The 60,948-nt window shown below is 39.1% G+C and overlaps 2 protein-coding genes across 2 annotated transcripts; both read right to left on the reverse strand.

The window, feature by feature from the left end:
* Positions 1-14,594: 14,594 nt before the first annotated feature.
* LOC308424291 (olfactory receptor 2A12-like) lies at positions 14,595-15,542 on the reverse strand (the record flags this gene model as incomplete). The annotated part of the gene is made up of 1 exon (XM_080921234.1): positions 14,595-15,542. One exon carries the CDS (start codon positions 15,540-15,542, stop codon positions 14,595-14,597), a length of 948 nt encoding a protein of 315 aa, XP_080777360.1.
* A 23,853-nt stretch (positions 15,543-39,395) lies between these two features.
* LOC308424292 (olfactory receptor 2A12-like) lies at positions 39,396-40,343 on the reverse strand (the record flags this gene model as incomplete). The annotated part of the gene is made up of 1 exon (XM_080921235.1): positions 39,396-40,343. The coding sequence occupies one exon, from the start codon at positions 40,341-40,343 to the stop codon at positions 39,396-39,398; it is 948 nt and encodes a 315-aa protein (XP_080777361.1).
* Positions 40,344-60,948: the final 20,605 nt, after the last annotated feature.

Consider the following 60,948-nt stretch of genomic DNA (forward strand, 5'->3'; position numbering starts at 1 on the left):
CTTTCATAGTCTCTGTTGAGAAATCGGGTGTGATTCTGATTGGCCTGCCTTTATATGTTACCTGACCTTTTCCCCTTACTGCTTTTAGTATTCTTTCTTTTCTTTGGGCACTTGGTGTTTTGACTATTATGTGTTGGGAGGTATTTCTTTTCTGGTCCAACCTATTTGGAGTTCTGAAGGCTTCTTTTATGCTCGTGGTCATCTCATTCTTGAGGGTAGGGATGTTTTCTTCTATGATTTTGTTGAAGATATTTACTGTGCCTCTTAGTTGATACTCTTTTCTCTCTTCTATTCCTATTATCCTTAGGTTCGGTCTTCTCATTGTGTCTTGGATTTCCTGGACATTTTGGGTTAGGACCTTTTTTTTTTTTTTTTTTTTTTTTTTTTTTTTTTTTTTTTTTTTTTTTTTTGGTGTTCTGAATCTAGGGTTATCTCTTTTAGCGTTTTCTTTATTGTGTCAATTTCTGTTTTAATTTCCCTCTTCCATTCCTTTATTTCTTTGGTTCTGTTTTCCTCTAGTTATTTGAGTTCTTTGAGTGTTTTTCTTGTTTCTTCTTTAAAAGCTTCTGAATCTTTTTGCTTTTCCTCCCTTTCTTGTTTAAGGATCTCTATCAGCATCTTGAGATATGATTTCAGGTCTGTGTCTTCTTTTTCTGGAGTGTTTGGAATTCTGATGTTTGCTGTTATGGGAGAGCTGGGCTCTGGTGTTGCTAGATTGTCTTGGTTTCCTTGGGATATACTCTTTCTTTTTCCTCTTGCCATTTTGTTGTCAGTGATATGTTCTTGCCTTTCGCTTGTATCTGGTCTGTGTCCCTGGTTCTCCACTGGTCCAGGTGTCAGATGGGTCGAGCCCTGTTTTATGCCTCAGAGTCGTCAGGTGTGTGCAGAAGTTCCAACGTTCTGTTTCTGGTTGCTGGATCAGGAACGGCAGGGCAGGGCAAGGCAGGGGGTTCACTTTCTGTGTGTACTCCAAAGAGATCTCTCTGCTTCCCGGCAGCCCAGGTCTCCCACCCACCAGTTGCTCAGCCTCTATGAGCCGCTGTACTGGGTGACAGATGGGCCAGGCTCTGCTCTGCGTACTGAAGTCGCCTCCGGGTGGAAACAGAAGTTCTAATTTTCTGTTCCCAATCCCAGTTGCTCAGCCTCTATCATGTCAGTTCTTTTGTGACTGGGTTATCTCACACTGGATGATATTCTCTAGATGCAGCCATTTTCTTAAGAATTTGGTTAAGTCATTTTTTCTGGTGGCTGAGTAGTATTCCATTGTGTAAATGTACCACAATTTTTGTATCCATTCATCTACTGAAGGACAACTGGGTTTTTTCCAGCATCTGGATATTATAAATAGAGCTGCTATGAACATTGTGGTGCATATATCTTTGTTGTGTACTAAGGTGTCTCTGGGGTATATGCCCAGAAGTGGAATACCTGGGTCTTCAGGTAGTATTATGTCCAATTTTCTGAGGTATCGCCAGACTGATTTCCAGAGTGGTTGTATTAGTTTGAAACCCCACCAACAGTGAAGAAGTGTTCCTCTTTCTCAACAACCTCGCCAGCATCTGTTGTCATCTGAGTTTTGGATCTTGGCCAATCTGACTGGTGTGAGGTGGAATCTCAGAGTTGTTTTGATTTGCATTTCCCTGATGGCTAAAATGTTGATCACTTCCTTAGATGATAATCAACCATTCGATATTCCTCAATTGAGAATGTTTTTTTTGTCTGTTCTCCATTTTTAATAGGGTTGTTTGATTCTCTAGTGTCTAGCTTTTTGAGTTCTTTGTATACCTTGGATATTAGGCTCCAATCTGATGTGGAGTTGGTAAAGGTCTTTTCCCATTCTGTTGGCTGCCGTTTTGTTTTCTTGACAATGTCCTTAGCCTTACAAAAACTTTGCAATCTCATTAAATCCCATTTGTTAATCTTTGACCTTAGAGTTTGAGCCATTGGTGTTTTGTTCAGAAAATTTTTTCCTGTGCCTATGTGTTCTGTTTTCCCTAATTTCTCATCTAATAGTTTCAGTGTATCTGGTTTAATGTGGAGATCTTTGATCCACTTACACTTGAGCTTTGTACAAGAAGATAAGAAAGGGTCTATTTTCATTCTTCGGCATGCTGAGTGCCAGTTGGACCAACACCATTTGTTGAATAGTCTGTCCTTTTTCCATTGAATGTTTACAGCTCCTTTGTCAAAAATCGGTTAACCATATATGTGATGGCTCATTTCTGGATCTTCTATTCTATTCCATTGATCCACATGCCTATCTCTGTACCAGTACCATGCAGTTTTCAGCACAATTGCCTTGTAATATATCTTAAGGTCAGGGATAGTGATTCCTGCAGATGTTTTTTTGTTTTGGGGATGGATTTCGCTATTCTAGATATTTTGTTGTTCCATATGATATTGCACATTGATCTTTACAACTCCATGGAGAACTGGGTTGGAATTTTGATGGGGATTGTATTCAATCTGTAAATTGCTTTTGGTAGGATGGCCATTTAACATGTTGATCCTTCCAATCCATGAGCTTGGGAGATCTTTCCATTTTCTGAGATCTTCTTCGATTTTCTTCTTTAGAGGTTTGAAGTTCTTGTCATACAGGTCCTTCACTTGCTTAGTTAGAGTCACAGCAAGGTATTTCATTGTTTATGTGACGATTGTGAAGGGTAACTTTTCCCTAATTTCTTTTTCCACATGTTTATCCTTTGAGTATAGGAAGGCTACTGATTTGTTTGAGTTAATTTTGTATCCAGCCACTTTGCTGAACTTGTTTATCAGCTGTAGGAGTTCTCTGGTGGAATTTTTGGTGTCACTTAAGTACACTAACATGTCATCGTCAAAGAGTGATGTTTTTACCTCTTCCTTTCTGATTTTTATCCCTTTGATCTCCTTTTGCTGTCTAATTGCTCCAGCCAGGACTTCCAGTACTATGTTGAATAGGTAGGGGAGAGTGGGCAGCCTTGTTGAGTCCCTGATTTTAGTGGCATTGTTTCAAGTTTCACACCATTAAGTTTGATGTTGGCTATTGGTTTGCTATATATTGCTTTTATTATGTTTAGGTATGGACCTTGTATTCCAGTACTTTCAAGGACTTTTAAAATGAAGGGGTGTTGAATTTTGTCAAATGCTTTCTCAGCATCTAGTGTGATGACCATGTGATTTGGTTCTTTGAGTTTGTTTATGTGGTGGATTACATTGATGGATTTCCTTATATTAAACCATCCCTGCATCCCAGTGATGAAACCTACTTGGTCATGGTGAATGATCATTTTGATGTGTTCTTGGATTCGGTTGGCAAGGATTTTGTTGAGTATTTTTACATCAAGGTTCATAAGTGAGATTGGTCTGAAGTTCTCTTTCCTAGTAGAATCTTTGTGTGTTTTAGGAACGAGGGCTATTGTAGCCTCATAAAATGATTTAGGTAGTATTCCATCTGATTCTATATTGGGGAATAGTTTGGAGAGTATTGGTTTTATGTCGCAATAAATGGCTGATAAAATTCTGCACTGAACCCGTCTAGACCTGGTCTTTTTTTGGTTGGGAGGCTTTTGATGACTTCTTCTATTTCTTTAGGTGTTATGGGATTATTTCAATGGTTTACCTGGTCCTGATTTAACTTTAGTACCTTGTATCTGTCTAGTAAGTCATCCATTTCCTCCAGATTTTCCAACTTTATTGAGTATAGGCTTTATAGTAGGATCTGATGATTTCTTGAATTTCCTCAGTTTCAGTTGTTATGCTTCCACATTCCTTTCTGATTTTGTTAATTTGTATACTCACTCTTTTCCCTCTACTTAGTCTGGCTAGGGGTTTATCAATCTTGTTGATTTTCTCAAAGAACTAGCTCTTGGTTTTGTTGATTTTTTCAATGGTTCTTTTTTTTTCTATTTGGTCTATTTCTGTTCTAATTTTGATTATTTCATGCCATCTACTCATTTTGGGTATATCTGGTTCCTTTTGTTCAAGAGCTTTTAGCTGTGCTGTCAAGTTGCTTATGTATGCTCTCTCCAGTTTCTTTTTGGAAGCACTTAGGACTATGAGTTTTCCTCTCAGTACTGCTTTCATTGCATCCCATAGGTTTGGGTATGTTGTGTTTTCGTTTTCGTTGAATTCTAGAAAATCCTTAATGTCTTTCTTTATTTCTTCTTTGACCCTGCTATCGTTTAACAGAACATTGTTTAGATTCCATGTGTATGTGGGCCTTTTGTTGTTTGTTGTTGTAAAAGACCAGCCTTAGCCTATGGTGATCTGAGAGGATGCATGAAAGTATTTCAGTCTTCTTATATCGATTGAGGCTCGTTCTGTGTTCAATTATGTGGTCAGTTTTTGTGAAGGAAGTGCCATGGAGTGCTGAGAAGAAGGTGTATTCTTTTACTTTAGGACGATATGTTCTGCAGATATCTATTAATTTGAGTTGGTTCATAGTCTCTACTAGTTTTACAGTGTTCTTGTTCAGTTTCTGTTTCCATGATCTGTCCATTGGAGAGAGTGGAGTATTAAAGTCTCCCACTATTATTGTGTGGGGTGAAATATATTTTTTGAGCTTTAGTAGGGGTTCTTTTATGAATGTGGGTGTTTTTGTATTTGGAGCATATATGTTAATAATTGAGAGTTCCTCCTGACAGATTTCCCCTGCAATGAGTAAAAAGTGTCCTTCCTTATCTTTTTTGATAACTTTTGGTTGGAAATCTACTTTATTTAATATTAGAATAGCCACTTTAGCTTGCTTCTTGGGGCTGTTTGCTTGGAAGTTTTTTTTCCCAGCCTTTTACTCTGTGATAGTGTCTGTCTTTGTCTCTGAGATGAGTTTCCTGTATGCAGCAAAATGCTGGATTTTGTGTATGTATCCAGTCTGATAGCCTATGTCTCTTTATTGGGGAGTTGTGTCCATTTACGTTAATAGATATCAAGGAATAGTGGTTGCTGTTTCCTGCTATTATTGCTTTTTTGGGTTGAGTTTTGTCTGTGTCTCTTTCTTCTTTTGGTTTTCTTGCTTAGGAGTTTTCTTGTTTTTACTAGGATGTAGTTCCCCTCATTGTATTGGGTTTTCCACCTATAGTTCATTGTAGTGCTGGGTTTGTCGTCAGATATTGTGTAAAATTAGATTTGTCTTGAAATATCTTCGTCTCTCCATCTATGGTGATTGATAGTTTTGCTGGGTATATCAGCTTGGGCTGGCACTTGTGTTCTCTTTGTGTCTGTATAATATTTGTCCTGGCTCTTCTAGCTTTCATAGTCTCTGTTGTGAAATCGGGTGTGATTCTTATTGGTCTGCCTTTATACGTTACCTGACCTTTTTTCCTTACTGCTTTTAGTATTTTTTCTTTTCTTTGGGCACTTGGTGTTTTGACTATTATGTATCGGGAGGAATTTCTTTTCTGGTCCAACCTATTTGGAGTTCTGAAGGCTTCTTTCAGGCTCGTGGTCATCTCATTCTTAAGGGTAGAAATGTTTTCTTCTACAATTTTGTTGAAGATAGTTACTGTGCCTCTTAGTTGATATTCTTCTCCCTCTTCTATTTTTATTATCCTTAGGTTTGGTCTTCTCATTGTGTCCTAGATCTCCTGGACATTTTGGGTTAGGAGCTTTTTGTTTTTTGCATCTTCTCTGGCTGTTTTGTCTATGTTTACAATGTTGTCTTCAACCCCAGAGATTTTCTCTTCCATCTCTTGTAGTCTATTGGAAATGCTTGCTTCTGTGACTCCTGATTTTTTTTTAGGTGTTCTACCTCTAGTTTTGTCTCTTTTAGTGTTTTCTTTATTGTGTCAATTTCTGTTTTAAATTCCTTCTTCCATTCCTTCATCTCTTTGGTTCTGTTTTCCTCTAGTTCTTTGAGTTCTTTGAGTGATTTTCTTGTTTTCTCTTGAAAAGCTTCGGATTCTTTTTTGCTTTTCCTCCCGTTCCCATTTAAGGATCTCTATCAACATTGACGTATGATTTTAGGTCTGTGTCTTCTTTTTCTGGTGTGCTTGCCACTCTGCTGTTTGCTGTCATGGGAAAGCTGGGTACTGGTGTTGCCAGGTTGTCTTGGTTTCTTTGGGATATGCTCATTCGCTTTCCTCTTGCCATCTTGTTTTCAGTGATATGTTCTTGCCTTTTCCTTTTACCTGGTCTGTGTCCCTGGATCTCCACTGGTCCAGGTGGCAGATGGTCCGAGCCCTGTTCTGCAACCCTATGCTACCGGGTGGGAACAGAGGTCTCAATGCTGGGTTCCTGGTCCTTGGGTCAGGCAGGGCATGGACGCCCTTTCCTTGCGCACTTGGTAGAGATCTCTCTACCCCCTGGCTGCTCAGAACTCCTTCTCACCAGGCCTTAACCTTTGGGGACTGATGGTGCAGGTGTTAAAACTATATCTTAATAAAACAAAAATGTGGAGTTATTTCCCTGTACACCATAAATTTATTTATATCATGTTTTTAATTTAAATTTTAAAATTTGGATGCTTAGGAACTCTGTGATTGTATATGGCACCCTATAACTTGGCATAGTTAGGCTAGGTGTAATGGAAGGATCCACTTACTGGCATACAGCATGATCTTTATCAGGTATTTAATATGGGAAAGAGGGCATGTTTGTGTTCTTTGTCTACAGGATGGTGAAAAGTACCATGGCTTCCAAACTGGTTGGTGAGACATGCTGATGATGGAAAAAAGAATAATGCTGACTATGAGCTCACTGTGTGCCCTGACAATGGTTACAGGAAGGTGCCTGCATTGGGCATGTGTTTCAGTCCCACTTCTGCATGCCTATATCTCAGATTGGACAAGGTGCCTTGTTTCAAACTTTTAGACTTTTAGGGACCAAGAACATGGAGACTGTGAAAACAGCTTTCAAAACTTAATCAAAAAGAGAAGTTATAATGACTCTTCTCTTTCCTTTATTGTGACCAGCTATTCTGACTCAATTATCTAGAATTGGTCTGGTCTATAAATCAATCCAATATTGGAAAAAAGAACAATACAGTCTTCATTTGGAGGCTGGTTTGGAGCACTTTCACAGTCATATTTGGAAGATAGCTGCCATTTTTTATGAAGATGTTACCAATAGATAAAATTGGAAAAGGATCTGGACCTTGAACATGTGTTAGTGCATGTGTTAAGGCTCCTAATCTTTTGTTAATGGCCATGTTAAAATTAGTTTTGTTACTTCCACAGTATTTAATATAACTTATATTGATTGTACACTTTCTAATTTTGTGAATGTATAAGAACCTGGCATGTCTGTTATGGTGGTTTACCAACCAGCTTTTTTTATTGCTTGTGAGGGTTACAAGACCTTGATATTCTGAAAAAAAGCTTCCAAATACTGGAAGAAGTTAATAAGGCTTTGAGCAGAAGCAAGAGGTGAGTGTGCTTTATTATCGCTGATATAGTCATTTAATTAAGTTGTTAGCTAGCACCATTGTTTTGTTTCTGCAACTGATTTGACACAAGAAGTTAAGACAGCTACTTTTGTTAGTCATTTAGCAAAAATGTTATGAGTGCTCTGAGTATTCAAGAGGATTTAGATAGGCATTTCAAATACTGAATTGATGCACTTTATGATACTATTCAAATTATTTGAAAGGATGTTAAGGATTTAAAACTAAGAAGCCATCAAATGTCATGCTAATAACCAATATGTCTGTATTACTTCTGAAATTTACTATGATAGTAACTATAATTGATTAAAGTTTAAAGACACTTTCAGGGTATTGGCATAATTCTACCACCTGGATGTTTTAACTATGCATAAAGATTTTTTAATTTAAACAATATTGCTCTACTGAGATTTGATGTTGTAGAAACTGCTGATAAAATTATTCATGGCCTGAAGTCAGCCTTTACATCTTGGTCAAGATTCAAGAATGGCATACATAGCTTGATCATGCTAGCCCTTCTTCTCCTGGGAATACATTTATTCCTGCCGATTGTAATAAAGCTTGCCTTTAACAACATCAACATGCTGTTGGGCTAAAGACATGAATTAACACTAAAAATGGACCCCCAAACAAATTTGTTTAACAGACTGGCAGTCAGAGATGAGTAAGTTCTACACAGAGCTTTACCAACCTAAGGCAGAAGTGTGTTGCTTTTGATAATACATATTCCAAGACAGGTTAAAAAAAAGCAATCTGGTCAGAACACCATAAGACAGATAAAGTCTTGTTTTTAAATAAAAAAGCAGAAGATATGGAATGGTTGGGGGCTTCTTGGCAAGAATTTGATGTTAGTCCGGTACAATGAATTTGGGATACTTCAGGCAGGAATTTGACATTGGACCAGAACAGGGAAATAAGCTCAGACAGAAATCTGATTTTAGGCTAGAATAAAGAAATAGGCTTCAGAAAATAATATGACTTTGGGCTAGGAAAGGGAAGTAGGCTTATATATTGATAAACCCTTAGAAACAGCAATCACAGGACTTTGTTTATTGCCATGATTATCCTTGACTATTTGTGTTTATTATTTTGCTTGTTTCCTTAACTTGCAACTGACCTTGTTTCTTGCATGTAATTAAAATGGTATTAAAGCAGACTAGGAAAGAAAACCTGACTCAGCCTCAAAACAGGCTGGAGACATGCTGAAGAAAAGGAAAAAGAAGATGATGAAGAAGAAAAATAATGAGGAGAAGAAGGAGGAGATGGAAGAGGATGAGAAGGAGAAGGAGATGGAGTAGGAGGAGGAGGAGGAGTAGGAGGAGGAGGAAGAGGAGGAGGGGGAGAAGGAGAAGAAGAAGAAGAAGAAGAAGAAGAAGAAGAAGAAGAAGAAGAAGAAGAAGAAGAAGAAGAAGAAGAAGAAGAAGAAGAAGAAGAAGAAGAAGAAGAAGAAGAAAGAATAAGAAAAGGAAAAGAAAAAGAAAGAAGAAACAAAAAAAAATTTTTTTTATTCCTTACCACTTTATTTTAAACAGGGGGGGGGGGAATAAAGGAAGAAACATATTTTTATTTTCAGTTTGTTTGTTTGTTTATGTGTATGAGTATCTTGCTTGAATGTACATATGTGTGGCAAATCTATGCCTACTGCATATGGAGATCTGAAGATGGTATTGGATGCATTTCTCTAGAGTTGCAGCTGGTTTTTAGCTAAAATGTGAGTTCCAAAAATTAAATCCAGTTCCTCTGTAGAATCACAAATGCTTCCAACTTCTGAGCCATCTCTCAAACACCCAAAATATAACATTTAATAGGGGCTACTAAAAGTTTAAGGTAAAAAAAAAAAGTTTGTTTATTCCATTATCTTCAGGGCCAGAAGCATGGAACACAAAGTCAGGCATAAAGATGGAGGGGACAAAAGTTCTACATTGTGATCCATCTTTACCAGAAGAAAATTGTGAATCATATTGGTGTATCATGAGCAGATATGAGCTCAAACCTCCCCTTCACAATGACATGCTTCCTCTAACAAGGGCACACCTCCTCCTGTAAGACCACATCTCATAATTGTGCAGTAAACTATGGCCAAGTAAAGGGAAAATGTCTGGTTTATTTGGAAAGTGAGATATGTCAAAGAATGTTTTGTTGAAGCAGACACAGGTGAAAGGATGTTTTTCTGAAGTAGACACATAAAGAACACATGTCTCATAAAAGAAATATGAATGTAACCCAAAGCACAGTAGATAATGCCAGATGGCATTGGTACACCTTACCATTGTTTATTGGTCAAATTTTGCCACAGAATCCTAAAAGGAAACTCATCAAAAAGCTTCTGGTGGTGTTCTGAGGGCTTCTTGCCACTTCCTTGGACTTGGGAAGATTAACAGAGTGATATCAGCTGATATGGACTCACATGCAGTTTTAATAAGGCAGACTCATATAGTGACGCAAGACACATGGGAGGACATGATGATTGGAGTGTTTGTAAATCTGACTCGACAGAGAGTGATGAGAGGCCTACATTACTACCTTTACAGCCTTTATTTAGTCTTATGTCTGCATGGATCTTCACTTCATTGAGAGAGGCACAGCAAAGAACTTCTCCTAGAGTCCCTGCTGGTCCTTGTCACTCCTGCTGACTCTTGAGAATTCAGCTGAGGTCCAGTTGCTTCTAAAAGGCCATATAACTGCTCCTGATACATTACTAAACTAGACAACTGGTATATTTACCTGACTACACAGATTAGATTTGCTCCAAAGAACTATGTCTAAACAGATGCACTTCCCACATATCCTCATTTTCCTTTCTGATGGCATCTGTTGGATACTGGGCTAAAAGAAAATTTAAAATTTAAGAATGCTTATTAAATACAGGTGGAAAGTTAAAAACAGTGTTCAGACAGATGAATGTATGGAGGCCATGCCTACACAAACCACCACAGCAAGTTCAGTTTGTCATTTGAAGGTTTGTGGTTCATGTATCCAAAGACTACACTAATATGATATCAATATCCTAAACAGCTACACAGATTCAATGTGCCACTACTATAATCCTAGAAGTCACTCTCTTGAAATTACCAAAGGAATTCTAAAGTTCAATGTGAACTTCAAGAGGCTGTGGTTGTTGGAAGAAGAATAATGGCCCACTGGCTTAACTATTTGAATGCTTTGTCACCAAGGAGTGGAACACTGGAGAAGGATTAGGAGAATGGGGAAGTTTGGCATAGTTGAAAGAAGTATGTCTCAGGAAGTGAAATTTCAAGTTTCAAAAAGTCATGGAAAGTCCAGTGTCTCTTTGCCAGTGGATAGTATTTAGTTCTCACTACTGCTCCAGAGCCATAAAGGCTTCCATACCCCTGCCATGGTAATAAAAAATGAACTAAACCTGTAAGAGTCTAAGCAAGCCCACAATTACAGGCTTTCCTTTATAATAGCTTCCATGGCAACCGTGTCTTCACAGCAATAAACAAGAGACTAAGGCAAGGCCAATTGATCTCTAGAAAGAAGGACAAAAGGCAAGAGCTCAAGGTTAAAATTTTGAAACCAGCCACAAAGCCATAGCAAAGGAGAGGACTCATAGAATGTAATAACCAAGGATTGTCACTTTAGAAACCAGATGTAAATAAAACTTATTGAATGACAACTTTAGTTAAGGGCATAAAATCTATCAATTTGGAAAGCACAGTATTTTCTAAAAATGTAGATTAGTAACATGGAAATCTACAGGAAAATAATGTAATCCAGCTTTTACCATATACTGTCTCCAAAAGCAATTCAGAATGGTTATACATCTAAAAGAGAGATTGGATTCAAGATGGCCGTAGCTTCTGGAACATTCAGAATCACACAGCCACTCTGATGAGCCTGAGATACACATAGAGGCTCCAAGAAGAAACATTATTATGAAGCAGTTTGCGGAGCCTAAAGTATCTATCTGTACGAGAACTTTCTTTAAAAAGCAAATCTAGTGGAGAAGTTCAAAAAAGAACTGAAAGAGCAGAATGGGGATTCAACCATATAAAAAGAACAAGATTTTAAACAACCATATGCCCCAGACCTCCCAAAAACTAAATCACCAGCCAAAGAGTACACATTAAGGGACCCATGGCTTCAGCCACATAAGTAGCAGAGGATGTATCAGGCATCAACTAGAGAAGAGGCCCTTGGTCCTGTGAAGGCTCAATGCCCCAGTGTAGGGGAATGCCAGGGCAAGGAGTTGATAGGGTTTGGTAGGTGGGTAAGGGAGCACACTTATAGAGGCAGTGGGTAGGGGGAAGTCATAGGGAGAATCTAGAGAGGAAACCTGGAAAGGGAATAACATTTGAAAAATAAGTAAAGAAAATATACTATTAAAAAGAAATGTAAATAAATAAAATAATTTTAAATCAAAATGCAAAAGGCAGATCTAATGGGAAAATGCTTTTAGACAGAGGTCTCATTAAATTATAAGAAAATGGTGAAACTAGAGATGGGATAGAAAAGCTTATGAGAGCAGTATGAGTGTGTAGCTACTGCAGAGAACATTGTCATTGATGAATATAGCTGGTCTTTGGCCTACCATAGGTTTGTGCCAACTGGACAACCTGCACCATGAAGCCTCCACAGTACAGTCCATCCTGTTTGTCCTGCTGGAAGGAGAAAAATGTTGGGCAATACAGAGAATTGTTCACTATCTGAATTTGATACCTCTGAAAAACCTCCACAGTCAGTGCTGCCACTGAAGGGCATGTTGGTGTCCATGGACCATAGCACAGCCAGAGACATGCTGATGTTAGGAGTTTATGCTGCTGCCTCATTCCCCGTTGATGTCTGTGGTCCATGTAGATACCAGTGGTCTTTGATGCAACTGAGTGCCATCTTGGTGTTTGTGTCCATGCTATCACCAGAACCATGTAGGAGTCAGGGATCCAGGCAACTATAGGCTGTGATGGGTAAGGAAGCTTCTTTTGCTCTGGTATCAGTGAAGACTGCAGACTCACAGGTGAGTATAAGAGACACTGAATGCTTATGCCTGCTCTTCCGCACACACCAGGAAAAATAATACTGTGAACAGGAATTCATTGACAAGAGCTCACAAAAAGAGTAATGGGGTGCTGACTGATATATAGATATTCACAGTTAATGGCTTCTGGCATGGAGTGGGGCTGAGGAAGAACTCAGATATCTTTTAGGGTCTGGACACTGAGAGTTTGACAGTGCTCTCGTAAGTACAGGGGCAACACTATTTAGATTGGTGTAGTTTTGCTTTTTATTGATTGGGGAAGGGCACAAGGGTCAGAAAGTACACCTGGGAGGGAAGGAAGTAAGTGTGATGGGGCACATTGTGTATAATTTTCAACTAACTAATAAATATAAATGGTAAGTTGTAAAAAAAATTAAAGTAAAAACTTAAAAGGAACTTTAAAAACCAACAGAAGAGTAAATCTCCATGACTTAGAATTAAGAAAAGAATCTCATGGACCTAATTAAAAATAACAAGAAATTCAAGTGCTTTGCCAGGAGTTGTGGAGTTTGCCTTTAATCTCTTTAATTAGGATGGAAGGTGCAGGACCTCTGAGTTTGAGGCTAGCTGGGTCTATACAGTTAGTTACAGGAAAAACAGAGTTACATAGAGTAAATCAGTCTCAGAAGAAAAAACATTCATCATTTGAATTTTAAAAATTAAAAAAAAATTATTATCAAAGAACATCATAAAAACTCAAAAATTCCCACAGGTATGGTGCCCTATACTATAATAACAGTATTTGGGAGGTGGATGCTGGAAGATCAAAAATTTAGGGTATCGTTAGGAATGTAGGAAATTCCAGGCTAGCCTAGGATCAATGAAACGTCTCACACCATAAATATATAAGTAAACAATAGCACTGAGCATTAACTATGAAGGAAGGGTACCCAGTCTCCGAATATATGACACAAGAATATTGAAGGGACTGAAATCAAATCTGAGAAAGCATGGTTAATGCACTGAACCACAGAGAAATTTGCTGGTGAGGTAAGAGGTACTCTGAATAAGATAGACAGGCCACTCCTACCACCATCATAAGGTTGAAAGGGAATCAGCAGTGGGTAGCTAAAAATGAGACACACCTTTGGATGGTGCGTGAAACTTAAAGCAGATGTTAGGAACTTCTGAAGAGTAACAACTCCTCTTTCTACAAGGCATTATTTTACAGGCGAATTCACCATGGTTACCCATAAACCATAAACCACACTGAACTTATATGTGAAGTTTGCTCTCTGAGCTATATTGATTCGGTGCCACAAACTATCAGCATAATATTGAAATGAGAGCACATGGTGTGGCAATTGGCATATATGGCCTCAGCCTTCTGCTGTCTCTAGTATCACGCTATCCAGAGCTGGCAAGTTTTGTGTTGGTTTGTAGATGTGTTGTTATTTTGTGTGAAAAACACCAGGTTACATGATGCATATTGCTTTCTGCCTTGTAGAGAGGAACCAACATATCAGACTATGACCTCATATACTACTGCTCACCTCTTGCTCTAAGACTGGATAATTCCACTTGCTTTGGCCAAAGAATGGGTAAAAATAGAATCAGAAAAGTGCTGAAAAGCTAGGCTGTTATGAGAATTTTCACCCTTTCTTATAATCTTATAGGATAATGTGGTGGTTTAAATATGCTTGGCCTAGAGCGTAGCAGTATTTGGAGGTATAGACTTGTTAGAGGTAGTATGTCTATGGGTCTCACTATGAGTGTGAGTTTAAGACTCTCAATCTAGCTGCCTGAAAGCCAGTCTTCTCCTAGCAGCCTTAAGATGAATGTGTAGAACTCTCAAATCCTCCTGCACCATGTCATCCTGGATATTCCTATTCTCCCTCACTGACAATATTGGACTAACCCTCTGAAACTGTAAGACAGTACCAATTAACTGCTGCTCTCATAAGAGTTGTCTTGGCAATGGTGTCTCTTTACTGTAGTAAAACCTAAATATCAATGGATATATGATTTCTTCTACTCTGAGAGAGCAGGGAAGATCATGCAAAGATGTACAAAGATGGTCAACAACTGAACCATTGCCATTACAATTTAGTAACATTTCTGAGGTGTTTTGAATTTTACCTTAGTGCCACCTGTCAATCAAGACAAAAACATTTCATGATGATTTGTCCCAATTAATAAGTACTACATTGATTCAAATACACAGATCAATTTCACAAAAGAAAAACACTGTACTTTATTTAAATAGTGAATATTCTAACTCGAGCTTCCCAGACTACAGGTTCACCTATCCACCTTACCATGTCCCATCACCTTGAGAAATGCCCTCTTGATGTCCTTGTTTCTCAGACTGTAGACCACAGGGTTGAGCAAGGCTGTGAAGGTATTGTAAAAGAGTGAGATCTGCTTGTCTCGCTCAGGAGAGTAGTTAGAATTGGGCCTCATGTAGATGTAAGTGGCTGGAGCATAGAAGAATGTGACCATAGTCAGGTGGGAGGCACAGGTAGAGAAAGCCTTGCAGCGGCCCTGGGTGGACTTGATCTTGAGAATTGCCTTGGCAATATGAATATATGAGGCCACTATGAGGGAGATTGGAGTAACAAGTACAAAGACACTCAACACAAAGTCCACCATCTCAATGAGGTGGGTATCCATGCAAGCCAGGCTGCGCACTGAAGGACCTTCACAGAAGTAGTGGTTGACCTTGTTGGGCCCACAATATGGCAGACTCATAGTGAAGAAAGTATGTAACAGAGAGGAAAAGAAACCACAGATCCAAGACCCTGCTGTCAACCAAATACATAGGCCCCAGTTGAGGATGACAGTATAATGCAGTGGAAAGCAAATGGCCACATACCGGTCATAAGCCATCACAACAAAGAAGGTGCACTCAGTTAAACCCAAGGCACTAAACACATACATCTGCAGCCAGCAGCCAGTGAAGGAGATGGTCTGAGAGTGAGCAAGAAGATGTACCAACATCTGGGGCATGGTAGTAGTGACATAGCCCATATCCAACAGGGAGAGGGTACAGAGGAAAAAGTACATGGGAGTGTGCAGCTGTGTGTCCAGGCAGACCAGCATGATGATGAGCCCGTTGCCCAAGACAGAGCTCAGGTAGATGAGAAGGAAGACAATGAAGAGGATGCTGTTGGTTGTGGGGTCACTGGAGAAGCCAAGCAGTATGAACTCTGAAACCCAACTTTGGTTCTGCCCTGGAATCATCCACATGGTGGAAGCTGTAAGAGAAACCATTAGTCTGTGTGTCACCCAATGGTTGCCAGCATTAGAGACAAAAAAGATATAGGCTAAGGAGATGGCTCAAAGTTAAACCTTTTATGCTATTCCGGGAACCAAACAACTCAAAGCTGTGTCCAACACCCATACCAGGAGATCTGTACTCACCTCTACAGACTAGACACCCACATGATGCACATGCATGCAAGTAGGCAAAACCCATTATACAAAAAAATAGGAAATAATTTTTATTTTAAAATAAGTAAAAGAAAAGCTAGAATGTGGGTCCTGAGTTCAGTGGTCAGATCCTGTGCACTTGCCTTAAGTTACTGAAACTCCCATAGCTTCATTTTCTTCATCTATAGAGTAAGGCTGACCATGCTCATGTCTTATGATTGTGTTAAATATCTAAAGCATCTCACATAACTCCTGGTAAAACCCCATAACACAGGACAGGTCACATGCTGTTACAAACTCTCAATCTATCTCTGAGAATGCAGAGTCATGAAATATTCACAAGTGGGATAAGCTACACTTAGTGAAGTAAGCACTCCAGTCAACTGAGAGACACTACCTCAATGAATAAGATGGAGAGCAGCTGAGGAAGGTTTGCACATCAGTATCAAACCACACATACACACTCACATAGTCAAACACATTCACACACACTAAGAGAAAGACTTACAGACAGAAGACATGGACACCAGTGACGTGCAAAAGACTAGTAAACAAATAGATTAAAAGGACAGAACAAATGAACAGTCCCATGCACATAAGGTCAAAGGAATAATGATAGAAGCATATGTGTGCATTAAGGACACTGTGAAGTTCGTGTGTGTAGAGCACTGGAGACACTGTATCTCTGTCAGGAAAATCTCCACCTCCTTCTGCACACAAAACATCCAGGTACACATTAAATTTAAGGAGTAAAACTAAAGCAACCAATATTTTTAGAATCAAACCTGATAAACGTGGGGGTGAGGGGGATAAGCAAAGACTTTCTTAAAGGAGCACAAAAAAGGACTTTCCATGGTGGAAAAAATGATGGTAAAAAAGAAAACCAAAGAAGAAGAAGAAGAAGAAGAAGAAGAAGAAGAAGAAGAAGAAGAAGAAGAAGAAGAAGAAGAAGAAGAAGAAGAAGAAGAAGAAGAAGAAATACTCAAAGTACTTATACAAAGATCAAAAAAGCACAAACGTAAAAAGCTGCAAGAGAACAGAGAACACTACAGAAAGCATTTCATGGAGGCTCCTGTCTCTTAAGCACTCATGAAGGTAAGAGGGTCTCACAACATTATTCATCTGTACATGACAGAAGAACAGCACAGAATAATGCCCACCTCTGATACTCAGTACCACATTCCAACCCACATACCTGCTTGGCTATGTAATAACAAGTGTGACTAGACCCAATGGGGAGAAAATTAAAATAAGCCCTTTAGTTTGTGCTTGGCTATGCTCCCTAAGTTTGAACATGTTCAATGTATTGCCAAAAAATACAAATATTAAGTATCATTCTGAAACAATATGAAACATATAGACACATACAAACATATGCACAAGGAAAGACATGTGAAGGACATTTCCACACACTACTCTAAATAGTCTGAACTAGAGTTCCACTCCTATGCTAATCAGTGAGACAATGGCTAAAGCAGAAATTGCTTTGGATGGTAGTAGTACCATAAAAGGGACTTAAAGCCATCTGCAATGTTCACTTTCCCTGTTCCCATCCTCTCTCCTGATCAGTCACTGCTCATCACCCTCACAGACATCCTTCCCTTCAAACCATATCAAGAGCCCATGATCTCTCCTGACATTTCTTTATTAGTCTCCATGTACCTCTTTCCTCTCACTACTTTGCTTTCCCTAGTCTTTGGGGTTTTGTTTTTGTTTTTGAGATAGGGCTTTACTGTGTAACCTTGTATGTCATGGAACTTACCCTATAGACTAGGCTAGCCTGGATGTCACAGAGATACCTGCCTCTGCCTCCAGAATGCTAGGAATATAGGATTATAGGGCTTTTGTTTTGGGGTTTTTATTATTTTGTAAATATACTTTTGGTTTGGGGGGTTTTATTATTTTGTAAATATACTTTGACCCTTTTCTTTCCCCTCCCCTAGCTTCAAGTTTTTTCTCCTCATACTCTTCCTTTCAGTACAAAATGAAACAAAGAGAAAATGGAAAAGACAAACAAAAAATAAATAAAATGTAAACCAAAAAAATTACAAGATCAAAACAACACAGAGTCAGTTTTGTTTTGGGCAAGTACTTCTGGGAACATGGCCTGCCCTGCCCTGCCCTGCCCTACCCCGCCCTGGAGTGTGTTCTATGGGTTCGGTGACACTGCAGTAGAAACATCTGATCTCTGGTTCTCAATCCATATCAGTCACAAATGGGTTCTCATTGTGGGCAGGACTCTATGTCCACATTCGCTTCTCTGTGCAGGGCATATGTCTGGGTCAACACGTTCTTCATGTGACTGCTCCAGGGGTTATTCAAACCTTTCACACTGTCTAGCTGGCCATTCTTAAAAGCCTATTAATAGCTCGGCAGCCCCATCATTTGAGACAGATGTACAGGTCATTCCTAACCTGCCTGCCCTGTGAAGACTAAGCCCTGCTACTTAGTTGTCTTCTCCACCTCCCCAGTCTCCAGGCACAAATCACCATGCAAGCACTCTCCGAATCCTGTGCACCTCTGCCTCTCTCCCACCTGAGCACACTTCCTAGCTTCTTAGCCTGAGGAGGGAACCACCATCTGCACTGCCCCCCACACTGTGGCCACAGCAGTACACAGCTAAGCCAGGAAGCATTCCCTGAGGCGCTACCACCTCCTAGACCCAACCCAGGGAGGATACGTCCTGCGTTTATTGGTCATTGACAATATGAAAAGTTCTAAAGGGATCTGATAACAATTTTGACATCAAATACCTTGGAAATTTTCCTCCTTCTTGTCCTATTAACTGAATCCACACACGACTAAAAAAAATATCTATCTTTTATATAGAATATATGTATGGGTGATTTCCTAACCTTTGCAATAATACTGATGATTAATATTTATTATTTATTGAGTAATTTGTATATTCCAGTCAATGTTTCCACAACTTTAGCATAACATAATAGCAATTCAATGAAGGAAATGTTATTACCTGGGTGTTATAGGTGAAAATGTGAAAAACAGAGAGGGGGGGTTGTTGTATATTACAGGTGAGAAGTGGGAGTTTGGATGGTCTAGCCTCAGATACTGGCCCTCAGTCACTACCTTCTCTGCTGTGGCATACTAAATCTTAAGTGGGAGGAGAAACCTTTGTGCTTTGTCTATACACTATCAATCTAGCTGTGTTCATTGAGATTCTGTACATAACAGTGCTCCTAGGACAGAACTGAATCGCTACCCACAGACCAGCTCTCCTGGTAACATTTTGCTCATGTCTGAGTGTGGGTGGCTCTAAGGAATGTATTAAAAGGGAGAAGAAGACAGTGGGAAAGAATTTGGTAAAATATAAGTATTCTGGATCTAAGTACATTTTGGTAAAAGCTTCCTTCTCCCCCTCCTCTTCCAACTCTTTCTTTTCTCTGCTCTCTCTCTCTCTCTCTCTCTCTCTCTCTCTCTCTCTCTCTCTTCTCTCTCTCTCTCTCTCTCTCTCTCTCTCTCTCTCTCTCTCTCTAACTCACTCACTCACTTTTTCTTGGTGTATGTGAGTGTGTGTGTGTGTGTGTGTGTGTGTGTGTGTGTGTCTATGAAAAATAGAGATAGAGAGCCAGACACAGAAACAGAGACAAAGAGAGAAAGACATAGACTCAGGAAAACAGACTCAGATAAAAAGGAAAAGATACAAACAGACAAACACACACAGACGAACAGACACACAGACAAACAGACTGACTGACTGACTTACAAAAATACAAAAACAAAGAGGCATATACAGACAGAGACAAAAATAGAGACAGAGGAAACTGAATTAGTCAACTGTTGTCTTTATTGATTTGCTTGTCCAACAATCTGTATCTTCATTTATAATATCCAACAAAGCCTGGTGATACAGATCATCAGTCCCAGCATTATGAAAGCAAAGAAAACCAGATTATTAGTTCTGGGTAAAAATGGTATACCTGGCTGTATTTCATCTCAGAAAGAAAAAAACTATACAATTCTATATCTGGAGTACTGAAAACGAGAATATGAATTGTAGCATCACCTACAGAGCTAGACAGGCTGTCCGGAGAGCATGAGATCTATCTAATGGTCAAAAACAAACTTCCATAAGAGCACATTCTGGTTATCCCTATGTGTTGGAAGGCTGTTTCTAACAGACTAGCACTGAACTCATGGCCATGGCTTTGAGCCTCATTTAGGATCCTTGAGCTCAAAAAACACCGCATTATTGTTTTGTGTCTTGTAATGACTTAGAGCATGACAGGAAACAAACTGTCAGGACATTAGATGCATAGAGGAGGAAGGAGAGTAAAAAGGAAGGAATACAGGGCACAAGAGTGAGGTAGAGCAGGATGAAGGAAAAGAGCAGACAATGAGGGCAGGGTCACTGGTCTATAGTGATGTCTACAAAAACAAAATGAGTGGGTAGTTGAGGAACATCTGACCTTCAGGCCCATGTGAAACCTGCATCCCACCAAGAAACCCAAGACAAGTGACCAGCTTACCATTCGTGAGTCTCACACGGTTTCACCGAATGACTGCTTTTTGATCTTGTGGCAGAGAGTACCAAAAAAACTCCTAAACAACTGGATCCAAAGATGTGATATTGTAGGCAGCCCAGTATGCAGAACATATCTAAGGTTTCTGACAGTTCAGCCAGCTGAGTCTCCAAGCAGGCTAGGTTTGGCTTCGGAGGGTAGTGAATTGGCACAAAAAATAAATATCAGACTTGCCAACCTTTTCCCCATGTTACCAGCTACTGTGACTTTAGAATCCTGCCTTCTTTCTTAGCCTTCCCAGGAGATTTGGGAAAGAGACTTTTCTGTTTCCAGTTGGGATTCCCTGAATGCTCCCAACAAAACACTCGTAGGAAAAGAATCTTGGGGGACAGAGAAGGAGAAACCTTCTGGAAAATATGAAAATAATGACCACCATTTTGGACCTAATTGGGGAAGATGTGCAGCTCAGGGCAAAGGAGTTGGACAGACAAGGCCTCACATTCTCATTCACTGCGAGACCCTCCCTGACCTCCAGTCACACCATGTTTAAGTGTCACCTGATTTCCTTCCTCAACTGTGTATCCAGGACCTGTGCCAGGACAATTACATGGGCATTTAAGAGTTCTTCATGACAAGTCATCACTGGTGGTCAGCAATGCCAGTCCCCTAACTCCTGAGTCCAGGGAATTGTAGCCCTTAAGCACATATAAAAATTGGTTTCCAGATATACCTTATTCTAGAACATTCTCACTTAAACTCAGTGTGGCACTACCTCGGTTCTCTCTTATGTAAACTGCCAACAGAACAGTAACCTTTTCCAATCTGGGATTGCTGTTTGAATTGATTGTGATTATACTGAGCAGTTGGAACTCTTGATCCTGAGACTCATACATGAAAAAGAAGTTTCATGAAGTTATGCCATATTTGAAGCAAGCTTTAATTTAAAACTAACCAGGTAAAAATGAACTCTGACCAGGTCCACCTCTGAGTTTCCAGGATATGACCACTGAATCATGTTTTGCAGGGGCTTAAAAATGTGTAACTCACAACTCACCACACTTACTATCATGTCCAATCAGGGTAAGTATACATCTTAAGTTATTTTCTGCCTCTGTATCTCTCATTCACAACATATCAAGCACATTTGATGCACATGAGTCAAACATTTTTAGGGAGAAAAAAAAGGTGTGGCTTGTTACTTTCCAAGAACTACATCTCCCAGCATCCCAGGATAAAACCTTGTCCTTGAGCAGGTAGAGAGTACAGGGTATCTCTGGTTCTTATCCCCAAACCATGAATTGTCTCCTGAGTTAAATCTTTGACACTATAATAGATACATGTTAATACTGAGAACTAATAATCTTCAGAGTTTTGGTACCAAGACATAAATGGAAGGAACAAAGTCCCTCTGATGACTTACAATAATTACTACACAAGAGGAAGCTTGAAATAAGAATGAGGAAAAGTCAGTCATTTATTTTATCTTAGGTCCACCTTTAGTAATATTTTAATACAACCAGAAAATAATCCTGAAAAGTATGCACAGAAATCCAAATTGTCTTTTGTGTGATATATTTTTCTTATTCATAGATCAGGACAAGTGCCCTATCATACTGTAGAATTATTTCAGTTAATGAATCTGCTGGTTGATACACCTGGGATACTTTCCTTGTATGCCATTTGTCCCCAGTGCCAGGTAGTTTCCTTTTGACTAGGCATTTGAACATGTTGGGGACAAGGAACATTGTGATCTGTTTTTAACTACTTTCATGTAAAATTAAGGCATCATTCTCAAGCCTCGGGAGGGCTAAAAGGCTAGTAAAATGCTGCACAATGAGGCATTCACCAGAAGCATCTTGGACTGATTTACATCAGCATTCAGTAAGCCAAGATTGATTAATGTCCACAGCTGATTCATGGATGGTATCTTGCAGCCAAGTGGAATTCTGCTCAGACAGATCTAGACTAGGAAATAAGTTAAAGTTAGGAATTTAAATGAAAAAATTACATTTGGAACATTCAGACCTATATACCTAGAAAATGGTGGAACTAGAGGAATCATAAACTGTTACAGGAAATCTGGGTATTGTATACACAAAGGCCAATGCTAAAGAATGAAAAGTTCCTGACTATTTTAAAGCAAGTTGCTTGGGAGAGGCCTGTGGTCCTGACGATGTCTAGAACCAAAGGCAGCTGGATGGCATTGAGTACAACACTATTGAATGTCTTGGAGCTCTTTCCACCATGACACTGACATGACTCAGCCTGCCAAAGGTGTAGGAAAAGAGCTAGGGACTTCTCTGATAGAAATTCACCTTTGAGAGCTCTCTCTCTTTCTCTCTGTGTCTCTTTTGATCTCTCTCTGACTCTCTCTCTCTCTCTCTCTCTCTCTCTCTCTCTCTCTCTCTCTGCCTCACTATCTCTGTCTCAGTTTTCCCCACCCATTACTTATAAAGTATATCTGAGCTAAAAAAAAACCCTGCTTTTTATTAATTACTCACTTTAAATTATACCTTGAAACACATACAGAGGGTCAAATCAAGTTTTTTTTCCTATAATTAATTACATGAGTACTTAGCCTGACTATAAAAGTAATTTTGAACATATAAAGTCTTAATCATCTTTAACAATTTATATATAAAAGATAACTTCTGAACTGATGCTCTTTTAAATACCAAAGGTTGTTTTAAATCTGGGATATAGTCCATAAGGAGACTGGCAACACTTCCTTCCTGGCCCTGACATAGTGCATCATTACATAATATAACAGTTCAATGTATGACTCGGCTTACCAAGATAGCTACAGCTTAGCAGTGTTAGCCAAAACAAGGCTGTTAAACGTACATTATTATATCAGTCTCTGCTACCCTGAATAGACCTTACATGAGAAACCATTCGCCATACCTCTTAGGTAAAATATTGCCTTTCTGCCTCATAAGATAGGAATATCCCAGTCTCTGGCATTTAGGGTTGTATGCTCATAGCTGTGGCCCTAATTCTTCAGCTGTTTATTTATCTATCCATCAATGTTATGTATTAATATGAATGTCATAATAAAAATGTACCAAAATATAAAATATTTCTTAGCCTTATGTACTTAAATATCTTTAAAAGTTCTTACTTAAAATTATCCAGATTTTTAATTTAATTTTTCTATCAAATTCCAATGTTTCCTCTTTAAAAGTCTAAAATATCTCAGTTGTGTACTCTAAAATATCAAAATAGAACAGAGGTGAGCCATCGGTGAGCCAGCATGCGGTCCCCCAGTTCCCCCTCCCTGCCCCAGCTTGCTACTGGGAACCAGTAACCCTGCATTGGGCTATTCCCAGCCGGAAGACAGGGAGTGAGAAACCACACTCAGACCACCTGCCACCAGGAACAGCAGTGAGCCAGTGGTGAGCCAGGGACACAGGACAGTTGAGGAGAGATTCCAACTAGCCTGGGTGCAGAGAGATCTCGGCAGAGTGCAAAAAAAGTGCAGTCCCCCATTCACCACCCCCACATTAGCTTGCTCCAGGGAACCAGTAACCCTGAATCGGGCTATTCCAAGCTGGACAATATGGAGTGAGGAACTCACACTCAGACCACCAGCCACCAGGAACAGCAGTGAGCCAGCTGTGCAACAGCGGAGATCCAGGGACACAGGTCTGAAACAGCAATGAACCAGCAGTGAGCCAGTAGTGAGCCAGCAGTGAGCCAGCGGTGAGGCAGTGGTGATCCAGCAGTGATCCAGAAACACAAGAATGACAACAAGATGGCAAGTGGAAAGGGAAAGAATATACCCCAGAAAAACCAAGACAACCTGGCAACACCAGTACCCAGCTCTCCCATCACAGCAAACAGCAGAATGCCAAACACTCCAGAAAAAGAAGACACACCTAAAATCATTCCTCAAGATGTTGATAGAGATCCTTAAACAAGAGCGGGGAAAAAAGTATAAAGAATTAGAAACTTTTAAAGAGGAAACAAGAAAAAAACTCAAAGAACTCAAAGAACTAGAGAAAAACAGAACCAAAGAGATGAAGGAATGGAAGAAGGAATTTAAAACGGGAATTGACACAATAAAAAAAAAAAAAAAACCACTAAAAGAGACAACCCTAGAGGTAGAACACCTAAAAAAGAAATCAGGAGTCACAGAAGCAAGCATTTCCAATAGACTACAAGAGATGGAAGAGAGAATCTTGGGGGCCAAAGACAACATTGAAAACATAGACAAAACAGTCAGAGAAGATGCAAAAACAAAAAAGCTCCTAACTCAAACTGTCCAGGAGATGCAGGACACAATGAGAAGACCAAACCTAAGGATAATAGGAATACAAGAGGGTGAAAAATATCAACTAAGAGGCACAGTAAATATCTTCAACAAAATCATAGAAGAAAACTTCCCTACTCTTAAGAATGAGATGACCATGAGCATAAAACAAGCCTACCGAACTCCAAATAGATTGGATTAGAAAAGATATTCAACCCGACACATAATAGTCAAAACGCCAAGTGCCCAAAGTAAAGAAAAATATTAAAAACAGTAAGGGAAAAAGGCCATGCAACATATAAAGGCAGACAAATCAGAATCACATCCAATTTCTCAACAGAGACTATTAAAGCTACAAGAGTCTGAAAAGACATCATACAGACCCTAAGAGAGCACAGTAGCCAGCCAAAGCTGCTATAACCAGCAAAACTCTCAATCACCATAGATGGAGAGACTAAGATATTCCAAGACAAAACTAAATTTAAACAATATCTGACAGCAAACCAAACACTACAACGAATAATAGGTGGGAAACCAATTACTACGAGGGGAACTACATCCTAATAAAAACAAGAAACTCCTAAGCAAGAAAACCAAAAGAAGAAAGACATACAGGCACAATTCAACCTCCAAAAGCAAAAATAGCTGGAAAGAGTAACCACTATTCCTTGATATCAGTTAACATAAATGGACTCAATTCCCCAATAAAAACACATATGTTATCAGACTGGATACATAAACAAAACCCAGCAATTTGTTGCATACAGGAAACCCATCACAGAGACAAAGACAGACACGATCACAGAGTAAAAGGCTGGAAAAAAACTTTCAAGCAAATGGCCCCAAGGAGCAAGCTGGAGTGGCCATTCTAATATTGAATAAAGTAAATTTCCAACCAAAAGTTATCAAAAAAAAAAAATAAGGAAGGACACTTTTTACTCATTACAGGGGAAATTTGTCAGGAGGAACTCTCAATCCTTAACATATATGCCCCAAATACAAAAGCACCCATATTCATAAAAAACCCTACTAAAACTCAAAAAATACATTGCGTCCCACACAATAATTGTGAGAGACCTCAATACCCCACTCTCATCAATGGACAGATCAGGGAAACAAAAACAGAACAAGGATACTGTAAAACTAGCTGAGGTTATACACCACTGGAATTAATAGATATCTACAGAACATATCATCCTAAAAAAAAAAATGAATACACCTTCTTCTCAGCACTTCATGGAACCTTCTCAAAAATGGACCACATAATTGGTCACGAAACGAGTTTCAATAGATGTAAGAAGATTGAAAAACTCACATGATTTCTCTAAGATCACCATAGTCTAAGGCTGGTCTTTAACAACAAAATGTACACATGGAAACTAAACAATGCTCTATAAAACAATAGCAGGGTCAAAGAAGAAATAAAGAAAGAAATTAAGGATTTTCTAGAATTCAATAAAAACGAAAACACAACATACCCAAACATATGGGATGCAATGAAAGCAGTACTGAGAGGAAAACTCATAGCTCTGAGAGCTTCTAAAAAGAAACTGGAAAGAGCATACATCAAAAACTTGACAGCACAGCTGAAAGCTCTAGAAAAAAAGGAAGCAGATACACCCAAGAGAAGTAGACAGCAAGAAATAATCAAACTTAGGGCAGAAATAGACCAAATAGAAACAAAAAGAACCATTGAAAGAATCAACAAAACCAAGAGCTGGTTCTTTGAGAAAATTCACAAGATTGATAAAATCCTTAGCCAGACTAACTAGAAGGCAAAGAAAGAGTATCCAAATTAACAAAATAAGAAAGGATGGTGGAGAAATAACAACTGAAACTGAGGAAATTCAAGAAATAATCAGATCATACTACAAAAGCCTATATTCAAAAAAGCTTGAAAATCTGGAAGAAATGGATGAATTCCTAGACAGATACAAGGTACTAAAGTTAAATCAGGACCAGGTAAACCATCTAAATAATCCCATAACACCTAAAAAAATAGAGGCAGTCATGAAAAGCCTCCCAACCAAAAAAAGCCCAGGACCAGATGGGTTTAGTGCAGAATTTTATCAAACATTTATTGACGACATAACACCAATACTCTCCAAACTATTCCACAAAATAGAACCAGATGAAAAACTACCTAACTCATTTTTTGAAAATACAATATCCCTCATTCCTAAACCACACAGAGACCCTACAAGGAAAGAGAACCTCAGACCAATCTCACTTATGAACATTGATGCAAAAATACTGAACAAAATACTGGCAAAACAAATACAAGAACACATCAAAAGAGTCATTCACCATGATCAAGTAGGCTTTATCCTTGGCATACAGGGATGGTTTAACATATGGAAATCCATCAATATAATCTACCATATAAACAAACTCAAAGAAAAAAACCACATAGTCATCTCACTAGATGCTGAGAAAGCATTTGACAAAATTCAACACCCCTTCATGTTCAAAGTTTTGGAAAGAACAAGAATCCAAAGCCTATACCTAAATATATTAAGAGCAATATACAGCAAACCAACAGCCAACATCAAACTGAATGGTGGGAAACTTGAAGCAATCCCACTAAAATCAGGGACTCAACAAGGCTGCCCATTTTCTCCCTACCTATTCAACATAGTATTTGAAGTCCTGGCCGGAGCAATTAGACAGCAAAAGAAAATCAAAGGGAAACAAATTGGAAAGGAAGAAGTAAAAACATCACTATATGTTTTGCAGATATCATAGTGTACTTAAGCGACCCCACATTATCCACCAGAGAACAAGTACATCTGATAAACAATTTCAGCAAAGTGGCCAGATATAAAATTAACTCAAACAAATCAGTAGCCTTTCTATATTCAAAGGACAAACATGTGGAGAAAGAAATTAGGGAAAAGGTACCCTTCAAAATAGTCACAAAAACTATGAAATACCTTGGTGTGACTCTAACTAAGCAAGTGAAGGACCTGTATGACAAGAACTTCAAACCTCTAAAGAAGGAAATTGAGGAAGATCTCAGAAAATGGAAAGATCTCCCATGCTTATGGATTGAAAGGATCAACACTTTAAAAATGGCCATCTTACCAAAAGCAATCTACAGATTCAATGCAATCCCCATCAAAATTCCAACCCAATTCTTCACTGAGTTGGAAAGAGCAATGTGCAATTTCATTTGGAATAACAAAAGACCTAGAATAGTGAAATCTATCCTAAAAACAAGAAAACATCTGCAGGAATCACTATCCCTTACCTTAAGATATATTACAAGGCAATTGTGCTGAAACTGCATGGTACTGGTACAGAAATAGGCACGTGGATCAATGGAATAGACTAGAAGATCCAGAAATGAGCCTTCACATATATGGTTACCTGATTTTTGACAAAGGAGCTGTAAACATACAATGGAAAAGGACAGCCTATTCAACAAATGGTGTTGGTCCAACTGGCACTCAGCATGCAGAAGAATGAAAATAGACCCTTTCTTTTCTCCTTGTACAAAGCTCAAGTGTAAGTGGATCAAAGATCTCCACATTAAACCAGGTACACTGAAACTATTAGACGAGAAAGTCGGGAAAACCTTAGAACTCATAGGCACAGGAGAAAATTTCCTAAACAGAACACCAATAGTTCCAGCTTTAAGGTTAAAGATTGACAAATGGGACTTAATGAGATTGCAAAGTTTCTGAAAGGCTAAAGACACTATCATAAAAACAAAATAGCAGCCAACAGAGTGGGAAAAGATCTTTACCAACCCCACATCAGATAGAGGTGTAATATCTAAGGTATACAATGAACTCAAAAAGCTAGACACCAGAGAATCAAACAACCCTATTAAAAAATGGTGTACAGACTTAAACAAAAAGTTCTCAATCAAGGAATATTGAATGGCTGAGAAACATCTAAGGAAGTGCTCAACATCCTTAGCCATCAGTGAAATACAAATCAAAACAACCCTGAGATTCCACCTCACACCAGTCAGATTAGCCAAGATCCAAAACTCGGATGACAATAGATGCTGTCGAGGATGTGGAGAAAGAGGAACACTTCTCCACTGCTGGTGGGGTTGTAAACTGATACAACCACTCTGGAAATCAGTCTGGCCGTTACTCAGAATAATTGACATAGTTCTACCTGAAGACCCAGTTATTCCACTTCTGGGCATTTACCCCAGAGATGCTCCAACATACAACAAAGATACATGCACCACAATGTTTATTGCAGCTCTATTTATAATAGCCAGAAGCTGGAAAGAACCCAGATGTCCTTCAGTAGATGAATGGATACAAAAATTGTGGTACATTTACACAATGAAGTACTATTCAGATATCAGAAACAATGGTTTAACGAAATTCTTAAGAAAATGGATGCATCTAGAGAATAACATTCTGAGTGAGATAACCCAGTCACAAAAGAACAGACATAATATGCAGTAACTGATAATGGGATACTAACCCCAGGAAGCTCTGAAAACCCCAGAAACAACCCACAGACTGTGTGAAGTTCAAGAAAAAAGAAAAAAAGAATATATTTTAATTAAAATAGAACTGTATCACATCTCCCTTCCCAATTTCTCTCCTATCCCCTTAAATTAATAACCTCTTTTCCTGTATTATTGTTACATATATACATATATATATATACATATATACATATATATACCCACAAATACTTAATTACAACATTATAAAAATGTATTTGTATACTTTTATGCAAAAAAATCAAACTAAATAATCTTTTTTATTTCAAGAGTGAATATACAGAGAATAACTCATATGCACAAGATGAAAGCAAGCTCAAACAATGCAAACAATTTAATGCCTAATAAAATTTAACTCCTGCTCATCTCCCCTTTGGACAGGTTAACAAATATCCCTACCACCAAGGCCAGCTCTACTGTGCTGTCCATATGTGGGGCAGGGCTTCATTGCCCACTCACATCCTCAGGGGAGCTCTTATGAACCCACTCACCCAGCTATCCTAGGCTTCCTAGGCAAAGAGGCAGGGCCAGCTCTAAGAATTGATGGCCAAGGAGGGGCCGGACTATTAGCACAGTGCTTAGACATTCCCATGGCCTTTTGTAGTTATATGAACATCTGCTATTAACACAGACTTAACCCTGCCTTAGGACCATTGACCTGGATGAGGTCCCCAGCAGCAGTGTGGGTCCAGATGTCACCATGACCTCAGGTAGTTCCCCAGGATTCTGTTATCTCCTGTTCCTCACTGCTGTTGACCACTTCATCCTTTCTCCACAATGTTCATACCCCTGAGCTTCACAGACTCTCTCATCTCTCCTCCACACACTCCATATCACCCATCTGTCCATTATATTGGCTCATCTTAGTGGTGCCTGCCACTGGTACCTGGATGACTTCTGCCCATGTCCATGCAGATTGTTTTTAACCATAGAAAGTTTCTATGATAGTTTAGGCAATTAAATGAAACAAATAATCCCTTTACTGATTTGGATTTACTCTCTCTACCTATCACCACACTTAACTCCAGTTATGGAGATTCAAATGCATGGCTGAATCTGGGGAATGAGAAATAACCTAGTTTCAGAGACAGTTTTTCAATAATGTAGAATAGCATAAAACAACTTTAATATCATCCACACCTGATTTTTAGCTGAGAGTAACAGCCGGGTCTCTGCCACCGGGACTCAGCACCTGCCTGCAGACTGCTGAGCATCCGGAAGAGCCTCACAAGCTGTTCATAGAACTCTAATTCTGGTCGCCAGGCACAGAGCAGACACCTGTGGCCATCTAACACATTGTCCCCAGAGCTCTACTGTTTTGAGTATGACCTTTGGAACAGTGCTACAATACATTATTATTGTTGTTTGTTCATTTAATAAATACAAGCACAGACATAAGACACAGAGCAAACACAACAATAGAAAATACATACCCAAAATGAAAACAAAAAACAAGGTGTAGCAACAACTGGAGTCATTAGAGGTCCAGCGGTCTGACCACCAGAAATTCTCTTAACAAATAGGGAGCTCTGTGTTCTCCCATCACAGCCCAGGCACTAGAAACACATCAGAGGTCTAGCCTCTGAGTCCTCTTTGGCTCCTGGACCCACACCAAGCCTCTGTAAACCCTCAGCTTAGCCCCAGGTCGGTTTCTCCAAGTACTTTCACTCCTGCTCACACCAGGGCATCCTCAGGGTTCCAAGGCAGATCAGAAGAAGACAAAACCTCTCGATAAACTCCAATAGCAATGGGACATCTCTCTTTGCCTTGTACAGGTAACCATAGACCTAAACAGATTCTTCCTGTTCCCAGATCAAGGAGTTACAGTACCAGAAGAAACCAGACAGAAAAATGTCACAGCTAGATTTAAAAAGAAAAGGCATCCATGACGTTTCATATGGAGGCCTCTTTCATCTTCACCCTGGGATAAAAAGCTTACTATCTCCTTTCTTAAACTAAACATGTTACAGGGTGGCCTTAAGGACAGAAGGCCTTGGATTAATATTCCAAGGTGGGAATGCCAACGGTTCTCATTATTTCCAAAGTCCCAGAATGAAAGATGAAGAGGATGTTTCTTCTCAGTGGATGGACTTCATTGGATAATCCTGAGAGAACAAATAGTTCCACAGTTGGCGAAACTCTTTGGAAATGATTAGGTGTGGGGTTGTTAAAGGGAAAGTGTGCCTGGAGAGTCATGGGCTGGCTGTTGAGATTTCAAAGTCCCAAATTATCCCCAGCTTGCTCTCTTTCTCTCTACCTTGTACTTGTGGTAAATTCTCAGCTACTGCTTAGACATCATGGCTGACTGTCTGCTAAGAAGTTTCTTGCTATGATGGTCAAAGGATCACACTCTGAAATTCAGGGCCTTCATTAAATGCTTGCTTCTGTAAAATTCCTTTGTAATTGTGTCTCTTTTTAGGACAGAATGTGTCTAGAAAAGGGCATACTAAGGATGACAGTAAAGTCATGCAACAGGATGGTTAGTCAGGTAGTCACATTGAATGCCCAGCCAAGAAGCAGACCAATTCCAATGCTCAGTACACATTCTCGTTTTCAGACTGCCTAGGACCCTAGGCCTAGCATGTTGTGGTGCTTTAAATAAGATGTCCCCGAGCTCTCAATAATTTGCAAACTTTGCCCCCAGTTAGTAACACTGTTACGATAGTTTTAGGAGGTATTGCTTTGATGGAAGACTTGAATCACTATGGACAGGCATTGAAGTTCACAAGTTCATCAACATTCTTAGTGTATACTCATTGTTACCTGATTGGGGTTCAAGATGTCAGCAATTAGCATCCTCATCTAGTTGCCATGTGTTTATTCTGCCATCACAGCCTTCTATCTCTCTGAAACGTTTGATGATACCCAAAATCAAGATGAATGACCCCTCATCAGTTAAACATCTCAGGAAATGCCTCACAAACTAGGCCAGAGACACTTTTGTACTTTGATTTAAAATCCAATCAACAATGAGGATGGCCATGGCAAGCTATGAGAAGATGGCTTGAGAAAGAGGCTAGCAGATGTCTAAAGAGAATGACATCACATCCACCAGACTCTTTAAACCCTCTCTCATGAAGTGTTGGGAACAATGCCCACCCCCCCCCAAGGGTTAGCCAAATTGCCGACTTGTATGCCTAGACATTGGAAATATGGCATGCCCTCTTTTGAAGTTTAGATAGGCCCAGTCACAAGCCAATGACTCACATCTGTGTTCCTGTTTACACTGCTGGAGGTTATAGGTTTGACTCAGGGGGGGTGTTGCTTCCATTGAGCAGCTAGGGAATTTGCATACTGCCTTCATAGCTGATATCTGGAGCTGAATTCAGAGAGTAAAATGGCATTCTCATAACACGAATGACCGGAGTCATGTCTTTCTTTTCCAAACCCTCAGGTCTTAACATGATTCAGGATAGCTGCTGATGTGCAGGTGCCATCAACTGGAGGTCCCACCAAGATGCAGGAAAGAAAGAATATTCTGAAGGATCACCCCACAGAAGAGGCTGGCCAGCAAGTAAGAAAATTGGGTGTATTGAAAATGGGAACCACACTTGGTGTATCAACTAGTGATTTTGTTTAAGCAAAAAGGGGGTAAAAAGAGGTAATGGTAAAATGTATTTGTGTATGTGTTATGCTAAAAATTTAAAGGAGTGAAGATAATTCTCATAGGTGTTTTTAAGTCTTTATACACAGATTAGAGATAGTTTAGTTCCTAGACTTGAGTGGGGGGGGAGGAAGGAGGAAGAATGGCTTTGATAAAGGTAGTCCTTTCTGCCTATCCCAGGTATGGTATGGCAAAATAGAAGAAAAGTGATTGTAAACTGTTCCAGAGCTCTCCTAGGGACAAGAGAAGGTCAGGAGGCAGATATCCTGACTCTCTGGTTCCCACTGGAGAAAAGTTTAGTTCTGATTCTGGGTCTTTTAGGAAGGATATCCATGTCTTTTTGGCACATCTAGTTCTCTTCTCTCTCTTATGTCTTGTTGGTCTATTGGCATGCCAATCTGTCCATGTGTGTCAGTTTGCGTCTGTATTTTCATTGAGTGTGCTTGTGTTTCATGTTCAAAAGAAAAATGGTTAAAACATTATCTGTTGGTTTCTCACCCTTTGATTTAGTTTTAACTCATTTCAAAAATAAACGGTTAAAATAGAAAACTGGCCTTTGGAACTCTGTACCTGAAGTTAAGAGCCTAGCTCAGCTGGAGACCTGCTAGGAGCTGATTTAGGCTGCTCTTAAAGGTGCCAGCAGCTTCATTGTTTTCTCCCAGAAAAATCTCTGACTGTTTATTGAGCTCAGCAGGTGACAGGATGCTTATCTCTTGAAATTATAGGTAGAAAAAATGAGAATTTTTATTTTGTTTAAGTATATAAGATGTGTGGTCACTTCATGTTTGTTTTTGACAGGTTTTAAAATGTATAAATGTACTCTGCATGTCTGGGTTGTAGATTATTGGCTTATTAAATAATTGGGTATGATTTAAAATTTGAAATATTGGCAACAGAAAGTTTGTTTAAAACTAGTAACTTGTTTGGAGTCATTCTGGACAGCATATGGCATAAGCCAACCTAGGGAAATAATTTTCTATAAATACCCCAAACTTGGGATTATATTTTATGTAATTTTTGTTCTAGAAAACAAACTTATAAGCTATGATTTAATAATGAGGTATTAAAAGCAGCCTCATCATACATTCATATATAACAACTTGCAGACAAACTTTGTAATGTGAAAGTAGTAAACTTGGTATTGATTTTATTAAAAAACCAGGTCATTTGCACTGTTAAAAATTGGTCTTGCTTTCCCAAAAATTATGGTTATGCTCTAATATACAAAAGAAACATAAAAATTATAGCTAAACTGATAATGTTCCATTGACTGCCATTTAAAATTTAATCTTAAGCTTACAATTTTAGTTAGCCAATATTTGTAATTAAGAAGAAATCAGGCAGGTGGGGATTACTGCAAATTTTACTAAAGTTAATGTAACTAGGAACTTATGGGAGCATTATGACCTGGCTTACCTACTCCAGTTGCCATTCCAAAAAATATGCAGAGAATTATCATAGACTTAAAGGATTGTTTTCTTACTATTTCTTTGCATCTTCCTGATTGTAAAGGGTTTGCATTTGGCATATCTGCTTGTGATTTTGAAAAGTTTTGCTGAAGGGAATGGCTGATGGCCCTGTATTGTGTCAGAGATTTGCCCCTGTTTCAGTGCAGGAATTTGGGACTTGAATTCCCTCAATGTTTATTGTCATGGATGTTTTGTTAGCTGATATCTCTTGAGCTTTATAATTTTTGGGAGTGCTTGTTGCCCCAGAAAAGGATCCAAATAATTGGGTTATCAGTTATATCCAAGTAAGACTGTGGCATAGAAATTCAGAAAGAAAATTTACTTATTTAATATGATTTACAAAAGTTTTCAAGAGATGTTAATTGGCTAAGACCTCACCTTAAGCTCACCACAAGAGGTATTAAGCAAATCCTAGTCTCCTCTACAATTAACTGAGAGATGAAAAGTATATACTGATATCCAATATATATATTTTATGGTTTGCAATTGCTTGAAATTGTTCAATTTTTAGATACTGCTTTTTCTTGAGTTTTGCAATTGTTTATACAAATACAAGTTAATTCTAGAGAATGTATTGTCCCATATTTTATAGGATATTTAAGAGATACTGGATGTCCTGGATGCCCTAGTAAAGGCAATGCCACAACAGAGTTGTATACAAGGCAGATTATAATCTCATTTTTATCAATATAGTAATGGCCTGAGACAACAATTTGGTATTTCTAGAGAATGTACATGTCAAGTTGTAAAGATTTGTGCTGAATGTCCTCAGCTTTTTCCTATAACGCATAATGGTGTTCACCCTCGATGACTTATACCTAACCAATTATGGCAAATACTTCTATTTTTAGATAATTGAAATACTTGAATATTAACACCTTTTCAAGCTTTCTAGTTGCAACTGCTTTAACTGGAGAAACAACTAAAAGTGTGTATCCTCTGAATAATTGTGTCCTCTAGCTGGTGTTCTTAAGAGTAACACTGATCCCACCTTTAATAGAAAACTTGCTGCTAAAGCCAGAGATTGTTTTCAAAAGGTCCAAGAGTCATTGGAAATAGCTCATTTGAAATGTATAGATTATTCAATACCTTTACAGTTATTAGTGTTTTCAACAAGAGTATTTTGACAGCAAGGAACTATAGTACAGGTACATTTGCAAGTCTCACCTTTGAAAATCGATGTTTCTTACCCCCAAGCAGTTTTTAATTTAATTTAAAAGCACAAAATAGCAGTACAGACCTTTGGGAAAGATTCAGATGTTATTATTATACTATGTGATTTAGCACATACTCATACAGTTTGGGCTGTATTTTATGCAGTACTGTTATTAAATATTTGATAATCATCATCCTAATAAATTGGCTCAAAGAGCATCTCATTGTGTTTCCTAAGTTGGTTTCCTCCATGCTTCTTCTTCATGCTAGGTTAGTTTTTACAGATGAATAGTCTAATGGATTTCCTTCTGTTGTATCTGAAGAAATTCACAAAACCTATCAAGTAACAATTAAATCTGCTCAAATGGCCAAAATATGGCTATGCAATTTGCTTTGCAAAGATTTTCTGAAGAAATATTTATACTGATAGTATCTATGTTGCTCAAATTTTGCCACCTTTAGAAATGACTGATTATATTGCACCCGTGTCAGCAATTCTTGAACAATTATTGAAGCTACATACTTTGATTGGGAAAAGAAAATTTCCTATATTTTTGAGGCACATTAGAGCACATACTGCTCTTCAAGGACATCTTTCAAGGGGAAATCAACTTACAGGTGTGTACACTCACCCACTTGCATTGGTTATAGAAGAATCTAATGTGAATAAAGCTATTAGGATGCATACTAAATTTCATTTGAATGCAGGATTTTTAAAATTTTATTACAAAATTACAAAGGACCAAGCTCTACAAATAGTCAATGTCCCATGTGTGCAGAATTCATTGCTGCTTCTAATTTGGGAGGTAATCCTAGGGGACTGACTTCCAATAATATTTGGTAAATGGATGTTATACATGTTCCCTCTTTTGGGAAATTACAATTTGTGCGTGTTTCAATTGATACTTACTTAGGAATGATATATGTATCTGCACATAATGGTGAGAAAATAAAAGATGTCAAAAACCACTGCTTACAAGCCTTTGCATATATGAATGTTCCCAAGAAAATTAAAACAGATAATGGTCCTTCCTATTTCAGTAAAGGGTTGAACAATTTTGTTCAGAATATGATATAATTCATAAAACTGGGACTCCTTATAATCTTCAAGGACAAGCAATCATCAAAGGTACTCATCACACATAAAAATGTATTTGTCTAACACAAGAATGGAGGAGCATATCTCCCCTCATGCACATTTATCCTTAATTTTATATATTTAAATTTTAACTGTAAATTCTGAAGGCTGTTCTGCAGCTGATCAACATTGGAGAGCGTGTCCAAGGCAATAGGGAATGATGCAATGGCTTGAGGCAGGGACCAAATCCTATTTTCTCTAGGGCCTAAGGCTCTATTTATATTTTTCTCAGGATACAGAGTCACCTGTCTGGGTTCCTGAACACTGTGTTTATCATGTCAAATCCATGAAGTCGTACTATTGGCATTAAGAAAGGAAATAGTCTCAATTATTCGCAACAGGAATGTCATCCAAGAAGCTTCTGGGAGAGAGAAGATCTTATAGTGGTGACGAGGATCTCAGGATTTGTACCTGTGCCTGTGGAGTGCACTGGAAAAAATCAACTGATTCTTTCACACACCAGGAGAATTTTGACTGAAGTCATTATTAGTGCTATTTCTGCAGTTGCTTTTGCAACTGCAGTTTTTGAGATTGCCCTTTCCCACTTTATTGTCACAGCTGCAGGTGGAATTTTCTGGAGAACTGGCTAAGGCCCTCTTCACATAAATTAATTTGAAATCATTCATTTAGTTGGATATGCATTCAATTTGGAGTATTAAGTTTGAATTAACAGACAACACTGTTGCAGGAATAACTAGTCAACCTAAGACATAAATCGCACAGGGGCCCACATGGGTTTCTCAAAGACAGGTAAGGCAAGTGCTGATATCCATGAGTCACCTAAGGCAGGAACTTATTTATAAAATATTTGTTGGGGGGGGGCTGTTGGTGAGTATGAGAGACACTGAATGCTTACCCCCCTACACCACACACCAGGAAAAGAATACTGTGGAAAGGAATTTATTGACAAGATCTCACAAAAAGAATAATGGGGTGCTGAATGATGTGTAGGTATTCACAGTAAATAGTTTCAGTTATGGGTTGGAGCTGAGAAAGAACTCAGTTATCGTTTAGGGAATGGACACTTAGAGTTTGACAGTGCTCTAGTAAGTACATGGTCCATACTAATTAGATTGGTGTGGTTTTCATTTGCTTATGTTTTTTTTTTCTTTTAATTAATTGGGAGAGCACAGGGGTCAGGGAGTACTCCTGGAAGAGTAGTAAGTGTGATGGAGCACATTATATAAAATTTTCACTATGTAATAAATATAAACAGTGAGTTGTAAAAAAATTAAAATAAAAACTTTAAAGAAACTTAACAAAACACAAGAGTAAATTTTCATAACATGGGTTCAAGAAAACAATCTCGTAGATCTAGTGAAAAGTAACAAGAAATTTGAGTGCTTTTCCAGGAGTGGTAAAGTTTTCCTTTAATCACTTTAATTAGGCTGGAGGATAGAGGATCTCTTGAGTTTGAGGGTATCTGTGTCTACACAGTTTATTCCAGGCGAAACACAGTTACATGGAGTGAATCTGTTTTTACAAAGAGTTCATCAATTGAATTTTACCAATTTGAAAACTTTTATAATCAAAGAACATCATAAAAGACTCAAAAATTCCCACAAGTATGGTGCCCTATACTATATACCAGTATATGGGAGGTGAATGCAAAAGATCAAAAATTTAGGGAATCATTAGGAATTTAGGAAGTTCCAGGCTAGCCTAGGCACAATAAAATTCTCACACCATAAATATATAAGTAAACAATTGTATTGAGTATTAACTATGAATGAAGGGTACCCAGTCTCCGAATATATGGCACAAGAAAATTGAAGAGATTGAAACAAAATCCGAAAAGGCATGGTTAATACTCTGAACCAGAGAAATTTACTGGTGAGGTAAGAGCTACTCTGAATATGATAGACGGGCCACTCCTATCGCCATTATAAAGTTGAAAAGGAATCAGCAGTGGGTAGCGAAAAATGAGACACACCTTTGGATGGCGTATGAAACTTAGAGCAGATGTTAAGAAGTTCTGAAGAGAAAGCAACTCCTATTTCAGCAAGGCATCATTTCACAAGCAAGTTCACCATGGTTACCCATAAACCACACTGAAATTATATGTGAAATTTGCTCTCTGAGCTGTATTGATTCAGTGGCACAAACTATCAGCATAATATTGAAATGAGAGCATATGGTGTGGCAATTGGCATATATGGCCTCAGCCTTCCGTTCTCTAGTATCACGCTATCCAGAGCTGGCAAGTTTTGTATTGGTTTGTAGATATGCTGTTATTTTGTGTGAAAAACACCAGGTTACATGTTGCATATTGTTTGCTGCCTTGTAGAGAGGAAACAACATATCAGACTATGGCTCCATATTCTACTTCTCAACGGACAAAAAACTTCTTACCTCCTGCTCTCGGTCTAGACAATTCTACTTGTTTTGGTTTAAAGAATGGATGGAAGTAGAAGCAGACCACTGTTGAAAAGCTGAGTTGTTATGAGAATTTTTACCATTTCTTATCTTCTTATAGGAAAATGTAGTGGTTTGAATATGTTTGGCCCAGAGAGAAGCACTATTATGAGGATGGACTTGTAGGTGAAAATTGTAACTATGTGTATGGGCTTTAAGACACTCATCCTAGCTGCCTGAAAGCCAGTCTTCTCCTAGCAGCCTTCAGATGAAGGTGTAGAACTCTGAGATCCTTATGCACCATGCCTGCCTGGACACTCCCATACTCCCCCCTTGATAATAATGGACTAACCCTCTGAAACTGTAAGCCAGCCCCAATGAACTACTGCCATTATAAGAGTTATCTTGGCAATGGTATCTGTTTCCTGTAGTAAAACCCAAATATCAATGGATATATAATTAATTCTTCTTCTCTGTGAAAGCAGAGAAGGTCATGCACAATATGTACAAAGATGGTGAACAAGTGAACCATTGCCATTACAATTCAGTAACATTGATGAGGTGTTTGAAATTATGCCTTAGTGCTACCTGTCAATCAAGACACAAATATTTCATGATGATTTTTTCCAATTAATGAGTACTATATTGATTCAAATGCACAGACTAATTTCACAAAAGTAATACACTGTGTTTTATTTAAATAGTGAATACTCTAATTCTAGCTTCCCAGAATATGGGCTCACCTATCCAACTTACCACGTTTCATCACCTTAAGAAATGCCCTCTTGATGTCCTTGTTTCTCAGACTGTAGACTACAGGGTTGAGCAAGGCTGTGAAGACATTGTAAAAGAGTGAGATCTGCTTGTCTCGCTCAGCAGAGTAGCTGGAGTTGGGCCTCATATAGATGTAAGTGGCTGGTGCATAGAAGAATGTGGCCACAGTCAGGTGGGAGGCACAGGTAGAGAAAGCCTTGCAGCGGCCCTGGGTGGACTTGATCTTGAGAATTGCCTTGGCAATATGAATGTAGGAGGCCACAATGAGGGATATTGGAGTAACAACTACAAAGACACTCAACACAAAGTCCACCATCTCAATGAGGTGGGTATCCATGCAAGCCAGGCTACGCACTGAAGGACCTTCACAGAAGTAGTGGTTGACCCTGTTGGGCCCACAATATGGCAGACTCATAGTGAAGAAAGTATGTAACACAGAGGAAAAGAAACCACAGATCCAAGACCCTGCTGCCAACCGTATGCACAAGCCCCAGTTGAGGATGGAAGTGTAACGCAGTGGGAAGCAAATGGCCACATACCTGTCATAAGCCATCACAACAAAGAAGGTGCACTCACTTATTCCCAGGGCACCAAACACATACATCTGCAGCCAGCAGCCAATGAAGGAGATGGTCTGAGAGTGAGCAATAAGATGCACCAACATCTGGGGCATGGTGGTGGTGACATAGCTCACATCCATCAGGGAGAGGGTACAGAGGAAGAAGTACATGGGAGTGTGCAGCTGTGTGTCCAGGCAGACCAGCATGATGATGAGCCCGTTGCCCAGGACTGAGCTCAGGTAGATGAGAAGAAAGACAATGAAGAGGATGCTGTTGGTTGTGGGATCACTGGAGAAGCCAAGCAGGATGAACTCTGAAACCCAACTTTGGTTCTGCCCTGGAATCATCCACATGGTGGAGGCTGTAAGAGAAACCATTAGTCTGTTTGTCACCTGACAAATGCTAGTAATAGAGGCAGAAAAGAAAGATACAGGCTGAAATGACCCAGTGTCAAAGAACTGGTTCTGCTTCAGGGGACCAGATAGCTCAAAGCTGTGTCCAACTCTGGCACCAGATCTGCTCTCACCTCTACAGGCCTCACATGAACATGGTGCAAACAGATACAAGTGGGCAAAACCTATATAAATAAAATAAAATATTTTTTATTTCAATATAAGAAGAAAGCCTGAGATGAGGGTCCTGAACTCAGTGGTCATGTCTTGTGCACTCTTTCCATGTTACTAAACCTACTAGAGCCTCAGTCTCTTCATCTATACAGTAAGGCTAACCACACTCATGTCTTATATTTGTGTTAAATATCTAAAGCACATCATATAACTCCTGGTAAAACCAGGACATAACACAGGACAGATTACATGCATGGACACCATTGACATGCAAAAGACTAGTAAACAAATGGATGAAAGGGGCAGAACAAATGAACAGTCCCGTGCACATAAGGGACTGCAAAGAAGAAAAACCAAAAAAAAAAAAAAGTAGTACTCAAAGTATTGATACAAAGACTCAGGAAATCACAAACATTTTTTTAAAAGCTGCAAAAGAACATAGAACACTACAGAAGGCATTTCATGAAAGCTCCTGTCTCTTAAGCACTCATGAAGGTAAGAGGCTCTCACACCATTACTCATCTGGACATCACAGAGGAACAGCACAGAGCCATGCCCACCTCTTCTCAATCTCACATCTCCAAACACATACCAGCACGGCTGCAGTAACACATGGCTAGTATTAACAAGTGTGACTAGACCCAATTAAATGGGGGAGAAAATTAAAATGAGCCCTTTAGTTTGTGCTTGGCTGTGCTCCCTAAGGTTGAACATGTTCAATGTATTGCCAAACAATACAAATATTAAGTGTCATTCTGAAACAATATGTTAACATATAGACACATACAAACATATGCACAAGGAAAGACATGTGAAGGACATTTCCACACACTACTCTAAATAGTCTGAACTATGATTCCACTCATATGCTAAACCAGCAAGACAATGGTTAAGGCAGGAATTGCTTTTGATGGGAGTAGAACCATGAAAGAGACTTAAAGTCATCCTCAGCCTTCATTTTCCCTGTCCCCATCCTCTCTCCTGATCAGTCACTGCTCATCACCCTCACAGACATCCTTTCCTTCGAATCATATTCTTGTACCTCTTTCCTCTCAACATTCTGCCTTCAATAGTCTTTGGGGTTTTTTGTTTGTTTGTTCATTTTTGTTTTTGAGATAGGGTTTTTTTTTGTAGCCCTGGATGTCCTGGAACTTACCCTATTGACTAGCCTGTGACAACAGAGATGCCTGCCTCTGCCTCCAGGATGCTAGGATTAAAGGTGAGCATCACCACCTTCTGCCTTTTATTTTTAATTTTTACACTTATTTTGTAAAATACTTTGATCTTTTTCTTCTCCCCTAATTTCAAGTTTTTTTCCTCCCCCTTTCACTTTCAATACAAAAAGAAACAAAGAGAAAATGGAAAAGATAAAATAAAAGAAATAAAATATAGACCAAAAGAATTACAAAACCAAAACCAACATCGAATCTGTTTTATTTTGGGCAAGTACTCCTGGGCAAGTGGCCTGCCCTACCCTGGATTGTGACAGCATATTCTTGGTGACAGTCCAGTGGAGAAACCTGATCTTTTCTCTCTTAGTCTGTATCAGGAGCAAATAAGTCCCTATTTAGGGGCAGGACTCTAAATCTACTTTCCCTTCTCCATGCTGGGCATTTGTCTGGGGTTATTCAAAACTTTCACACTGTTCTAGCTGGCCATTGTTAAAAGCCTATTAATAGCTCGGCAGCCCCATCATCTGAGACAGATGTACAGGTCATTCCTAACCTGCCTGCCCTGTGAAGACTAAGCCTCAGTATGAAACTGTCTCCACCTCCCCTGTCTCCAGGCACAAATCTCCATGCAAGCACTCTCAGAGTCTGCACATCTCTGCCTGTCTCTTACCTTAGGGGACCTGTGTAGCTTCCTAACCTGAGGAGGGGACCACCACCTGCACTGTTGCCCACACTGTGGCCACATCAGTACACAGCTAAGCCAGGAAGCATTTCCTATGGTGCTAACACCTCCTAGACCTAACTGGGGTAAGATATATCCTGAATATATTGGTCATTGACAATCTAAAAAGTTCTAGAAGGATCCAATAACAATTTTGACATCAAATACCTTGGACACACCCCTTCTCTTGTCCTGAATCTCCACAGGAATGATAAATAAATTATCTATAATAGAATATATGTGTGTGGGGGGTGATTTTCTAAACTTTGCAATAATAATGACTAATATTTATTGGGTAATCTCTATATTCCAACCATTGTTCCCAAACTTCAGCTTAACATCACAGCAATTCAATGAAGGAAATGTTATTACCTGTCTGTTATAGGTGAAAAATGTGAGGACTAGAGAGAGCTGCTTGTTCCAGGTTACAGTCTAGAAATGGGAATTTGCATGGTCTGACCTCAGAGCCTGGCTCTCAGTCACTACCGTCTCTGCTCTGGCACACAGGCTCTCAAGTGGAGGTGAAGCCTTTGTGCTTTGTCTTCACAGTATCTATCTAGCTTAGCTCATTGAGATTCTGCACAGACCAGAGCTCCTAGGACAGAGCTGGACAGCTACTCACAGACCAGCTCTCCTGGTGACATTTCCCTCATGTCTGAGGATGACAAGACCAGGGTGTAGTAGAAGTAGAAAGATCCAATGAAAGAGGTATTGAAGTGTGTTTTCCATGACACACAAGCAATGATGGAAGAGGTCTGAGATGTTAGAGATACATGTACCATGGAGCTTAAGATAAGCGGCCTTGCTATTTCTCACCTCCAGTACCACAGAGGTTGGAACCCACCCTCAAACCAAACACCAGTGACCATCTCACCACTTGTAGATCCAAGGAATGTGTCTCTAAGTAGTTCTTTCTTCCTCTTATGAAAAAATTAAAGGTTAAGCTCCCTAAAGCAATGGATAAAAAAGGGTCAAGATTCTAGGCAGCCTGATGTCCAGCAAAATGCCAAGTGCCATAGAGGTTGAGGGCTAAGTCTTTTGATTACTCTTCAAGGAGCAGGCAGCCCTGGCTCCTGAAGATGGTGTCTATAAAATCCTGATTAACAAAGACAAGCTTAGACATCTTCACCTCTTCCCAGTGGGACAAGCAGCTGAGGTTTTATGACCCTGCCTCTTCTCTGAGTCTTCCCCGGAGAGCTGGGAAAGCCTCATTTCTGTTTCCAGTAGGGATGCTAAGATGATTCCCAGGATGCTGTCAACAAGAGAACCATAAGTGAAACTGTTGGGGGATGAGCAAGAAGAAACAGCCACAGGTGAAGGAGTGGTGACCTGTTGTTCCCTTTTCTAGAGTAACTAGGGGGTAAGAGCAGCTCAGGAAACTGAGATGGAACCTAGTCACCTGATACACAGGTCAAGAACACAATTTTTCATTGTGATTCCTTTTGCTGTTCAAGCCCTGAGCCCAGACAAGCAATGATGAGTCATACTCCTCTTCCTTTCCCAACTATTTGGGGTAAACCAAAATCCTCCCTTCCCTGCTGTGTAATATCTAAGAAAGTTACTCAGATACCCTGGTGCTAATAAAGAGAAAATAACTGTAGGAACGGGAAAGGTGGCTGTGAGTTTAAAAAAAAAAAAAAAACACTGTTCTTGCAAAAGAGTTAGATTGGATCCCAGCATACAACTATCTGTCTTCAGTTCTAGAGGATCGTGTATCCTCTTCTGACTCCTCGGGGATAAGGAATGCATGCATACATGCCAACAAAATGTTTATACACATAACCAAAAATAACCCAAAGAGTCAACCAACATAAAGGTCAGGAGAGATATTGCTGGGTTTATTCTCTTGGATACAAATAAGAATTGGAGACCAAATACATCAAGCTCCAGAGCTGTTATTGTACCTGGTTTAATTTTCTGTAAAATTCCAATAGTAACCTCTTTCCTTCTTGGCTTGCTGGATTAAAATGTGATGATGTGCTACACCTACCACAAGCACTGGCCTGGAATCTCCATGCCAACCTTCTGTCTGAGTCTTGGTTTACTAGATATCCAGAAGGAGAAGACGGCATTCTCACTGGGAGAAGAATTCTTGTGAGCTGATCCTTAAAGTATATGATATTAAGTGTTAATTATAAACTGACAATTAAATAAATTGTATTGGAAACAGAGACAGGGAGTCTGAGAATATACATCAGCTGTATTGCACCTAAGTGAATAGAGTGCTTGAATCTGGAGATCAACTACATTTTTCTGTGATCTGTGTTTTAGCGGTTGACTAATGTGGTGCATTTGCTGATTTAATTACTGTGTAATGATATGTAGTCTGAACTACTGTTTTGTGGCATGTTGGCAACCATGACATTGACCATAATGGATGTATTTACATCTCAGTAATTGGCAATCATCACTAATGAGAATTGTCTTGGCCTTAGCCCTGGCCCCTACAATGCTTTTGCTAAGCATTGTTCTATGGCTCTGACCCAAACACTCCTCCCTAGTGCTGATGATCTCCATTAGCTCTGGAGAGGCAGCCAAGTGCAGGCAGAGACTCTTCTTCCCCAGAATCAATAAGAGGACAGGTTCAGAGAGAACCAGACAGAACTGATTGAGTGTCATATGTAGAATTAAACAGCTACCCTGCTTCTGTTGGTTTTAATCATGAAGATTTTATTATAGATTCATAGGGAGAGGCTCAAGAGGAAGAGAAGAGAAGGAGAGAGAGAGAGAGAGAGAGAGAGAGAGAGAGAGAGAGAGAGAGAGAGAGTGAGACATGGACATCAGCAATACGGCAGGAAATTAGTCACATGGTGGGGATGGAACTTAGAGATTGTGATCTGGCAAGAGAGATAAAACTGGGAAGTGGGGAATGCTACACCTTTTTCAATGAGGGCTCAAAAAGGTAGGCAACATGACGTAGCTTCGTGGCTGCTATCAGGGGCTGCACACCCTTACATTTTTAATGACTCAACATCAAGAGAGTATAAAACATGGCCCTAGCTTCCCATTTCTCAGACAATGACCCAGAAGACATGAGCAGTTTTGCAAAGGTCACCCAGCTAGGGAGTGAGTGGTAGAACCAAACTACAAGGCCTGGGCCATTGCTTCTTAGGTGAAACTCTGCCATGTCTATCACATGGTTAATAGTGTGAGTTCAAGCTAATGCCTGGACCTGGGATCTAACCAAAATTCCACCTGTGGATCAGAGATAGGCCTGACCCACAGGGATCATGGAAATACCCTAAGGTCAGCATGAAGAAAAAGTCAAACTCTAGAGGTTTCATTCTATACAAGGGGTATCCACAGGCCTGAAGGAGAAAATAGCAAGTTTTAAGAAAGGAGAAGCTAGCAGATCCACATCTCTTACAAGCAGAGAGTCCCTAATTGGCCCCAGCTGACAATGCTTCATTAAAGGACCTTGTGAGAATTGGCTCATTTAGTAAAATGGGTAAGTACTTCAAAAACTTTTCTGAATTACTGTCTGGAGAAAAAAGCAAAAGGGAATGGCAGGAGTTTTTATTGTTAATAACCACTCATAACATTAATATGGTCCCTTGGGACATCACACTGAACATCATAGCTATAGTCACATGCTTTTCTTCACCAGGATCACAGCAGGCTTAGGAGGTAAGCCTTAGAGTCCCCACTCACATATGTGATGATAATGATGACAGACACTGAGCCATTGCTAAGGCCAAGCCTAAGACTGTTGCTGATGCTATCTTGGGGCATTTTTCTGTTCTCTGAGTCAGGAAGGCCAGCATATCCATGTACTTACTCTTTTAGAGCCATGGAAACTAAATATAGATATAAATCCTCCAAATAGAAGTGATTATCAAGAAGCTGGACTTGTGAAGAAGCCTGGAATCTTCATGTGTGGCCTCGAAGCTGTGGGCCCTGTCCATCTCCACAGGATTGTTCTGTTTTGTTTTCTGGGGCTTTGAAGGACTATTTGTCTTGCTGTCCAGCTTGATTAGCCCACCAGAGGATCTTCCTGCATAGGTTATCAGCATCCAGAGTCCCGTGTTTGTACTTTCAAAGGTGTGAGAGAGAACAGAAGAATACACAGACTTGACAAACAAGAGGATGTTGGTCAGCATGCAAACAATGTCAGCAACATGCCAATGATGTCAGCAAAAAAAACAAACAGTATTAAGGATGATGGTGATAATCATATCAGCAACAATATCTAAGAATGTTACTTTTTTGTCAGGGTCTACTTAAAATAACTCACTTTACAGCCAGAACAAACTTGAAAACTGTAGTGTTTTCTTGATTTCCAGGTCAGAAAACTGGACTATAGTGCCAGTACCATGCCAGTGACTGCAACAGGACTTTGCATATTAAGATGTTACAACAGAACTGGAATAGGGGCTATCCCAAAATCTATTGCCCGTACAAGGTATAGGTTCTTCTAATGGGCTGCCATGTCTGGTTTCAGTGAGAGAGAAGGTACCTAGCTCTACAGAGACTTGATGTACCAGGATGGGGGAATACCCAGGGGTGAAGAGGAGAGAAGATGGAGAAGGAAAATTTTGGGAGCGAATGACTAGGGGTGGCTGGGAGACAGACAGTGAGAGGGACATAAAGTAAATAAGTATCAAAAAAAGTGTTAAAAAAGGAAAAGAAAGTTTTGAATGTTTATCCTTTTAGGTGATGAGATTGTTGGTAAGCATAAGACACATTCCTAGCTAAAGACTCACATCTTGTGATATCCTCTCATATTTGTGGTACTGGTGTAATAAAAACATAATGAAGGATGGGGGGGACAACATTTGAAATGCAAATAAATAAAATAGTTAAGAAAAATAATTTTTAAATGTTTTAAATAAACCATAAAAAATGGTGAAGGAGCATTTCAAGTATGCCAAGAGAAGCTTTCGGTAAGACCATTTAGTAAGCTCTTTAAGGCCTCGTGGACTGATGGATGATACCTCATATTTATTTCTGTATTATAAAGTCAACCACACTACAAAAAAAACATTAAGGTTCAGAAGCTGGCTTAATTTACTAGAATCCTTTGGATTTCATATGGCTCTTTTATATCCCTATGATGGAATAAATATGACATGGACACCTGCTTTAAAACATTGAGTTATCCTGTCTTAACTCCTTCTACTGTGGTTTGTTGTCATGATACACTATGACTTCCAACTGAGAAACTAAAATTAACCTATCCTTTTCTCAAACAAAACAAAACAAGACAAAAAGCAGGATTCTATCAGATTCCTCATGAAAAGATCTCCTGATCAACCGTAGGCCATGCTTGTCAGAAGACCAACTAGGCCCACTGCTTCTAGACAGTGAAACATATACTCTCTGCTCCCTGGCCAATATCCCATGGCCAACAAAAGGCTAAACCTGTCTGAAGACCAAGTGGAATGCCCACTTTATCCCCAATGTCCCCTTCCCTTCTTGTCCCCACACCCCAGCTCTGAACTTGGGCAGACATTCTCTGCTAGACCAGAGGCCACACCAGCCACCAGAATTCCAGAGATTCTCTACTGGATCAAATAAGGCCAAACAATCTACCGACATTCCTGCCCCTAACTCAGGTGGAGACGCCTCTTTGACAAAAATATAGTGGTCATCAGAAGTCTAACCCCTAGCTTGAGTGGAGATTTTCTGCTCAACAAGCCACAAGGGACAGAAGTCCAGAGAAGAAATGGAAACCAAAGAACAAAACATTCATCCAACAAGAACAAACACAACAATCTGCACTTAGGCCTGTAATCATCACAAATCCAAATGCCTAGACCCCAGTATAATAACACAATCAACAACAGCCTGTGCAATACATCACCACCAGAGCAATGTAGCAATCCCTGAGTATTCCAACACAATTGAAGGACAAGAAAAAGGCCTTAAAATCAACTTTAGAAAGATGATAGGGGTCTTTAAAGAAATGAACCAATCCCTTCAAGAAATCAAAAAAAAAGACAAACAAAACATTGGAGGAAACAATTAAATCCCTTAAAGAAAGTCAAGAAAAAACAAACAGTTGAAGGAAATAAATAAAAGTGTTCAAGACTTAAATATGGACAAAGAATCAATAAAAAAAAACAAACTGAGGAAAATCTGGATAAAGATGAAAAATCTAGGTATGTAAGCAGGAATTACAGACACAAGCATCACCAACAGAATACAAGAGAAGAAAGAGAAAACCTCAAGAGTTTATGGTATGAGAGAAGAAATAGATACATGAAAGAAAATGTTAAATCTGAAAAACTGATACAAAACATTTAGGAACACCATTTTAAAAAACCCAGACCTAATAATAGTATGGATAGAAGAAGAGTCTCAGCTCAAATGCTCAGGAAATATTTTTAACAAAATCATAGAAGAAAAAATTTTTTAACCTAGAATAGAAGATGCTTATAAAGACAAAAGAAGCATACAAACCACCAAATAGATTGAACTAGAAGAGAAAGTCTCCATGTCACATAATACTCAAAAACCTAAACATACAGAACAAAGAAACAATATTAAATTCTGCAAGAAAAAAAAGAGCAGGTGACATACAAAAGCAGATGTCTTAGTATTGCAAGCAACTTCTTCATGGAGGCTCTAAAAGCCAAAAAGCCTGGAAAGATATTTGGCAGATCTAAGACACAACAGATACCAGTCTACTATATGCAGTAAAACTTTCAGTCACCATAGATAGAGAAATTAAAGTATTCCATGAATAAGTTAAATTTACACAACATCTACTTACAAACCCTGACCTACTGAAGATACTAGAAAGAAAACTCCAGTGTTCTATCTATAGTTAACTAGACCTGCAAAAACACAGAAAATAAATAACTTCACACTACCAAAACCAAAAAATAAAAACAGAGAGAGAGATTGTCACCATAAACCACCACCACTACCAACAACAAAAAAATAACAGGGATTAATAATCAATGGTCATTAATTTCTCTCAATATCAATTAACTCAATTTTTTCATAAAGAAGACACAGATTAACAGAATATAGGCAAAAACAGGATCTTTCCTTCTGCTTCACACAAGAAACACAATTCAACATCAAAGATACCTCAGAGTTAAGGGCTGGAAAAAAACTTTCTCAAGCAAATGAACCCAAGAATCAAGCTGGTATAGCTATTCTATTATCTAATAAAATGAACTTCAAACAAAGTAATCAAAAGGAATGGGGGATATTTTATATTCATCACAGAAAAATATCCACCAAGATGATATGTCAATTCTTAACATCTATGCCCTGAATGCAATGACACACATTTGTTTAAAAAAAAATTACTAAAGCTTAAACAACACACTGATTCTCACACCTTGATAGTGGGAGGCATTAATCCCCATTCTCACCAAAAGACAGATCATCCAGAAAAAGACTAAACAGGGAAACATTGAAGCTAATAGACATTATAAACCAAATAAAACTAACATATCTACAGAACATTTCACCCAAACACAAAAGAATATACTTTTTTCCAGCAAATTATGGAATTATCTTCAAAACTGAGCACATACTCAGTTACAAAGCAAGTCTCATCAGATATGAAAAAATTAAAATAACTCCTGGCGTTCCATTAAACAAGTACAATTAAAGCTTGATTTTAACAACAGCAGAAACAACACAAAGCCTATAAACTTATTGAAACTGAATAAGTCTCTACTGAATGACTGCTAGGTCAAGACAGAAATAAAGAAAGGTTAAAGACTTCCAGGAATTCAATGAAAATGATTGCACAGCACTAAAGACCTCCATGAAGAAAATGGAACAATCTCCTATTAGCAACTTAACAACACACCTAAAAGCTTTAAAACAAAAAAGAAGCAAACACACCCAAAAGGAATAGATGGCAGGAAATAATCAAACTCATGGCTGAAATAAAATAGAAACTATATAAAGAATCAGTGAAACCAAGAGTTGGTTATTTGAGAAAATTAAGGTAGACAAACCCTTATCCAAACTAACTAAAAGACAGAAATTTACAAAGTTTTCATTGAGAGAAATGCCAGCCCCAGCATCAAAGATGGAAGAGTGAGATTTTCTGTTGAAGTTACAGAAGACAACTTGGTCCTCACTGTAGCCCAGGATGCCATTTAGTGGTTCCTTGGCTGCCTGCTTCACCACTTTTTGATGTCAGAATACTTGACAGGTTTTTCTAGGTGTCATATCAGATTCACAACAGATAAATTAGGGGTAGGAACATGGAAGGCCATGACAGTGAGATTCCCATTCATCTCTAAGATGACCTTGCCCACAGCCTTAACAGCATGAGTGGATGGATGCAGGGAAGATATTCTGGCCTGCCCTATGGCCATCACACAACAGCTTTCCAGAGGGGCCATCCACAGTCTTCTGAGTGGCAGTAATGGCATGGACTGTGGTCATGCGCCCTTCCACAATGCCAAAGTTGTCATGGATGACCTTGGCCAGGGGGACTAAGAAGTTGGTGGTGCAGGGCGCTTTGCTGACAATCTTGAGTGAGTTGGCATGTTTCTCATAGTTCACACCAATAACAAACATGGAGGCATCAGCCAAAGGGACAAATATGATGATCCTTTCAGCTTCACACTTCAAGTTGGCCCCAGCCTTCTCCAGGGTAGCGAAGACACCAATAGACTCCACAACATTTTCAGCACCAGCATCACCCCATTTGATGTTAGCAGGATCTCACTCCTAGAAGATGGTGATGGGCTTCCTATGGATGATAAGCTTCCCATTCTCAGCCTTGACTGTGCCATTGAATTTGCCATGGGTAGAGTCATACTGGAACATGTAGATCACGTAGTTGAAGCCAATAAAGGGGTCATTGATGGCAAGAATCTCCACTTTGCAAAATGCAGAGCAGAAGGAATATCTGGTAACTATGCACCCAATACAGCCAAGTACGTTCACACCAACTTCACCATCTTATCTACAGAACAAGGCTGGTACTGCACAAGAAGATGCTGCTGTCTTTGGAACATAGAGAAGCAGAGAGCCTACTATATGGTTTTAACTCAGAATACTATCAGACTTTCAAAGAAGAGTTAACACCAATGCTCCTCAAGTTATTGCACAAAATAGAAATAGAAAGAACATTGGCAAATTTATATGAGATCATGATTACCTTGATACCCAAATTATACAAAGGTTCAACAAAGAAAGATAATCATAGACTAATTTCTCTTGTGAACATAGATACAAAAATACTCAACAAAATACTTGAAAACAAAATCCAAAAACACATCAAAAACATCATTCATCATAATCCAGTAGGCTTCATCCCATAGATGCACGTATGTGTCAATGTATGAAAATACATTGATGTAATATTACCACCATATAAACAAAATGAAAGAGGAAAAAATATATATGATCTTCTCATTAGATGGTGAAGAAAGCCTTTGACAGAATCCAACACCCTATCTTGCAAAAAGTCTTGAAGTGATTAGAGATACAAGGCATATACTTAAGAAAATAAAGGCTACTTACAGTAAATCAATATCGAACATCAAATTAAATGAAGAAGAACTCAAAGCAATTCTGCTAATATCAGAAATAAAGCTGCCTTCTCTGTCCAGTTCTATTCAGTTTAGTACTTCAATTTCTAATTATAACAATAACACAGCTGAAGGAATCAAGAGGACACAAACTGGAAAGAAAAAAGTTAAAATATCATTATTTGCAGGTAATATGATAGTATACATAAGTAACCCAAAAATTCTACTAGAGAACTCTTACAGTTTATAAACATCTTCAACAACCATCTGCCACGCAGACCGCCAGCTCCTAAGGTTGAGAGAATGGTGAGTGGGGGATCTGGGCAGGCAGGGAGCAGAGAGATCTCTGCGGAGTGCACACGCAGGCACACTGTCCGACCTGCCTGATACGGGGACCAGGAACAGAACATTGGAACCTCTGTTCCCACCCAGCAACTCTGAGGCATAGAACAGGACTCAACCCATCTGCCACCTGGACCAGTGGAGATCCAGGGACACAGACCAGATACAAGGGAAAAGCAAAAATATATCACTGACAACAAAATGGCAAGAGGAAAGCGAAAGAGTATATACCAAGGAAACCAAGACAACCTGGCAACACCAGAACCCAGCTCTCCCATAACAGCAAACATCGGAATTCCAAACACTCCAGAAAAAGAAGACACAGACCTGAAATCATACCTCAAGATGCTGATAGAGATACTTAAACAAGAACGGGAGGAAAAGCAAAAAGATTCAGAAGCTTTTAAAGAGGAAACAAGAAAAACACTCAAAGAACTCAAAGAACTAGAGGAAAACAGAACCAAAGAAATGAAGAAATGGAAGAGGGAAATTGACACAATAAAGAAAACACTAAAAGAGATAACCCTAGAGGCCGAACACCAAAAAAAAAAAAAAAAAAAAGAAAGAAAGAAATCAGGAGCCACAGAAGCAAGCATTTCCAAAAGATTACAAAAGATAGTAGAGAGAATCTCGGGGGCAGAAGAAAGACATTGTAAACATAGACAAAACAGCCAGAGAAGATGCAAAAAACAAAAAGCTCCTAACCCAAAATGTCCAGGAAATCCAAGACACAATGAGAAGACTGAACCTAAGGATAATATGAATAGAAGAGGAAGAAGAGTATCAACTAAGAGGCACAGTATTATCTTCAACAAAATCTTAGAAGAAAACCTCCCTACCCTCAAGAATGAGATGACCATAGGCATAAAAGAAGCCTTCAGGACTCCAAATAGGTTGGACCAAAAAAGAAATACCTCCCGACACAAAATAGTCAAAACACCAAGTGCCCAAAGAAAAGAAAGAATACTAAAAGCAGTAAGGGGAAAAGGTCAGGTAACATATAAAGGCAGGCCAATCAGAATCACACCCGATTTCTCAACAGAGACTATGAAAGCTAGAAGAGCCAGGACAAATATCATGCAGACCCAAAGAGAGCACAAGTGCCAGCCCAAGCTACTATACCCAGCAAAACTATCAATCACCATCGATGGAGAGACAAAGATATTTCAAGACAAATCAAAATTTACACAATATCTGACCACAAACCCAGCACTACAACAAATTAGAGGTGGAAAACCCAATACAATGAGGGAAAATACAGCCTAGTAAAAACAAGAAAACTCCTAAAAAAGAAAACTAAAAAAAGAAAAAGACACAGACACAACTCAACCCACAAAAGCAATAATGGCAGGAAACAGAAACAACTATTCCTTGATATCTATTAACATAAATGGACTCAACTCCTCAATAAAGAGACATAGGCTATCAGACTGGATACATACAAAAAATCCAGCCTTTTGCTGCATACAGGAAACTCATCTCAGAGACAAAGACAGACACTATCTCAGAGTAAAAGGATGGGAAAAAACTTCCAAGCAAACAGCCCCAAGAAGCAAGCTGGAGTGGCCATTCTAATATCGAATAAAGTAAATTTCCAACCAAAAGTTATCACAAAAGATAAGGAAGGACACTTTTTACTCATTACCGGGGAAATCTGTCAGGAGGAACTCTCAATTCTTAACATATATGCTCCAAATAAAAAAGCACCCACATTCATAAAAGAAACCCTACTAAAGCTCAAAAAATACATTACACCCCACACAATAATAGTGGGAGACTTTAATACCCCACTCTCACCAATGGACAGATCATGGAAACAGAAACTGAACAAGGACACTGCAAAACTAGCAGAGACTTTGAACCAACTAGAATTAATAGATATATACAGAACATATCATCCTAAAGTAAAAGAATACACCTTCTTCTCAGCACCCCATGGCACCTTCTCAAAAATTGACCACATAATTGGACACAGAACGAGCCTCAATCAATATAAGAAGATTGAAATACTCCCATGCATCCTCTAAGATCACCATGGTCTATGGCTGGTCTTTAACAACAACAAAGACAAGAAAAAGCCCACATACACATGGAAACTAAACAACGCTCTGTTAAAGGATAGCAGGGTCAAAGAAGAAATAAAGAAAGAAATTAAGGACTTTCTAGAATTCAATGAAAACGAAAACACAACATACCCAAACCTATGGGATGCAATGAAAGCAGTATTGAGAGGAAAACTCATAGCCCTAAGTGCTTCCCAAAAGAAACTGGAGAGAGCTCACATCAGCAACCTGACAGCACAGCTAAAAGCCCTAGAACAAAAGGAAGCAGATATACCCAAAAAGAGTAGACGGCAAGAAATAATCAAAATTAGGGCAGAAATAGACCAAATAGAAACAAAAAGAACCATTGAAAAAAATCAACAAAACAAAGAGTTGGTCCTTTGAGAAAATCAACAAGATTGATAAACCCCTAGCCAGACTAACTAGAGGGCCTAGAGAAAGTACCCAAATTAACAAAATCAGAGGAAAGTGGAGACATAACAACTGAAATTGAGAAAATTCAAGAAATTATCAGACCCTACTACAAAAACTTATACTCCACAAAATTGGAAAATCTGGAGGATATATATGAATTTCGAGACAGATACAAGATCCCAAAGTTAAACCAGGACCAAGTAAACCATCTAAATAACCCTGTAACACCTAAAGAAATAGAAGAAGTCATCAAAAGTCTCCCAAACAAAAACAGCCCAGGTCCAGACGGGTTCAGTGCAGAATTTTATCAGACATTTATGTCAGATATAACACCAATACTCTCCAAACTATTCCAAAAGATAGAATCAGATGGAATACTACCTAACTCATTTTTTGAGGCTACAATAACCCTCGTACCTAAACCACACAAAGACCCTTAGATCAGGAATCTAAGGTCCATACTTAAACATAATAAAACCAATATACAGCAAACCAACAGCCAACATCAAACTTAACTTGAAGCAATCCCACTAAAATCAGGGATTCGACAAGGCTGCCCACTCTCCCCCTACCTATTAAATATAGTACTGGAAGTCCTGGCTGGAGCAATTAGACAGCAAAAGGAGATCAAGGGGATACAAATTGGAAAGGAAGAAATAAAAACATCACTATTTGCCGATGACATGATAGTGTACTTAAGTGACCCCAAAAACTCAACCAGAGAACTCCTACAGCTGATAAACAAGTTCAGCAAAGTGGCTGGATAAAAATCAACTCAAACAAATCAGTAGCCTTCCTATACTCAAGTGTCAAACATGTAGAGAAAGAAATTAGGGAAAAGGTACCCTTCACAATCGTCACAAAAACTATGAAATACATTTTTTGGGGATATAACAGCAATACTCTCCAAACTATTACAAAATATAGAATCAGATGGAATATTACCCAACTCATTTTTTTGGGTACAATAACCCTCGTACCTAAACCACACAAAGACCGTACAAGGAAAGAGAACTTCAGACCAATCTCACTTATGAACATTGATGCAAAAATACTCAACAAAATCCTTGCTAACCTAATCCAAGAACACATAAAAACCATCATTCATCATGACCAAGTAGGCTTCATCCCTGGGATGCAGGGATGGTTTAACATAAGGAAATCCATCAATGTAATCCACCATATAAACAAACTTAAAGACCAAAATTACATGGTCATCTCACTAGAGTCTGAGAAAGCATTCGACATAATCCAACACCCCTTCATGTTAAAAGTCCTGGAAAGAACAGGAACCCAAGGCCCATATTTAAACATAATAAAAGCAATATACAGCAAACCAACAGCCAACATAAAACTTAATGGCGAGAAACTTGAAGCAATCCCACTTAAATCAGGAACTCGACAAGGCTGCCCACTCTCCCCCTACCTATTCAACATAGTACTGGAAGTCCTGGCTGGAGCAATTAGACAGCAAAAGGAGATCGAGGGGGTATAAATCAGAAAGGAAGAGATAAAAACATCACTTTTTGCGATGACATGATAGTGTACTTGAGTGACCCCAAAAATTTCACCAGAGAACTCCTACAGCTGATAAACAAGTTCAGCAAAGTGGCCGGATACAAAATTAACTCAAACAAATCAGTAGCCTTCCTATACTCAAAGGACAAACATGTGGAGAAAGAAATTAGGGAAAGGGTACCCTTCACAATCGTTACAAAAACTATGAAATACCTTGGTGTGACTCTAACTAAGCAAGTGAAGGAACTGTATGACAAGAACTTCAAACCTCTAAAGAAAGAAATTGAGAAGGATCTCAGAAAATGGAAAGATCTCCCATGCTCATGGATTGGAAAGATCAACATCTTAAAAATGGCCATCCTACCAAAAGCAATCTACAGATTCAATGCAATCCCCATCAATATTCCAACCCAGTTCTTCATGGAATTGGAAAGATCAATGTGCAATTTCATATGGAATAACAAAAGACCTAGAATAGCAAAATCCATCCTCAACAACAAAAAAACATCTGCAGGAATCACTATCCCTGACCTCAATCTATATTACAAGGCAATTGTGCTGAAAACTGCATGGTACTGGTACAGAAATAGGCAGGTGGATCAATGGAATAGAATAGAAGATCCAGAAATGAGCCCTCATGTATATGGTCACCTGATTTTTGACAAAGGAGCAGTAAACATTCAATGGAAAAAGGACAGCCTATTCAACAAATGGTGCTGGTCCAACTGGCACTCAACATGCAAAAGAATGAAAATAGACCCGTTCTTATCTCCTTGTACAAAGCTCAAGTGTAAGTGGATTAAAGATCTCCACATTAAACCAGATACACTGAAACTATTAGATGAGAAAGTAGGAAAAACTTTAGAACACATAGGCACAGGAGAAAATTTTCTGAACAAAACACCAATGGCTCAAGCTCTAAGGTCAAAGATTAACAAATGCGACTTAATGAGATTGCAAAGTTTCTGTAAGGCTAAGGACATCATCAAGAAAACAAAACAGCAACCAACAGAATGGGAAAAGATCTTTACCAACACCACATCAGATAGAGGCCTAATATCCAAGGTGTACAAGGAACTCAAAAAGCTAGACACCAGAGAATCAAATAACCCTATTAAAAAATGGGGTACAGATCTAAACACATCATTTTCAGTTGAGGAACACCGAATGGCCTAGACACATCTGAGGAATTGCTTGACATCCTTAGCCATCAGGGAAATGCAAATCAAAACAACCCTAAGATTCCACCTCACACCAGACCGATTGGCCAAGATCCAAAACTCAGATGACAGCAGATGCTGGCGAGGCTGCAGAGAAAGAGGAACACTTCTCCACTGTTGGTGGGGTTGCAAGCTAATACAACCACTCTGGAAATCTGTCTGGCGATACCTCAGAAAATTGGATATAGTACTACCTGAAGACCCAGCTATTCCACTTCTGGGCATATACCCCAGAGACACTTTAATACACAACAAAGATATATGCACCACAATGTTCATAGCGGTTCTATTTATAATAGCCAGAAGCTGGAAGGATCCCAGATGTCCTTCAGAAGACGAATGGATACAAAAATTGTGGTACATATACACAATGGAATACTACTCAGCCACCAGAAACAATGACTTAACCAAATTCTTAAGAAAATGGCTCCATCTAGAGAAGATCAGCCTGAGTGAGATAACCCAGTCACAAAAGAACAGACATAATATGCAGTCACTGATAGTGGGATGCTAACCCCAGAGGCTTGCACTCCCCCAGAAACAACTCTCAGACTGTATAAAGTCCAAGAAATAAAGAAAACAAAAAATATACATATATTCACAAAACAAGAAAAAAATGGGGTACAGAGCTAAAAAAAAGAATTCTCAACTGAGAAATATCAAATGGCTGAGAAGCAACTAAAGAAATGTTCAACATCCTTTCTCATCAAGGAAGTGCAAATCAAAACAACCCTGAGATTGCACCTCACACAAGTCAGAATAGCTAAGATCAAAAAAATCAAATGACAACAGATGCTGGCAAGGATATGGAGAAAGAGGAACACTTCTCTATTGTTGGTGGGAGTGCCAGCTGCTACAACCACACTGGTAATCAGTTTGTTGGTTCCTCAGAATATTGGACATAGTAATACCTAAGGACACAGCTATACCACTCCTGGGTATATACCCAAAATATGCTCCAACATATAACAAGAACACATGGTCCACTATGTTCATAGCATCCTTATTTATAATAGTTAAAAGCTGCAAAGAACCCAGATGTTCTTCAACAGAGGAATGGATACAGAAAATGTGGTACATTTACACAACGGAGTACTGCTCAGCTATTAAAAACAGTGACTTCATGAAATTCTTAGACAAATGGATGGAACTAGAAAATATCATCCTGAGTGGGGTAACCTAATCACAAAAGAACACACATAATATGTACTCACTGATAAGTGGATATTAGCCCCCAAAGCTCATAATACCCAAGATATTTACAAATTACATGAAACTAGAGAAGTAAGACCAAAGTATGGATGCTTCAGTCCTTAGAAAGAGAAACAAAATACTCAGAGGGGAAAATATGAAGACAAAGTTTGAAGCAGAGACTGAAGAAAGGGCCATCCTGAGACTGCCCCACCTGGGGATCAATCTCACATAAGTTACCAAACCCAGACAATATTGTGGATGCCAAGAAGTTCATGCTGACAGGAGCCTGATATAATTGTCTCCCAAGAGGCTCTGCCAGAGCCTGACAAGTACAGAGGCAGATGCTTGCAGCCAACCATTGGGCTTGAGAACAGGGTCCCTAATGGAGCAGTTAGAAAAAGAAATGAAGGAGCTGGAGAGGTTTGCCACATCATAGGAAGAACAACAATATCAACCAACCAGGCATCCCATAGCTCCCAGGGACTAAACCAGCAACAAAAGAGTACACATAGAGGGACCCATGGCTCCAGCTGCACATGTAGTTGATGATGACCTTATTGGGAATCACCATGAGGAGAGGCCCTTAGTCCTGTGAAGGCTTGTTTCCCTGATATAGAAAATTTCAGGACAGGGAGGCAGGAGGGAATGGGGAGGGTCACCCTCATAGAGGTAGGGGAAGAGGGAATAAGATGAATGGATTCCAAATGGAAAATTGGGAAAGGAGTTAACGTTTGAGATGTAAACAAAGAAAATATCCAATAAAAAAGAAAATTTGGTATATTTACACAATAAAGTATTACTCAGCTGTTATGAAAAAAACTAGCATCATGAAATGTGCAGGCAAATTGTTGGAACTAGAAAAATATTATCCTGAGTGATATAATCTAGATCCAGAAAGACAAATATGATATATGTTTACTTGTAAGTGGATATTTGCTGTTAAATAAAAGATACTCAAATAAAATCCACAGACCCAGAGAAGTTAGATAAAGAGGAGAGGTCTGTGGGTGGGAAGAACACATGGATCTCCTTGGGAAGGGAAATTAGGATAAATTTTGTAAATAGACTGGTGGGAAATGGGTATGGGAAGAGGAGGGATCTGAAGGGAAAAGGACTACTGGAGTGGGTATTTAGGGAGCTATGTAGAATTCTAGTGCAGTCAACCCCCTGGAATCTCTGAGAGTAAACCTAGTGAGGACTCCTGGTAATGGAGGACATGGAGCAAACAACAAACATACAAACACCAATCAGTAACCCCCATACACAAGTGACAACAACAAACAGACAAACACCAATCAGTAACCCCCATACACAAGTGACAACAACAAACAGACAAACACCAATCAGTAACCCCCATACACAAGTGACAACAACAAACAGACAAACACCAATCAGTAACCCCCATACACAAGTGACAACAACAAACAGACAAACACCAATCAGTAACCCCCATACACAGTGATATAAAAGCTTTGAGATAAAAGTAAGGGCTTATACATTTAAAAAAAAAAAGAAAAAAGGTAAGGGAAACAATACCCTTTGCAATAGCCACAAATAATAAAAAATATCTTGGATTAAACCAAGCCATCTTCTGTAATAAGGCTAGACTCCAAGTGGTAAGACTAGTGCACAAACCCAGCCACAAAACCTATGGTACAACCTGTCCTGCCTGCAAAATATTCTGGGACAATAGTGTCTCAGATTTTGGCAGGGTGGCCAACAAATGACTAGTCTAACTTGAGGCTCAAAGTATGAGACAGCACCCATGCCCAACACTTTCTGGATATCCAGGAACTGGAAGCTGGAAGGCTCAAACATCAAAAAGCTGGATAGAACCAAACATGACTGACAAAAAAATTCAATGAAATTGTTTATTCTGATATTCTACTCTATTCATAAATTGGTGCTAAGCCTGATCGTTATCAGAGATGCTTTCTCCAACAACTGATGTGAGCAGATGCAGAGATCAGCAGCTAAACATTAGGTAGAGTTTGGGAAATCCTGTAGAAAAGAAGAGAGAACGGGTGTAGGAGAGAGAGCAGATGACAACTCCATGAGAACACAGCCCATAGAATCAACTAAGCAGAGTGCAAGCTTACAGAACTGAAGTGGCAGCAATGGAACCTGTGTAAGTCTGCAGCATGCTATCTGCATACATTCTGTCTTTGCTCAGCTTGGAGTATTTTTATCTAATAGTGGGAATACGGGTATCTCTTACTCTTTTGCCTGCTCTTGGGACCCTTTTACTCTTCCTGAGTTGCCTTGTTCAACCTTGATATGAGGGTTTACACCT

The sequence above is a fragment of the Micromys minutus genome (assembly GCF_963924665.1).
Source record: "Micromys minutus genome assembly, chromosome: 9".
Taxonomy (NCBI): domain Eukaryota; kingdom Metazoa; phylum Chordata; class Mammalia; order Rodentia; family Muridae; genus Micromys; species Micromys minutus.